Source organism: Passer domesticus, chromosome Z (genome assembly GCF_036417665.1).
Source record: "Passer domesticus isolate bPasDom1 chromosome Z, bPasDom1.hap1, whole genome shotgun sequence".
NCBI classification, from domain to species: Eukaryota; Metazoa; Chordata; class Aves; order Passeriformes; family Passeridae; genus Passer; species Passer domesticus.
In genome coordinates, this window is record NC_087512.1 from 6153361 (window position 1) to 6225449 (window position 72089).

The window sequence follows — 72089 nt, forward strand, 5'->3', positions numbered from 1 at the left end:
GAGACACAGTTCTGCCTCAAGAAGAGTCACGTAACTGAATATTTCATTCTGATTTCGTCAGTAATTGTATAGACATTACATTTCATGTGGGGAACAAGAATTGCCAGACCAGAAAGAGAAAGCAACCTACTGGTGAAGGAAGAAGGAAATGTTGGCATCCCATTACATGGGCATGGGTAAAGAGGTTCTCCTTATCATAATCTTGAATTAAAAAAAAAGCAAAACCAAAACAAAACAAAATAAATTAAAAATAAAACAAAACAAAAAAACCCAAAACAAAACAAAACAAAAAATTAAAAACAAAACAAAACAAAAACAAAACCAAAACAAAACAACATTAAAAAATTTAAAAAAATAAAAAGAAAAGGAAAAAGGAAGGAAAACTGTTCTGTAGCACCTTAGTGGTTGGAGTATGTCTTTGTAGCCTGCAATTCCTTTCACTGTGCAATTCTGCCAGCATGAGTTTGTGAAAGGCAAGCCCTGCTTGATCCTCCTGATCTCCTTCTATGGCAGGGTGGCCTGCTCAGTGGATGAAGCAAAGGCTGTGGATGTGGACTCTACTCAGACTTCAGAAAAGCCTTTGACACATTCTCCTGGAGAAACTGGCTGCAAATGGCTTGGATGAGTGCAATCTAGAATTACATCCAGCTGGTGCCTGGTTACCAGTGGTGCTCCCCAGGGATCTATGGTTCTATGTTTATGTGTAGCCTAAGAACTGGACAAATTACTGTGTTTTCTGCACCTGAATTGAGGAATGGTTTTTAACTCCACAAGCAATGAACATAATAGATCTGTCCTACTTTGAGTTGTTGTGAATGCCTGTCTCTATTCACTCTCCCTGCACCTCACTGAGAAACTGCTGCTCTGCTCACAGTTTGATCATTCATTTCAGTGGACAAATGCACCACGGGAAGGGTCTGGCCAGATGAATTGGCCAGGTGACTATCATTGCTGATGGGGATATTTCTATTTGCAACTATCACTCTGAAAATATCTTAGATTATTTTTTATATCCTAAAATTCTTATAAAGGCTGTATTTATCTTCCCCAATCAGAAGGTTTTAAAATCAATATAAAAATAGAGATTATTTAATTCACACTTTTATTGCCTTATTTTTTATTATTATTTTACTCTAGATGTTACTGATATTCAATTCATTATGAATTTATTAGGATTTTTATTAGACTGGGTTTCTTTTTATCATTTTTTGCATTTGTTAGAATATTACATTTTAATATATATTAAAAAAAACGTTTGAATGGAGGTGAAACCTGCTTAAAAAAAAAACCACACAAACCTGATAGGATATTCAAAGGAATTTCATAGACCAAGGACCAGATGGGTCTTAGGTGCCTAGATGCCTGCTGAGGATTTGAGCCTAAATTCCTAGGTTATGAATGTTCAACCTACCTGATATATAATTTTAATAGGACTTGATCTAATAATTGAAAAGCTATTGAAAGACTGCCACCAACTCCAGCAGACTTTGAATAAGGTACTGGAATAAGGAGCAGAATGTTTTGTGGTGCTGATTCATTATATAAAATTTAACTCATTGTCAAGTTTACAAAGATTACCCTTTTCCCAATTGACTATTGTGTAAATATCTTAAAACCCTGTGGGGTTGAGATGTCTTGGCCTGTTTCATGTTCAGTGTTCATTTTCACTCCAATTATTTCTTACTTGCTTTATCTACACATATAATCTGCCCATTCCTCCCACTTAACATATCCTTTGAACTTTTCAAATGCCTTCTGCTCCTCCTTATTATCTTTGCTTTACCACATCCTTGTCTCTTGTCCTATTTTTGATACTTTTTACTGGGATGGATATAGCTGGTATCCATCTTCTATATCTGCCAATTAGATACAGAACTTCACACTTCTTTTTTTTCTCTTCTTCATAATGGTCAATTTTCTGCACTTCTGTTGATATCATTCCACTTCCTGAAAAATTATTCCATATATAAGATCCAAACCAGTTTCAAAAAAAAAGGGGAAAAAAAAGGGCGGGGGGGTGGTGGTGATGAGGGAGAGAAGTTACATTAACTTGTTAGATTCTATTTTCACATACCCAGAGGAATAATTCATATCTGAATATATAATGATCACTAAAGGAGACCTTAGTTGTTCATTGCTATTTCTGTTGCACGTATCATGCTCCAGCTTATTATCAGAGACCAAGACCAGAACAGTTTCTGACTGCACTTGCCGCTAAGTACAACTTGCTGCTAAGTACAACTGATGACCACAGTTTCTCTCTGACCCTCCAAGTATGGCTCAGTCGTTAGTAAAACACATGAGATTTATCTTTAATGAATGCTCAGCTAAGGGAATAGGAAGCTGGAGATGGAGAAGGAAAATGAACAGGCATATGTAATGAAATGATTGATGCTTTATTTTTTCTGCATCCTTTTCAGAAATCCAAATGCCATCAATGACTTACATAATCCATTGTCAACATTTATTCTTACTTCAGTTATCTCCATAGTGGTAGGCAAGCTGCTTATATAATTTGTCTCTTCAGGCATAGTATCTTCCCTCTCTTATTACTTTAATCAATCATTGTTAGCTTATGTACAGCACATATCATTGCTACTGTTCTGTGGTGTGTCAGTCATTCATGCCAAACAGACCAGCCAGCAGCCCCGAAGGACCTCTATAAATGGAAATTCTCCTTTGTAAGCTGTAAAGCTTAAATGAGAGCATGAAAGCCCTTGCATGAGCACCATAACCTTCCACAGTGCAGAAGGCTTTGATAACTGTGATGTCAGCACTTCCCAAACCAACACATCTCCAGGCAATGTGATGATCCTGCTCATTGCTCTGTGCCACTGCCATATAAAAATCATCATCAGAGAACCAGGCTGAGGTCCAGACCTGTGGCAAGGCCCAGCTGCCTCCCATTTCACTTTAAGTGGCTGCCCAAGGCACTTTATTTAACAGTTTATTAGATATTAATTTAGCATTCAGTATCCTTTTTTTTGTCAGACTGATGCAGGTTTTCTTCCATGTGTACATTGGTAGGCTCTGACTCTACGTTCAGCACTGTATAAGGTGCAGGAGGAAAAAACCCCACTGTGTCTCTGTGTTGATGAGTCTGTGTCAGGCTGAGAAACAAAAAGGAAATGAAAGCATGGAGCCAGGGCTGACTCAAGGTGAAATCCTAATCCATTGAGGACTCATAAAGCCTCTGATGCACACAGTTGCACTTGGAATACAGGGCATGGCAAAAAAAGAGAAGTGGTTGCTTACCAGTACCTTCCCACTACAAGGTATTGCTGTTTATGTCCAATTTGATCTGTGAGGCCACATTTCAGGAACTAGGTAAACATTATGCCAATGGCAAATCTCCACTGTAACATTTCTGAAACAAAAGTGTTATCTGGTCCTCACCTGGTGACCCACATTTGCCCATTTCCTCTTGTGCTTCTTGTGTGGAAAGAGGTGGAATTACTAGATGAATTTTGCACCTTAGAATATAACTTTCCAGAGTGCCAGTTCTGTGCTCTAATTCCAATAATGGCTCTATCTTATGGGTGTGCAGAGTGGAAGTAGAGCATATTTCACCATCTGAGAATCTGGCTCAGTGCTCTTATTAAACACTCTTTGGCAGACGAGCTGTTACGTCAAACGCTGAACAGGGAGGATGTAAATATCCATTTCCACTATCTCCCACCTCAAAATAATCTTTATTATACTGATTCTTCCTAGTTGGTCAGTTATATGATTCAGCAGCAGTGATGTTCCACATTTCCACCTGTTTGCATTTACTCTATGGCTGCCAAGGGAACAATGGGGAAAATAATGCTCTTGTGAGCTATTCTGTTCACTATGTGTCAAAAAGTAATTTGAATCAAAGAGTCACTAACTTAATTGATGGCGATGGCTCCATCCAAAAAACAACCAAGGAATTGATGTTGTGCAAATTGCCCATATATTGCTCTTGAATTTGTGAGCATATTCTTGTTTGCCTTGACAGCATGTAAATTACCTTTTGGACAGCTCAACACATTACTTAAGATGTGGCTGTGTGTGAATTTTTTAGCTGCTTACAGGGGCAATAACAGCCTTCCTGAGAAACTAAAACTCCTGTTCATGTTCCTGGGTTTTGTTTTTGATAGGATTTTGGGAGGGAGCGTCTTTTTTCTTTCTTTTCTTTTCTTTTCTTTTCTTTTCTTTTCTTTTCTTTTCTTTTCTTTTCTTTTCTTTTCTTTTCTTTTCTTTTCTTTTCTTTTCTTTTCTTTTTCTTTTCCTTTCCTTTCCTTTCCTTTCCTTTCCTTTCCTTTCCTTTCCTTTCCTTTCCTTTCCTTTCCTTTCCTTTCCTTTCCTTTCCTTTCCTTTCCTTTCCTTTCCTTTCCTTTCCTTTCCTTTCCTTTCCTTTCCTTTCCTTTCCTTTCCTTTCCTTTCCTTTCCTTCCCTTCCCTTCCCTTCCCTTCCCTTCCCTTCCCTTCCCTTCCCTTCCCTTCCCTTCCCTTCCCTTCCCTTCCCTTCCCTTCCCTTCCCTTCCCTTCCCTTCCCTTCCCTTCCCTTCCCTTCCCTTCCCTTCCCTTCCCTTCCCTTCCCTTCCCTTCCCTTCCCTTCCCTTCCCTTCCCTTCCCTTCCCTTCCCTTCCCTTCCCTTCCCTTCCCTTCCCTTCCCTTCCCTTCCCTTCCCTTCCCTTCCCTTCCCTTCCCTTCCCTTCCCTTCCCTTCCCTTCCCTTCCCTTCCCTTCCCTTCCCTTCCCTTCCCTTCCCTTCCCTTCCCTTCCCTTCCCTTCCCTTCCCTTCCCTTTCCCTTTCCCTTTCCCTTTCCCTTTCCCTTTCCCTTTTCCCTTTTCCCTTTTCCCTTTTCCCTTTTCCCTTTTCCCTTTTCCCTTTTCCCTTTTCCCTTTTCCCTTTTCCCTTTTCCCTTTTCCCTTTCCTTTCCTAATTCATGGCACATACCAATTACTGTTTGATATCTCAGATTTTAAACCCTGTGCCTTTTCAACAATGCAGCATGCCAAAGAATACAGTAAGGCAGCAATTCCCTCCGCAGAGTAAAACTGAAACACTGAAACACTGTTTCAGAGACTTATCTATGAATTCAACACATTCATTTGTCTCAAGTAATTTTAAATTCTAGTATGACTTACCTGAAGTTAAACTGTTGCTACTTGAGGTTTCTGATATAGTTGGTGGAAAGAGATACACGACATTCAGAAGGGATTCACTACAGTTTCTGATGATTTTGGAATCAGAGAATAATAAAAAGGTTTAGGTTGGCAGGGGTCTTAAAGTTCCTCTAGTTCCAACCTCTACTCCATGCACAGGGACACCACCTATTAGGTCAGGATGCTCGGGGTCTCATTCAACCTGTCCTTCACCACTCCAGGCATGGCAAATCGGGGAACCAAGATCTTGGTCTTTGGTGTGGAACTGAAAGAGTCTGTTTAAGCCTGCCCTGAAATGGGTTCACTATTCACAATATATCTGTCTGCTATTGACTCCAGAAGGCAATGACTGAAATCAGTATTTGTCATTTCAGGGACTTTTCAAACATGTGGTGACGGTATTTTCTGTTGAAGCCTATAAATGTAATCAGAATGGACAAAAGATAGGCAAAGTAACATTGCTAAAAGATAAACATGACTTACCAAAGTTACAAGTTAAAGTTTTTAACAGATGAGTTTATTATACCAATATTTCTGAATATTCACATATGTGAATTGGGATGGTTTCTTTAGACAAGGAAATTATTTGAGAAATTTTTTGTGGATTTTTTTTAGGTCAAATTAGAAAATAGAAACTGGGAATTGAGTAGCAAAAATTCAATAGATTAAAAATTAAATATATTAAAAATAATATTTTAATAATATAATAAAATATTAATAATGGATCTATAGAAAAGGCAAAATATTCCATTACTGTAGATCCATTAATTAAATACTCTTAAGGAGCTAAAAAGCTGCAGTAGCTACAAATACATTGCACATCTCAGAAGACTAATATGATATTAACCAACCTTGAAAAAGTCTAAGTTAAATCACACTTAACTGAATTATTCCTCTAGTTTCAACCAGATCTATACTATTTAACTTAACTTCTTCAAGCTCTTTGGGAAACAGAAATGTTACCAAATTTACAGCTCATTAGACAAAGAATCATGCTGAATTTTTGGCCCATTTTACAAAGGAATTAAATTAAATCAGTGGATTTGAGACTAAAAAATGTGGTACCAACCTGAGAGCAGTTTCTTTTTCTTCAGGCAGTGACACAAGTCATGTTTTCTCCATAAAGAAAAACCATTGAGCAATTACAGTGTTTATATTGGTCCTGGATTGAGAAAACAGAATGACAAAAGCAGGTCCATCTTCCAGAATCAAAAAACTAATACCAACAGCACAGTTTTGGGGAGAAATTCCACTCCAAAATATAATTCCTGAGTGTTTAACTACACATAAAATATTCTGATTCTACAAAGAGTTCCTCCCTCACAATTATCTGAAATATAATCTCATAAAACTGAATACAAACAAGGCAAACACATCATAATGTTTGGCTTTTTTTTTTCCCAAGTGTCAAATATGTGTTTTTTGCACGTGAAGAACCTTCAGTATAATGTTATTTGAGATGTCTGCAAAAAGACCTTACAGAACTTCTAAGAAAAGATTTTAGAAAAGTTGCACCTTCTTTGTTAAAAGAAGTTAACAAATGTCTTTCCATAGTTTCTGATTTAGTCAATTTCTTTTATTTAAGTCCTTTTCTTTCAGTAGGTTTCTTTGCATCCATGTGTCATATCAGCTTGAACCCCATACTCATAATAGCACAAACATGCACAGAAATATTCATATACCTCACTCAGATTCATTTGTTTCATCCTTCCTTTTTATTTTTGCTGTGGGTGAACTATAAAGTTCTGCTGAAACTAAGCAACACAAAATTATTTTTTAAAAAAAATCTTCCTTTCCCTTCTCAATACTCTCATAATATTCTATGCATATAAATCACCCTTGGCAAAATGAAGAAAAAAAAAAAAACAACCAGAAAAAATTACCAGCTTTTGATGCTTTCAAGCAAATACTGATTGGCTTAACAACAACAACAAAATATATATAATCAATTATAAGCATCCCTCCTTCCCTGAAAAAAAATCATAATGTATCAATTTGGGGCATTAATGTACCTGATAGAGTATTTTGATTTCGTACAAGGCTCCATCTGCTGATAAACCCCCTCTAGAACTGGCTGTAATGCAACATATTTGAACCCTCTAGAGGCAGCTGAGGAACATTAAGATGCCATTAATGTTCATTTTACATATCTGAGCTCTTCTGGTTGCTCTTCCTTTGTAAAATGTGACTGTAGGTTATTTCCATCCAGATGTCACAGTGCATATCTGTATTTGTTTATGGTTTTTAATAATTCTTCCGGCTGAGCAGAGCAGTCTTAGATGGCAATGTATTTTTCTCAGACAAAACTTGTAGCTGCTATATGAATATGCAACATTTAGTGCAGCAAAATTAAAAGGAAAATAAAGGGGAAAAGTGACACTCATAGATGAAGAGGATGAAAGCAAGCAGTAGCAACATTGTTAGGTTTTTAAAATAAGGTTTTAATGAGAATGAATTGGGCCTTGATACAACATAAATTGGACTATTTACATGCTTAAATTAAGCATGTGTTTAAATTGAGCACAAGCACTTTGCTACCTGGGGATTTAGAGAAGATCCATTATAAGAAATGTCCTGGAAACCATGAAATGCAGTAGGCAAGTACTCTGAACTAAGACACATCGCTTCTTATTCTCTTTCTGATTCTTCTGATCTGATTTCCCATGTGTGCTTGCACCCTGCACTCATCTGTTAGGCAGGATAATTTCTTCTGAACCTGTGGTCCTTGACTGTTGCTCTCCTGTGGGCAGGAGAAATGAAGTGCTAGAGGCAATGCTAGAATATGTTTATATTGCCAGAGGAAACATTAGTGGCAGTGACTTCTGGCAGCCATATGTAATGTGCCAGAGGATTTCCAGTGTACCAGTTTGCCTTTGAACACCCAGGAAATAGCTGAAAGATCAAAATCAGTCATGTGTCTCTTTGTTCCCTTTCTAAAATGGTGGTTTCAGGATTAGAAGCTGATGGGGTTGATGTTGATGCAGACTGAAGCAAATGTTTTCATTTTGCTGCATTTTTGAGTTCTTGGGCTTCATGTTTTTTGCATTTCTTAGCACTTGCAAGAATGTAAAACTGATTTCTGCACCCTCACTAGCTTACAAAAGTCTTTAACTGAAGCATAAGCTACTACAACACACATAAGCCAGTGTGTGACAGCCCACTAAAGTCAGGAGGAATCTTATCGTGGACTTACCTGAACTGCCGTCTGCGAAACAGACTCAGGAGTGCAAGTAAGGTCTGATCAAATTGCTCTTTCATGACTCAGAGTAAATTCCCTAGATCTGCCATTGATTCTCCTGGCACTCTTGGAAAAGCAATGAGCCTCACTTTGATGATTTGTAAACCACAGATATCTTCACACACCTGGTTTTAAAAAGGAATTTGAGAACCGTGTCATGAAAACTGGAGAGCAACCTTCGAGCTCTAGATCTGAAGGAGAATCTATTTTTGTCAGATGTGTCCATATGACATAGAGGACTAATCCTGATTTTATTTCACAGAGGAGGCATTACACAGAGGCTGATCTCATCACAGCTTCAGGCAAGTCGTGGTGCTCCAGACTGCCACGCATTTTGATTCCCTGTGCCATTCTGACGCAAACAGAGAAGGACGCACCCAGAAAAAAGGGGAAAAAAAAAAAAATCATCTTCTCCTTCTTCTTAATGATGCCAAATGTGAATGGTGCAATAAAGTACATGTGTAGCCACATTAGCTTCTTTCCAAAATGAGGTGCAGAGAAATCGAGAAGTGCCCATCACGCAGTATGAATATGCAAGTAGTCATTACAAGAACCATGCTCCCAAATGTGGCAGCAAAGCTTTGGAGGTCTGACGAAGATGATTTCATGCCATCTGCCACCTGCTTCTGAAGGATAATGGCTGGCTGGTGTGTATGAGGCTTGTTCTAAATGTTATCATACTGTCTTCTTTCTTAAATTATGTGGCTAAAATGAGCCTGTCTTTGTTTTATTTCAATTGACACCAGATGCAGGGACTTGGATTCGGGTTTTCTGTTTTGCAAACACAGGCTTGGCAAAGGGAAAGGAGGAATGATAGTCAAAGCAGCTCTGATAACAGAAGAAACCCTTCTGATAAGCCTTCACTTAAATTTCATCTGTAAGGAAAAGAAACAATAAAACAGCACAGGATTCAACATTGCCCTGACTGTCATTAAAGGAACAAAGAATTATGTTGTTTCAGGTTGTTTTTCTAACACTTTTGATGCTAATAATATTGATCATCATTATAAAAAAACAGACCTAAAATACGTTCTCGGTATCAATCTGGCACACTGAAAAGGTTTACAGGTAGTGATATCAGAAATTTCTAATAGTTACAACAATCAACAGATTTGAAACTTTTTATCTCAGCCTTTTAATTCTCTATTACATTACCCTAACACCTTTTTTTAAATTAATTTAACAAATAATCTGTACTGTAAAGTACAAGGAATTTAGTAATGTCTGACTTATCAAGGAAATCTGAAAGAGAAATTCAGTCCTCAGCAAAGTAAGAATTAGTCCCTGTCCTTTAACAAACATACTATGGACTACTCTTCTCCAAATTTTAAATCAACATTAGGCTCATCATTATCATCTAATCTTGGAACAGCTCCTATAGAAAAGAAATAAAGAGTAATCCTCTAGCTAAATTATGTCCTATCCGGGACAAAGATAATATTTTGTTTATGAGCCCCTCTGATATTGTCTTTCTTCTCTGGAAGCCGGAAATAGGTATCAACACTGTGGTAAACTAACCTTTTCTTTCTTTCTTCTCTTTCTTGAGAAAATGTTGTTGTTTTTTGGGTTTTTTTCTTCTTTTGTTTCCCCCCCACGATTTCTAGAAGATGAACCTGGAACACTTTCTTCTTTTAGACAGCACAAGATGAGAAAAAACACAGTATAAAAGGCCTTACCATGCCACAATGCCACAATGTTAGAGGATTGTACACAGATTGGAACCTTGCTTATTTTTTGCTTTAAGGTAAAAAAGCCCATCATGTCATGTTTTGTATGCAGTGGACATGGCCTGTTCATATTACAAATGGAAAATTACCTCTTCTGAATAAACCTGGCCAGCACAGGTGTATTCTTCTGCCCTCACTCTCTGTCAGGGGGCACAGGGAGTGGCATGCCCCATGAGAGCAAGCCAAGGTGACCCAGTGCCCTCACCAGCAGAGATGTCTTGTGGGGTCCTGAGACAAAAAGGAGAGAGAAGGAACTGTGAAGGAATTAATCAGACCAAGGGTTTATCCATGCATCAAACCAGGATGAAGAGGAGATGGAGTTGGAGAAAAGTCATGGCATGTATCTGAGGGATGAATCCAGGAGATGACATCTGAAGTCCTCTCAGGAAACAGGGCTGGAGGACGGGATCTTGTGATGTCACTGGGACTTGTGTCCAGGACTGAGGTGAAAAGGGATTCCCTCACCATGGCAGTTGGCTCTTGGGTGATGGGCAGGGTCATTCTGGAGGACAAATCACATATGTGCTCCACAGAAAATCAAGCTATTTTCCAAAGGTTGCTTATGCTACAGCCAAGTGACTGTGGCAGTGCCACTGTGTGTTCTCCGCAGTCGTCCCAGTATGGCCCATGGAAGTGACCATGTCTCCTTTCTCATTTCCAGACCTAATCCTCCTTCTGAGATTATGACTTCACATACTACAATTTCTAGCCCACAGACAGATTATGTCATACACTGAATAATTTCCTTTTCTGCCTCAAACACCTGGTTTGTTTGTTTTTTTTTTTTCCTTTCCTCACTTTAAAAAGCAATACATAAGACTGAGTCAAGGTACCTGATATAAGTTAAATTCACCTTAAAATCAGCGTAGGTCATTGAAGAGCATTACAGAGATGTCAGTCACAGATTGTGTTGTACTACATATTAATATGAGAGGGGGAAAGTATCATGAGAGAAGGAAAGGAAAAATTAGGGCTATTTTGCCCGTTTTATTTTTTTTTCCCCTGAAGGAACTTAAAAAAGCAAGCAAAGAACTGCAGAAAATATCTGTATAATTCTGTTATATGCACTGTATACAGAGCCTAACCATTAATGTAGCAGACTTCATGGACTCTAATAAAGAGGAAATTACCCTATATTTCAGCACTGTGTTCACAGAGTTCCTCCTCATGTTTACAATCAGTGGGTAGCTATTGAACTCACAAAGCTTTTTTTCCCCTCTGCATAGAAGTCTGCCATAGTGAGGCATATTACTAAGGGATGTGCAAGTGAATTTAAAATAAGCAGCATTTCTCTTAAATGCTTGTAATTTTCTGCTTCCTCATCCCCTAGCAAATGCCTTATTGTGTTTAGCTCGTATCTACACATTTTTCCATTCAGGTGTTTTTGTATTATTTATATTATTTTTGCTTTCCAAGGTTAGGGGTTTTTGGGGTTGTGATTTTGTTTTTTTTTTTTTGTTGTTGTTTGGGTTGTTTTTGTGGTTCCTGTTGTTGTTGTTGTTGTGGGGTTTTTATGGGTTTTTTGTTGTTGTTGTTGTTGTTTGGTTTTGGTTGGTTTTTTTTTCCAGAGTGGCTTTAACTATAGACATAGATTATCCAGATGTATACAAATAAGCTTCTCCATAAGTTCAAAATCACTCAAAAATAAGGGAGATGTGGCATTTTCCCCCAGCTGCTGCTAAAGCCTTACAAATAACATGATCTCAAGACAGATCCCTGGCCTAAACATCAAGTAAAAGTCCCACCTTTTCAGGGAAATAGAAATTCATTTTCTTATTCTCCAAAAATTACAACTGTAAAGGAAACTTCCAGTTTTCTCTGGAACAGAAGGTAGCAAGGATATTAAATGTGTATATTGTGAGCTACATAGCTATGTATATAAAATAAGTACATATACCTAAATACAAGCATATACATTTCTCTTGTTGCTACTTCTGCTACAATGGAAAGGCCACCTAGATATAATTAAGGTCACAGGCTTAAGTACCAGCTAAGGAACAGCAAAATGCAAAATAAGACCATATAACAAGTCAGTCAGAAGTTGTGTGGAAGAAGAAAAGGGAAGGGAAAAGGTGGCCTTCAGAGACACAGACACAGAGAAGCAGAACTTCTTATCAGTGAAGATAAACCAAAGAAAAACCAAAACCAATACCCAACCTTGAAACACAATTATTTTTTCCTCTTTGTGGAGGAAAATTACCATTCTCTGGAATGGCATTTGAAAAGTGTCCCACAGACACACCCTCACTAGATACATGATATAAACCAGAGGAGATGGGTGTGATGACAAACCTTCAGTTATGGTTTGCTTTAAAGCATAGCACAGTCTGAAATTTTCTCAATGAAATGCTTCATCTCCTTACTAGGAGATGAAAATGTGTCTTGTTTTCATCTCCTAGTAATATTCACTTTCACGTTCAGAAAGTCATGCCTTCTTCCCCTTATCTCTCTCCACTCTCTCCCCTCCCAGTAAGGTTATTTGGGACTATTCACAGATCTCTCACTTATGTGTTAAAGTCTGTTTCCTAAAGGCCCACTGTTGCCTAGTGGATATGTACTTTAATTAAAAGCAATATATCTTTCTTTTTTTCTTTCTTTCTAATCTCTATCTATAGGTTTGTCCTTGGAATTTCCATTCTTCAGGGCAAGGTGAATGGAGTTCACTTGTTTGCCTGGGATATATCCAGTAAATTTAGGAGACTAAATAAAACAAACACAGGGAATTTTAATTATTATTATTGTTACTTTAGTGTAAGCTCTGAAATATGATACTCACCAGGAGAAACAAGGGGGTAAGAATTCTTTAAAAATTGTCCCCAAGGCTGCTTAATTTTTGCCTCAAATAAGAACAGGTCCTTCTCCCTAAAAATGAAAACTACCTAGTTGAAGTCAATGGCAAAGTTGCTTTTGTCTTCAAAGGAATCAGGGTTTCACTTTTTATCTTAAAATGTAAGCTCCTCTGCTACAGTAAACCAGTGTCACTCTCTGATTCGAAATCAATAGAGGTCTTCTAATTCACACCCCCTCCATGTGCCTCTGTATTCCCACTGCCTGTGACATCAGCCAGGGCACTGTCCCCCAGCTTCCCACTGGGCAGTTAAGTCCTTTTGTGTCAGAGCACTCTGGGTAATGAGGAAGCACTTCATGACACATCTGCTCAGTCCTCACCCCAACACCTGTGGCACAGTCCTCATGAGAGAAGAATTAATATTTTCCAGATAGGGAGGCCTGTTCTTAGCCCTTCTCCCTTTTTTTTTCTGAAGGGAAGGACATGGCTGGGACACTTGAGGCAATCAGGGTGGAAGGTAAGGGAGAGGAGACAGGACGAGTTCAATCTTCAGGAGCTAAACTATGAGATAGCTGAAGGCATAGCCTGACAACATTTAGCATGTTGTTGGGAATGGTGAAAGGTATTATTCCCAGTAGAAGGCATAATCACAGAATCACAGAATAATGAGGTTGGAAGAGACCTCTAAGATCACTGAGTCCAACCTATGTCCTAACACCTCAACTCAGAATCTAGGCTATAGCACCAAATGCCATGTCTGGCCCTTTTTAAACACATCCAGAGATGGTGATTCTACCACCTGCCTGGGAAAAGCATTCCAGTACTTTATTATTTTTTCAGTGAAAATTTTTTTCCTAATATCCAACCTGTACCTTCCCTGACATAGCTTGAGACTGTGTCCTCTTTTTCTGTCAGCTGCTGCCTGGTGGAAGAGACCGACCCCCACCTGTCTACAACCTTCCTTCAGGAAGTTGTAGAGAGCAATAAGGTCACTTCTAAGCCTCCTCTTGTCCAGGCTAAACACCCCCAGTTCCTTCAAACATTCCTCATAGGGCTTGTGTTCCAAGCCCCTTACTAGCCTTGTTGCCCTCCTCTGGACACGTTCAAGCATATCAACATCCTTCCTAAACTGAGGGGCCCAGAACTGGACACAGAATAATGTTTACTTGTGGATAGACCTGGACTTCTTGAAACACATTCAATGCCATAGCTGGAGACAGGGGAAATGTGCACCAAAATCTTTAAAGTAAGGTGCTTAAATGTTTGGACTTCATGTTTAAGGAGCAAAATAAGCAGCCTAGTTTTCTGCAATGGGGGCTGGTGTGCTGGTTTTGGCTGGTGTAAAGTGAAGTGTCTGGTGTGGGGCTGTGCTTTGGGTTTGTGTTGAACACAGGGATGATAACACAGAGATGTTTTTGTTAGTGCTGAGCAGGGCTTGCACAGAGCCAAGGCCTTTTCTTGCTTTTTGCACTACCAGGCTGAGGAGGAGCTGAGGTTGCTTGGGAGGCTGGGAGGAGACACAGCCAGGACAGGTGACCCCAGCTGACCAAAGGGATGTTCCAGACCATGTGACATCATGCTTAGTAAGTAAAGTGGGGGGAAGAAAGAGGAAGGGGGTATATTTTGAATGATATTGTTTGTCTTCCCAAGTAACCATTCCACGTGATGAGACCCTACTCTCAGGGAGACGACTGAACACCTGCCTGCCAATTGAAGCAGTGAATTAATTCCTAGTAATTATTTTGCTTTGCTTGTGTGCACAGCTCCTGCTTTACCTATTAAGCTGTATTTATCCGAACCCATGAGTTTTCTCACTTTTACCTTTCTGATTCTCCCCCAGCTGCTGCTGAGTGAGAGGCAGTGTGGGGCTGGAGGCTGGCTGGGGTTAAACCATGACAGCTGAGTACTCGGGATCTTTTCAAGGTAGCACATTTATTTAGGTGTTCCAATTTGGGTTGAAAAGACCACCTCTAGGCCATCAGAGAAGAACAAGTGCCAGAGTTTCAAAAAGATACAGAGGATGTGTTGGTGCCTGTAAATGATACTGAGCCACAGGATACAATGTCTTATTTAGAAGATTCATCTTGTCAGTACACAGAGCACCAGCAGGAAAGTTAACAGCCTGTCCTTCATTCTGCCAATTAATGGAGGTGCACTTTGAGCAGCAGAAGTATTGCTGTGCAGCTCCCTGGTTTCTCTCAGAGTTGGGCACTGCTGAGACAAGCCAAGTGTTTAAACAGATCCCTAATATAACTGCAAATATAGCCACTTCCCCCTGTGGAACTGAATTTACTTGGATTATTCCTTTTTTTTTCTTTTTTCTTTTTTTTTTTTTTTTTTTTTTTTTCCCAACTACTGTAGTGCCAGTAGACCCAAACTAAGAATGGGATCTGAACTCTGACTCTGTAAAGGAAATGATCCTACCAGATGGGCTGACAATTTAAATAGTCAGAATAGACAAATGAATACTGTCAGTCCTATTACACAAGTGGGGAACTCATTAAATATTGTGCCCTATATTATACAGTTATTTAGGGGTAGAAATATGGGTTGAACATAGATCTCCTCTATCCAAGCTGAGTGCATTAGCCACTGTGTGTAATAAGGCCAGAAAGGGCAATTTTAAGCAGGAAAGAAAAGGAATCAAGGGAGAAAGCAGCAAGAGTTGTTAATGTAGCTGTGGTTTTGCATATGTGTGAAAAAGGAGACCAAGGGTCATTCTGCAGAGACATAAAAAGAAAAGAATAAAGATTGGAAAGTGACTCAGGAAATAACTCTGCAAAAAGATGGAGCAATTAGCCTTTTCTTATTTTCTTTCTTTGCATTATTCCTTTAAACTTTATTGATTTTTTTAACCATGTAGATACAAGGTTTTATTTTTTGTTTTATTATAGCATTCACCATCTCTTCAAATTCCAATAGATCTGGCTTTTGCTTTAATCATCCAATTACTACAGCTCCAGAAAAACTCAAGGGAGATGTTCCTAATGCTGAGAACAAAAAACCATATAGGCAGAGCAGTGCTTATGACCCTGTTGGAGGCTTTTTGATTATGCCTAACTACTGTGATCAATACTTCAAGACTTTTAAAAACATGCATATTGGGTGAAATGTAAATGGTGATTTTATTTTTTTTTTCTCTCAGTAGGTTTTATTTAAAAGCAATTTGCACCATTCTTCCTGAGTCACACAAATGCAAATTTCCAATTCTTTCTTCTGCATCACAAGTAATGAGAAGAACATTAAGCCATAAATAAAGCACAGATATATGAGTTTGTATGTTCAGAGGTCATGAATGGTATGTTGTGGGTTATTCCTCTGCTGTCAGGAGAGGAGCCTTGCACCCTGGCAGGACTCACATCCTCTATAATTCTCCATTCTAGAGAATGCATACAAGAGTCCTTGTATGCATTACAGGTTGCCCAGATATCAGATGGGTAGAGGGAACTTGTAGGTGCCCTCTCCTTCAATGCTACTGCTTTAGCAGTGATTATCCCTCCCATTTTATTTTATTTTATATCTCTTTATATGTCAGCTTTGACATGCTGACCTGCCAGCCCCCAATTTATGATGGCAGAATGTGTAATTGTTCATGGAGGATATTTTCAGGTCTGTCTTTGATTTTTTTTTTTTTTTAGTTGAAACAGAGGCTGCCATGAAGAATAAATGTGATTCCTCTTTTCCTCTCTTACTTGATCATTTGGTAAAAATGCAGACCAGCAAAAGATGATAAAAAACAATTTACTGTCTCTTAAACCAGACTACAATTTTCCTTTGATAGAAACTATGTTTTATACAAAGAGTTTTAATTTTTTAATACACTGAATATCTGAAGGGAATTTAAACACTTTTCTCTAACAAAGGACCATTTAGTCCCATGTTCTGTCTGCAGCTATGACCAGATGCAGATGTCTGTGTTTGAGGATCAGAATAGGACAAGCACATACAGAAGGGGCACACATGTAAGAACAGGGGAAACACACACATCTCTGGAGACTCTCCCAGCTCCCAGCTGTTTACAGATCAGCTCTGCTGAGGCAGAAATCTCTCTTAGACTCTACCAGATGAAGTGCCAGGTCCTGCACTTTAGTCAGTAACAACCATGGACAATGTTATAGCTGACTGATGGAAAAGAACCCCAGGATGAGCATGAGCTGGAGTGTGCTCAGGTGGCCAAGAAGGCTGATGGCACATGGCCTGTGCCAGCAGTGGTATGGCTGGCAGGGCCAGGGTAGGGTGACTGTCACCCTGTACTGGGCACTGGTGAGGCCACACCTCAAATCCTGGAGTCGGTCCTGGGCTTCTCATGATAAGAAAGACATTTTGGTTCTGGAGTGTGACCAGAGAAAGGCTCCAGAGCTGGTGAGGGGTTGGGAGGACTCCAGTGAGGAGTTTCTGAAGGACCTGGGGGTGTTTGTCTTGAGAGAAGGAGGATCAGGGACTTTCTCACCCTCTACAACTCCCTGAGAAGAGGTTGGAACCAGCTGGAAAGCAGTCTCTTTTTCAAGTAACACATGGACAGGATGAGAGAAAATAGGCTCAAGTTGTACCAAGAGAAGGTTTAGATTGGATATTAAGAAAATTTTCTTCACCAAAAGCTAAGACCTTGGAATAGGCTGACCAGGAAAGTGATGAAATCACAATCTCCACACACCTCCAAAGACATGCAGATGTGGCACTTAGGGACATGTTTTAGTGGTGCACTTAGTAGTGCGAACTTGATGTCCTCTAAGGGTCTTTTCCAATCTATTCTATTCTATTTTATTCTGAGAGAATTGGGTTTATTCAGCCTGGAAAGGAGAAGGCTTAGTAGTGATCTAACTGCAGCCTTCCAATACCTAAAGAGAGTCTACAAGAAAGACAGAGAAGGACTTTTTCTAAAAGCATGTCATGGCAGGTCAAAGGGGACTGGCTTCAGACTGAAAGGGAGTCAGTTTAGATTAGATATTAGGGAAAAAGTTACAGTGAGGGTGCTGAGGCAGTGGCACAGGTTGCCCACAGAAACTGTGGTTGCCCCATCTCTGGAGATGCTCAAGGTCAGGCTGGATGCAACCTGGTGAAAAGTGTCCCTGTTCCCATGTCCAATCACTTGTGAGCTGATCTGTCTATTCATTTTTTATTAATATTTTAAGGACTTAATCTCCACAAGTAGGTTCAGATTGCCCAAGAACTCCTGATAATTCCTGGTACACACTAGCCTTCTGTTGCAAAGCAATACCAAAGTAATCTTTACACAGCTTCTTTTGGATTGTTGCGAAGTTGCAGCTTGTCAGCTTCATTGGATTCTCTCTTTGTTTAATTTCTTAAAAGACAGTCTAGATTTTTGTTGTTTTATTATTCATAGCCATCTTTACTGACCTAAATATTACATAGCATCATCTTTAGGGGATAAAGGTTATCTCCAAGCCTTTTTCTTACAGTTTTGCCATTGTTTAGGTTACAAGCTCTACAGCTCTTGGGGAGGACCTACCTGAAAATGCCTGGTATGGATTTTCATGCCAGCACACCCTGGCACAGCCTCTGCACAGGCTATTTGTGAGCCACTTACGTGGGTGGCTGCAGCAGGAGACAGAGCCCATCAGACACTCGGCTGCTGCCTTTCCTAGAGGTGCAGATGCAGCCAACAGATTTCCTCTTGCCTCCACTCCACCTCAGAGAAGCCAGTTTTACAGCAAGCTTGATGCCAGTTTGGTGCCTAAAGAATGATTTCCACCACCAGGAGTTGCCAGGCTGTAGGTGAGTGAATAGCAGCCCTGTGCCAATTTCCCCTCTATCATAAGAAATCACCACTTGTTTACTTGACAGAGCTACAAGTGTAAACAGCTGTACATTTCAGTGCATACAAGATGTTACAAGTGTAAAACAGCAGCCATGCATATTATGTGTTTCAGGGCTCTACAGGTTCACTCCTGCTTTCCATCAGAGCACTGAGAGTGTAATGTGATTTGCAGGGAGAGGAGGACGCCTTTGCTCAGTTGAAATGTGGTGAGCACATGCAGGCAGGGAAGAAGGGATCTGCTGAGTTTTCCACTGGTCGTGCAGCTCCAGAGCCAGGGACTTAGCTGGCGGTCAGCAGCAAAGTTACTGTCACAGTGTCACCTGTCAAATTTTCTCTGCAGGAATAATGGTGACTGGATGCCCTGATGATTAGTGCATGGTTAAAGCCTAAAGGATGCAGGCATACAGAGTCTGAGCTCACAGCCAGGTTTACTCCCCCCGTGTAACAGCACTTAGTCCAGGGAAATCACTCCTGATTGGCACCACAGGCTAAAGAATCTGTCTGAAGGGGTGGGAATGAAATATGGCAGTGACAGAGTGCTGAAAAATCGCCTGTTTTCCAGGTAAAATGCTGCTCTTTGTGAATAATATCAATCTGAATTGAGTTAATATTAGATCCTCCTGATTAATTAAGGATCTATTACATCTAACTAAAACACAAAAACTCCCTACCTACTGACTTTGTAAGATTTTGCTTTTTAGAGGTTAGGGTAATGGCAAAGAGAACTGGTAACAGATCAAGGGGGATCCAGGTAAGGAGAAAGGGTCATTTGCAATATCTGATTACTTGTATATGTGCTGATGAGAAGCAACAGCAGAAAAGCCTCAGAAAAATAGTATCTTTTGATCCACAATACTTTTTGTCCAAAATATAAGCAAAATCAGCAAATTCTACAATAAAACTCAGAGAAATTTATGCTTTTCTAAGCAAATAGATATTTACGTCTAATTAGAACAATAAAAAAAACAAAAACCAAAGCAAACAAAAAAAACCAAACCCAAAACAAAACAAATAAACACCCAAAAAAACAAAACCAAAAAAAACACAAAAAACCCCCATACACACAAACAAAACCCCCACAAAAACAAAAAAAAGCGTCCATCAAGACCAAGACCTTGCCTCTGGGGGTGCTCAGTAATAGATGCTTGGAAACCAATGCCTGGAGCCAGTGATATTTTTCTCATTGTGCCCACATCTCTTTTGACGCTCAGCAAATTGCTTCTTCACCTGGTGATTACAACTAGACCTGTCCTTCAAAAATTCACCTTTATGAAACTCATATTTTTTCACCTTGTTTTCAGAAAGAATGTTGAATCACAAGAATGGTGGAAATCAGTTTGTTTCCACTGATTTCTTGGAAGTATCACTAATTTATACTAGTCGTCTCTCAGTTTTTATGAAGTCCAAATTGCAAGTCAATGAATGAAAAAACAGTCAGAAAAACCTATAATGAGCATCTAAAAGTCCTCTGTCTATGAAGTCACATCTTAGCAACTGTTAATCATGACACCTGAAACATGGACAGAACAGAAAACAACTACCCTCAACTCCTTGCTCTCACTCACTGTACCTTTATGCCATATACAAAAGTTCAGGACATTTCACTGTCTTTTCATCTATCATTTCCCAAAACTATTTCCTCTACTTCCTGCTTCTTTGTACAATTTTCACCTTTGTAATGACATTCTGGGTGATCCACCACTGCACTTCTAAACTTCACCTTGCTTCTTTCTGACCAAGTCCTGTTAATCATACCCAATCTAATAATAGCAGTGTTAATAACACCTTCTGATACAATATCCTCCTCCACAGGCCTTCTATGTTCTTCGGATGGCTAATGTCTTGTTAAAACTTTTTTTACTTATTAATTTTGTCTGTGACAGAGCTTGATTAGCTTCTAAATTACCCTGTTCCTATTTTTAGTGCACTATGCCCCTACCCTTCACACACAGTTTAATCCCAAAGTATTAATTCGTCTCTATATAATGCTGACTTGTCTTTCTCCAGGTACCCTAAATCTTCCTGTTTTCATTTGAGGTCCATCTACCTTTGTTTTAACTCTTATTACCTTTCTCATTACTTTTACTGCTCTCTGTTCTCCATTGACGGGCACAATTGCTTTGCAACAGCCACGGGTAGTGCTGGGGAGGTGAAGGGTCAGGTTCACTCTTTGATAGAACTCACCTCACGTCCTGCTTAAATTAGCAATTGCAATGATGCACCGAGTCGGCAGACGGTGGGAGGGGGGAGCTTTATGTCTCTAATCACTCCGGGGTAACTTGTGAACTCAGCTCTCTGCTGCAAGAGAAGTAAGAAGTCGGGAGAAACATCTCTTTGCTGCCACTTTGCACACTGACACTTGTCACACCCTGCCTCAGAAGCAGGAGTAGGGGAGGCAGTGACAGCCACTCGGCCAAACAGCCCCGCCACGGTGAACAGGATGCTCATCCTGAGGTAATCACAATTGTGCAAAGGAGGTGCTCAGGACACTCCAGCAGCAGAGCATCAAACTGCTGCAGCTTTTTCCCAATGGTGCAAGCTTTTATCTTTCAAATCTGTGCCAGTTTGGATTCTCTCTTCTTGTGCATTTCTTTCAAAACTGTAAGGTAATAATGTCAAAGATTAATTTTGTGACTCTTTAAATGGCATCAACTGATCAGGAGTGAAGAAAGAATGGAAGAAAAAAAGGCAGAAGAGGAAGAAGAAGAAAGAAAAATATACAGGCAAGGAAACCTGGAACAGTCATGATCTCCCTTTTTCCCCTTAAATTCTGCAATTGTCCATAGGACCCCAAGAAGTTTGTAGGTTGGACTGACAGCAGTACTCGAGCCAGCACTGATAATGATCAGATTCATGATCAGATCTGTTCAATTTCTGGCAGAGCGTTAGTAGAAGTCTGACCAAATGGCTTGTGCTGGCAATTCCTTCCTCCAGAACTCTGCAAATAAAAATATACAGGACACCCAAGTCAGATTCTCCTCTGGAGTTCATTTCTTGCAGAAATTAATCAGACATCAAGCTGAGCTACTTTTGAAATTTAGTGTAGCATGAATTGTGCCATTTTTAAGTCTTACTAGTACAGCTGCAGGATGCTCTGTAGTTTCTGCAGATCCTGCCAAACCACCACAAACCCATCACCAAATGCTTCCTCCAGTCTAACACCCTCGAGAAAGAGATGATTAGTCATCTTAAACAGTTGTTCCTTTTTCGATTGGTGCTGAATGTATTATATTTTCTTCCTTTGAATGTGCTTCTTACGGGGAAAAAATAATAAAATAGAGAGATATCAGAAGTTTAATATGTGATCTGTAGGATTTCAATGTAAAATGTTGATGTGGGAATCTAATAGAACATGTAATGGGAAGTTCTGCACTCTTTTTCTCTGTGGTTGAGTCAATAATCTTTTTTTTTTTTAATATTATTTTGGGGAACTGTTTTGAATTTCTGGTGGAAACAGAGATGATAATAGAGATGTTGTCATAATGCTAATCATGGCAGAGAGTCAAGGCCTTTTCTGCACCTCACACCCCTCCACCAGCCAGGGGAATACAAGAAGCTGGGAGAGGGCACAGCTGGGACAGCTGACCACAACTGACCACAGAGACATTCCAGACCTCATGGTGTCATGCTGAGCACATAAAACTGGGGGGAGAAGAAGAAAGAGAGATCATTTGGGTCCCAAGTCACCACTGCATGTGATGCACCCCCATTCTCCTGGGGATGGAGTGCCTGAACTTCCACTGGCAATTGGTGGAGGAATTCCTTGTTTCGCTTTGCCTATGTATGTGACTTTTGCTTTACCTGTTAAACTGTCTTTATCTCAACCCTACAGTTTTTTCAGTTTTACCACTCTGATTCTCTCTCCCAGCCCAGTGGGGCAGAATGCACACACAGTGGGGCTGTTAAACCAAAGAGAGCCAAAGCAGGAAATGATGGAGATGTGGTTGTACCTTGCCACCTGTAATGAGAACTGAGGCGGGCAAGAGACCAGGATGAAAAAAGGAAATGACAGTGCACGGAAGGTCAAATGTCTTAGACTGAGAGCTCATGTTGCACCTGAGCAGCCCACCTGCACAGTTTCCATCCCAATTCTTTGGCAGGGCTGTGCTGAGCCCACCCACATTACTGAAGCAATGGTAACATATGCCCAAATCTCTCTGCAACATTTGACATGCTGTGGCAAGAAGCAGCTGGCTAGTCATAAGCATACCCTTCATACTTTTTTCTTCTCTTCATGACAGCTGCTCTTCACATCCAGCAGACTTCACCTGCAAAGAGGATGTCTGATGCACAGCAGCTGCCAAACATTTCTAAAGAACAGGACTCTTACAGAGGCCTGCAGTATTCCCTACAATATATCCATCCAGCAAATGCTATGGCCTTGCCATGCATTCTCCATTCTTTCAACACTTGGGTAAGAACAGGGACTTTTTTTTTCCCATCACCTTCATCAGGATAGCAGAGCAGCTGCTTGGCTTCATTCAACTATGGTACACCAGAACAGACATATGAAGTACCTCAGCACCAATGGTGTAATGCCCTGGAAAATGAATGTGCTTGACTTCAAGTGCTGAGGCAAAAAGATCAACATAACCTTGCCTAGAAAGCTCTCCCCTGCATGCCACCCAGAGATTCCTCTGCCATGGGCCACCTCTTTGGCTGACCTTCACGAATGTGGAATAAAACAGCTTCAAAAATTTAGGGAAGAATATGCAAAAATGATTTCATCTTCCGCCTCTACACTGCATCTGATGCATTGGTCATTTGCATTAATGCTATTGTAATTGCTTTATTGAATATGCTGGCAGAATATACTCATTCCAGGTACACTGAAGACATGGGGTTGATGGCTTGACCTTGCAGCTCCTTGCTGGAATGTAACTCCAGCATGCAGAAGGAAGGCAATGAGTTCCTCTCTTAAGAGGTGACTAATCAGTACCCAAAATGAGTCTCCTGTAGACATTTTGCTTAACAACAAATTTAATGGAAAGGCTCCTTGTAACACAAAGGGAGATGAGCCACACATTCTACAGCTTTGATAATCAAATCATTATTTTTGTAGCCTTAAGGGATATCTGCTTACAGCAGAATTCAACATATAGTTTAATTTACTTATCTGATCTTTCTCTGCACATGAATAGCTTCTATTTCTTGCCCTATTTCAAATTTCCTTACATAATTCAAATGGCATCACAAAGTATGTATGTGTGGTTTTGTACTGATGATATTGACAACTGACTAAAGGGAGGTTTTATTTCTCTGTTCTTCTTGTCCCTTTCCCATTCCCTCTATTCAAGCTGCAGCTCAAAAGGATTTTTTTTATGATCTTAATTCTGCGACAGTGTGATTATTATTAGTGTTTTAAATTCTAACCTCTGATCCTTTTCATTTCTTTTATTGTTGTGCTTTTTCTAATCCCTAAGTCTTATAAAGTGCTTCTCATCTGTACGTCTTAAAATGCTTTACAAAGGAGACAGAAACACTGTTCTTACTTGACATGCTGGGGACTAAGGCACAGAGAAGTGAAGGGCCACATGTAAAAATAATACAGGAAAAACATTGTTGAAAAAAAATTCCATTTTTTTCCCAATAATCTCCCCTCTCTAATGTATTGTGTTGCTTTCCTTACAGGATTTGAACACAAGTATCAAAATCACTAGAATTCTAATAAAAGTCTTCCTTATTTTCCTCATTTATTGTCTCCAAATCCTACTTTTTTCCTCTTTTTTCCTCTTCTCATTTTTTTTTCTTTATGTAACTACTTGTTTTAAGATTTTTTTAAGAAAGTACAAATGCAAAAGAAAAACTCTAATGCAATTAGCACCTCTCATTATTAGTGATTTTTCAAGTGCATATAAGTTAAAAATACATGGACAGTCTGCTAGCTAATGTCTGCTGCTCCAGCGAATCAGATTTTCTGCTGTTCCCGGGTTAGGAATGTAAAGAAATTGCACAAAATGAATCCCAAACATAAATATGGCTAAGTGTGATAGCATGGGTGACAACAACATGATAATGCAGAGCTCATAATGAGACACATATATATGGTCTTATCACCCCAAACAGCTCTACCCTGCTGATTCGGGTAAAAAAACCCCACATCAACAACAAGTGAAAAAAAACTTTTCGACCATCTCAGCGCTCTCTTGCTCATTACACCAACCTGTCAGAAATGACAACTTGGCCAAGCCCAGTTATACCATGCTGACAAGGTGCTGTATATGCTTTTCTGCAATAATGTCAGCTTTAAGGTGCAATGTACTTCGGGAAGCTCATTTCTATGATTGGTCCAAAAAGAGCCATTTGCCCTGTTGGTGGGGTGAGGCAAAACCTCAGTTTCCTTTAAATTAGGAGTAATTTTCACAAAGATTGTTTTTTAGAAAACTAGCTCAAAATAGTGGAACTTTCATTTTTCATTTTTCTTGAGTCTGACTACTGGACAATTGTCTGATGATTTTCTTTTAGTGTCTAAAACAGCAATGATATTATCACTAATATCTGACATATTTCAGAAATATCCTGAATGCAACCAAATAAAATTGCACTCAGGGACATATGCTGGCAATCCACCATAAATAAGGAGATATAATATAAACACGACAATCTAAAGGGCAATGATGCAATAAATGTAAATTACTATACCAGGAGGGTGAAAGAACAGGAATCCTCAGCTCCATTTGCAGAACTGCAATGACAGAATTTTAGGGGAATGAAATTGTGTTAAGGACAGAGCACCGTGGAGCTGGAAAGGGAATATATCATGATCCAAAGAGGTGCAATGGGAGGTGGAAATGACAACCAATGAACAACAATAAGTTCTAACACTGGCTGTGCACAAAGGCAAGGCACACCAATACAGGGCAATATGAGTGCTGGGAAGGCAGTGAGCCACTGTGATCCTGGACTTACTGGAGTACAGGTGTTTTAAGACTTGCTGCAATGAGAATTCTCTTTGGCTGTTCCAATAGCACCTGAGGGGTTAGATTTTGGATCTCAAACACCTGGATTGTATGTCTAGAAAGAACAATGTGAATTTAATAATATCTAATCACCTAATCCTCCCCTTTGCTTATGCTGTATTTCTTGCATTGGGAATTATGTCAAACACCATTCCCTGTCCTAAAGTGTCCACACACCAAGTCAGCAACAAACTCAGATATATATCACCTCTGTGCAAACCTAACCTCTACACAGTATACAATACTCAGAAATACTTTTTCTAATAGACAAATGATGTATTAGAATGATGCACTGCCTGATGCCATATCTCCCTCTGCTGGTAAGGTCACTGACTGCTGAACGTGTTAATCTTTAGCAAAACATTTTCCAGGTTTCAATTTTCAAACTAAAAGGTCATAGGTTTGATTCATGGCATGGTGCTATTATGTAGACCAACATCCACTTCCTTCATCCTCAGCACAGAAATTGTCATTGGAACAGTGACCTCTCAGCAAAAGGCAGCAATGTGCCTTGCACCCAGGAGGTGAAACAAATGAAGGTCTAAGAGGAAAAAAAGAAGAAGAAGAAAAAATAAAAGGTTGGAAATGCCAAAGGATGGTGCTGTTCAATGAGTGTGGCAATTCTCAGAGAGTTCAGCATTACTATAGACTCTGAGCTTCAGACTTCAATGGCTAAACCTTTGATCATTACTGTTTGCAAACACTGCAAAATGTTTTAATAAATGCTCAGTAAGAACGTGCTAATGAGGTATTTACAACCTTTTAGAATTAAATATCTAAGCAGGAAATTTGTCAACTAATAGTTTTGTTTGAGTTAGTGGAATTTATTTCAGCCTGATTGAAAAGTAGAGAAGAATTCATGACTTTTCATCTATCACTTTTTACTTTTATTTTCCACTAGAACAAATATGTAATTAAATAAATAAACAGCAAAAAAAATTCATCCAGCTGTCAGTGCACCAAGACACTGTTGTCACTGGAAATAGATATGTCTGCTCTTTTATTGTAAATGCCACTTCAACAGGACATGATGGGATACTCAGTCTTCAAACAGCACTGGGAGAAAAAGCTGAAAGATGCTTTTCCTATAAATTTGTGTGTCTTGCATGCATGCAGTAATGCCAAGGTCAGTTAAGGAGCAATTCTTACTCCCCAAAGATGTTTTTAGTAGATGGACTAGATTTTTGAAACATCATATTTCTTATATTGGGGGTGGAGATGCTAAGTTAACTTTGTTTGCAATACCTTGAGAGATGCATTGAGAAAAAAGTTTTGTCCTGACAATTTAGCTATCACTCAGAAATGCTCCAGCCATCCACATATAAAGGAGAAAAAAAGAACAAACCAAAAAACAAAGTGACCCCAAACTAGTATAATGTCTTTTTCTTACATTCTTTTTCATTCCTTTTTTCTGACTGTGGAAAAACAAAAGCAACAACAGCAACAACAAAACTCATGAAAACTAAACACTTCACAAAGAGATACATTTCTAAAGCTGACAGATATGTTCAGTGTTACATAATCATTTTAGTAACAAGACCTGTTTTAATGCTTATAATGCTTAAAACCTTGGTTGCAGAATTACCCTAGTGGTTTTTTTTTGTTTGTTTTTTTTTTTTTTTTTTTTGGTTTTTTTTTTTTTGGTTTTTTTTTTTTTTTTTTTTTTTTGTGGGTTTTTTTTTTTTTTCAGTCTTGATTAGCAGTAGAAAGAAAGACACGAGCTTAGACACATAAAGAGGAATCAACTATTACATGAATGTTACTTTATTTCTGGCTTGGCATCAGACCCTGAAATCTGTTTGGCAAATTGCTGCCTGGTCTATAATACATGAACTCACCTTAGAAAGCATAATGAAGGAACTCCCAAAAGCTGAAATGTGGTCTGTGAGAGAAGAAGCCCCTTCTGTAAGGAGCAGATGTCTGAAAATTATCCTTCAGCTTCAGGCAAGTTCTGTCATGTCAGAGAGAGCACTTACTCACACAAATAGTCTCAACCCCTGTGGTGGGACTGTTTCTGTGGATCAAAATCAATGGGTTTTGTAATGTAGGTACCATTCCTGAAAAGAGGAATCTGACTCAGGCAGCAGCTCAGAACCCTGCTGACACTGTTGCAGGGATGCTCACACAGAGCACAGCTTTGGGCATGCACGTGAAGGCAGGTGAAGCACAGGACAAGCGGCACAAGCTGTCCCAGGAACAGAAAATGTCTGTCATGTCTCTTTTGCTGTCAAAATGGCTTCTCCTTCCACCAGCACCTTAGTCCAGCCTTTTTCTCCCCCTAACCTTTCCAAAATAGTTCCTTCAATTTTGTCCTTTGCATTAGGGAAAAGAAAAACAAAACAAAACAAAACAAAAAAAACAAAAAACAAAAAACAAAAAACAAAAAAAAAAAAAAAAAAAAAAAAAAAACAACACCACCTTTTTAAAAGCACCTGAAAATATATCTTAATGTCTTTTTCCCAAAGTGAAATCACTTCCTTCCTCTGCTGCTAACCCTGTAGAGCACCCAGCAATGTTCAGGAGGCAGGACACAGGCAGCCGTTGCCTATTTGGGGTCGGCAACATCCTCTGCCGGAACCCAGGGACAATCACGCCCTGTCTCCTCAGCTCCTCGGCAGAAGGACGAGGGCATCTTGCACAGCGTGCCACACTGCAGAAGGCTGGCGAGCAGTGAGTGAGGAGCTGAGGGGCAAGGGCAGCGCTCTCAGGGCCCGGGGAGGCCCGAGCAGGCCGCGCTCCCCGGCTCTCGCCGCTCCTCCCTGAGCAGTCAGCTGCCAAAACCCGGCCATGCACGGCAAGAGGGGAGAGCCCCAGCGCTGGGGAAGGTCTCGCAGCAGTAGTGGCCTGTGATAAATGTTATGAGTAAAAAGTTATCAGTTTTTTTTAAGGCTGCAGAGTTAAAACAGGTTGGACCAGTTGCTGTTAAGTTGAAAGTTTGACTATTTGTTGTTAATAGCTTCATGTTGCGGTCACCTATTGCTGAGAGTTTTTCTTCGATTGCCTGTTAATGGTTGCTGATCAGCCATTGTTCCCCCTGCTGCTTGCCAGAGAGTGACATGGGACCCTGCAGGTAGCAGGGGAAGGGAATGACACTAGAGCTGATATGAAGATGAGAATGCATTTCACCAGATTTTGCAATTTTCCAGGAAAAAACCCTAAAAACAATGAGCCAACATGGAATTAAGAGACCTAAGTGATGTCTAAAGGTGAGGAACTGAGTCCACTATCTGCTAAGATTCTTTTTACTTCTCACCCTAACCTAAAGATGTTAACTAGGAAGAGGACCTGGAATGTTAGACCGAATAAGTGGAATTCCCAATTCTCCCTGAAGGACGGAAGCCCCAGCTCTGCCTGCATACCAGCGGACACAGCTGCATCATTCTCCTCCTCCGTGCCACTCCTGGGAGCAGCGGTGGTGCGGGCAACCTGTTGTTTCTCCATAACCTGACCTGAATTTTTTTTAATAAAGGCATTAAAAAGGAGAAAAGATCTCCCGCCCTGTTTATTTCAATAAATATTGCTAGTGCAGGGAAATGAGAACAAAATGCCATCTGCCTGTCCCGCGCTGGATGCAAAGAGGGATGTAAATTGTTCTGTTTGGGAGCCACTGTACCTGCAGGGGAGCAAATTCCATTGAGGGAGGCACCTCTCCCCGCTTTACATGCTTTAATGAGCTCTAAGTAATGAGACATCATTGCAACAACTCCAAAGTTCGTTCCCCCATCTCTCCAACACAGTTTGTCTTCATTCAGGCCTGGCTCTGATTCCTTGCTGTGTAAATCGAAGTCAGTGCTAGGCTATGCTGTTGGGATGGAAATCCTGCATATTCAGCAGGTGGAAAGACCATGGGCATGGCCCTGGCTTGCAGACATACAGGACTTGCTTTATTAAGACGTGTTTAATAAGAAAACTGGACATTTCCCCCCTTCAAAATAAAATTTAAAAAGAAAAAATCACGTAATGTTCGTGACTAATTAAATTCTCACTCTAGTCATGATTAATGTAACAAATAATTACAGCTTAGATCTAATATAGATACAACTAATTGTTCTGCCCACAGTGCATCGTGACTAACAATTAAACAGAGCTTCCAAAGCAACTGAGAGCAAATCTTAAGCTAACCTTTTGCCTTGTTGTGCTATTGCTGCAGAAGGAATATATATGCCTACAGCTTTTGTATTCCCATTCACATCACTGGCAGTGACAGATTCTTCTCTTATTAGATGTTAGACAAGCTTATTCCTTTTAACTTCATGTGTTCCCACTTTGTGAGACTGTAGGGCAAATAAAAAAACAGGGAGACACAAAAAAGAAAAAGCCTGCATCACCTCCGGATCCCTTGAGAGATTCCAGCCTGGAAAGCTCTCTCTCTCTCCTTCTCAGTACAGTTGGTTTGAAGGTTTTGAGTTTACTCCAACCTGGCAGCTAAAGATGAGTCCTTTTTTTATTATTATTTTTTTCCTCATTTTATGTTTCCCTTAGCTGTTTAAATTGAAGGAAGCTCTGTAAAGAAAATGTACTTCCACCCCTTTCAAAGCTAACTCTTGTGGAAGTCTGGATTTTTTCATTCAGAGTAGGAGTAGATCAGATTTATTCAGTACCATACAGATATCATTTTGATCATCTTGTATGGACCTTGAATCTACACCAAACAGCTCAGAAGATTAAGCTAAAGAATGGTTGCAAAGTTTAAAAAAAAAAAAAAGGGAAAAATAAATAGGAAAAAAATATTAAAAGTAAAGTGGCTTTAAATCCTAAATATTTAAATCCAATGGTTCAGCAGCCAAGAGCCTTAATAAGGCCAAGACTTGACTTCTGCTTTTTTTTTGTTTCAGGAAAATAACAGAAACTACAGAAACTAGCTGCTCATCTGGATAAAGCTTCCTGCTCATTCTTGGACATCCCCTTTGATTATGTGGGAGTCATTTAAAAATGTGAATAGTGATTTCATTTTGGTTTACATCATACTTCTCTGTGTGTTATATGTTCTGTTTTGTGTTAGCATTTGAAAGCTATGAATAGTTGAGGTAAAAAAATGTTAGGATTGTGTGCATTACCTATCTACAGACCCTTAATGCTAAACTAATAGTGATAACAAGATGTTAACAGTAATAAGAAAGAAGTGAAGCTAATAACAATAAAATATAGGAACAGAGGATAGTGAGGCACGAGTTGTCATTTGAGTCAAATAGTATTTGACTCAAGAAGTATTTGAGCCCAAGAAGTATTTCATGGGAAGGAAAACTTAGGGGTAAAGCATTAAATCAGTCCAGTGACCTTTCTAGTTCTCAGATGTAAAGACAATCTGTAATAGTCTGATGTCCTCTTAAATATTCAAGGATTTTAAGGCAAGAAATGCTGATAATCCAAACCAACCAGGAATGAAAGCAGTATGAAAAATCTAAAAGGAATTTACTAGTCGGTCCAAATTCTGACAATCACCTCAGGAAAAGTTGATTGTAGAACTATGTCAGATCTGTGCCCTGAGAAGGCAAACTGATAAAAAAACATAGCTGATGAAACAAACTTAACTGATACACACCCTAACTTAATGAAATGAAGAAATGAACTTATTGAAAACCTCCTGATGTAAACTATTATAGGGATTTTTTTTTTTTTTTAACTTGGCTGCAGGAAAAGAGGCAATTACTTTTCTCAAAAATATTAATTACTGAAAATGATTTGTTCATTCCTGGCAAAAACAGCGAAATTAGTTCCTTAGAATGTGCATCTCTCACTGACTTTCAAGGGGCCGTCTGGGTCAAACTTGTCCTTAAGTAACAAAATGACTTCCAACTTTAAGCTTTCCCTTCTACCTCTCATGGTTCATTTGAAGGTGTGCACTGATGCATTGCAGTTTTGTAGCAAACTCTAAGGCACTCTCCATGGCACCAGAGTAATATCCTCAGTGGAAACTTACTGAAAGTATTGCTACTTGAAGGATGGCCATGAGGCTTTGGAACTCGGTTTTATGAAGTTGATGAACATTCACTGAGGATTAGGCTGTTCTCATCAAACAATCTCACTTTTTCTTAAAATAAAGAGTGCTGCCATTTCTTCTCTTCTAAATCTAAGTGTTCACAGCCAAAAAAAAAGTTATAAATGTGTTTTTCTCCTCTCCTGCACTGCTCAATACACCTTATTTCTTTTCTGATTTCAGATTTTTTTAAAATTTATTTTCTAAATCTATATGTCAAACAACATGCTCCATTATGTAATGGCTTGAAATAAATTTGTGGAAATTTTGATGTTTCCAGGTGAATCTGTAGTACAGTGGAATTGATCAATCAGTGAAAAAAAAGGGACAGTTTGCAATTTAGTTTTAGAATGACAATATCTGCCATGTGGGTGATTTTGACTCTCTGAAGCAATTCTCCTGTGCCAATTCACAGGGCTGCTCTGCCCTCCTCCTTTCCCTGGCAGATAGGGAAGAGCCTGGGTTAGATCCCAGCAAGTATAATCAGCCTTCCTCCAAAACTCATTGGAACAAAGCCAGTTTCTAAAAGATAAGTACCTGATCCCACTGACTATTATTTGACAATGAACCCCATCCTCCATGGAAAATTTCTGCTTAGTCAATATGTGATAACCTGAATTACAGTAAGCAGGCTGTCAGATCTACTACCCTTTGTCTAATATCCACAAAGATTTATATCTCAAATGAGATACTACAACTTAGTGCACAAATGAAAATCGCTGCTGAAGCAATGCCTCAGGGTATGTAAGCTCTGCAACTATTTTACTTTGTCTTTAAAGCCAAAAAAACCCCAGTGTGGATTGAGTTTTTAGAGTGCCCAGAATATCACCAAATGTCCCTTGATGTAGGAAGCATCATCCATTCTTTACAGTTCATTTCCTATGAACTGAAAATGTGTCCCATTAAGTGTGCTCCCTCTCCTTCATGCAGCTGGGATCAACACTGAATGTTCCCTGTATACAGCCAGCAAGAAACAGTCTAGTAGTACTGCTTGATCATTTCTGTTGGCTTTTAAAATGGAAATGGGGGACATCTGTACTATTGTATCAGGTTCAAACAAAGCTGTGTAGGAAGCACAGAAAAAGAGCCACACAGGTTATGTCATACTCAGCTTTCTCTTGTTTAAAGACTCACTGTCACATAGCTCTGAAAACCAAATACGAGTCTCATTAGAAACATACACAATACAGAAGAGGAAAAAAGAGCCCACAAATCCTAAGTGTAGCTTATTCATCCAAGGAGCTGCTAGTTGGCAAAGGGGTCAGAATGCCATGAAACACAGAGCCTGCAGATTTATGAGAAGGGAAAAAAAAAAAAAAAAGAAATTTGTTCCTGCAAACCTGGTTAGACAAGTTAGAAGAGCCTCTAGGGAGTTCCAACTTGCCTGTCCAGCACCTACTACAGAACAAATAACTGACATTTTTCCCTGACCTCACGAGTATTACAGGTTATGTTAACAAGGCTAAAGCTGGGAAAAAGGAAAAAGTCTCTAATGTATTAAGTACAAACATGCTAAATTCAACATCAGGAATGCAGGTCTATTTACAATGTGCCTCAGAGATTCAAGGAACATCAAAATGAACATGAATATGTAGATTATTTTGGCTTTGAGAAAGCTGTGGCCAATGCAAAAAAAAAAAAATCCCATTTGCCATTAATATTTACATTATTCTATACATTCTCTAGAGGTAAAACAGAATCAAGTAAGGAAAAAAAAAAAAAACAGAAGGAAAAAAGAATGTAAAGCTTTGGCCGGGGAAGAAACACTTGTGAGGATATCAAAGTGCTTACATAGTAATACAACTTCTGAAAAATAATGAAAACAATAACACCAATGAAATGTGAATAGTGTGAAGCTCACATCTAACATTTGAAGTCAGATGTAAAAGGACAAAGACTGTTGCTAGTATGAAGATGCATGAAAGAACCCATGCATGACAATAAGTACAAAGATGACAAGAGCAAATTATGAAGAACAATGCTGAGCTTCCTAAAAAGAACAGGGAATAAAAATTAAGTTTTATGCTTTCTATTGTTAAAATGAAGGGTGGAAAAAAGGAAATAATATTTAAACATAGAAAAATAAAACAGCTGAAAGCAAAATTAGCTAAACTAGCATTGACTGATAAAAGAGATGGAAGAGTTCTTTGTATTCGTTATTTGTGGCTGTGGTTTTCATAGTCAATCTATAAATAATTAGACTTTATTAAAAGAGGTAGGTGGATAATTCTTTTGTACTCTTTGCAAACTATCATTTCATGTGTTTAGCTACACAATAATTTTCTTAAGAAAAAGTATTTTGGGAATCAAATATTAGAAATTGCTATAGTTCAGGTAACCCTTTCTAATGTAATTTTACCTTTGCCTCTTGATGTGTTATTAACCTTGAATGTTATGACTCAGCCTTGGATTAAATAATCATTCACATAGTTTTTGCCCCACTTCCTCACCTCAGCAACCCCATTCTTTTTAGTGGATGGTGTAAACAATATATTGCTTACCAGAATATTTTCACAGTTTCATTTCTTTTTGGAGCTCATGGTGGTTACGTGTACCCACCAAGAGAGACACTGCAACAGGAGAGCTTCAGTTCAGCTAAGTATTTGATTATGTGGAATCACCAATATAGACAACTTAATGCTATTGCTTCAGACTAGATCCTGAAGAAATAAGTCTGAATCTTTCTGGTTAAACTTGCAATAATTCACAAATTTCAGATGTTAATTTGAATTTCCTAAACTACCCTGTGACTGGTAGATATAGGTGACCAAAAGACAGACACAGAATTCTGTGTGTCACAGACAGAAACCCAAGGCTGTCATCACTTCAGCATTCTTTTCTTTCCTGTCCAACTGATACTTTGCTTGCAATCTGCAGGTAGAAGATGAGGATGGGAAGGCTACATTTTATTAAGTCCTGTCTCCTGAGTAGCACCTGGAAATTATCTCAAGCTGTCACTGGTGGCCTGCTCATATTTTGTACTTTTTCCCTCTCCACAGCTTAAGGTGAGATCAATCTTCTTGTTTTGTGCTGATTTTCTACATTTCTTTCAGGTGCTGTATATTTGGTTTGCATGGTCAGGTTTTGGTAGCAGGCTGGCTACAGGGCTGCCTCCTGTCAGAAGCTGCTGGAAGGTTTTCCTGCATCCTACAATCCCTGTGCCAGCTGGATCCAGGATGGACCCTGCACTGGCTAAGTTGAGCCCTTCAGTATTGACATTGACACCTCTGGGGTAAAATATTTAGGAATGGATGGGAAAAAAAATTCAAGTGCAGCCAAAGAAGAGTGCAGGGTGAGACCATGTGAGAGGAGCAGCCCTGCAGCCAGGCAGGGCGGTGCAGGAGGGGCAGGAGCTGCTCCAGGCTCTGGAGCTCAGATTCCCCTGCAGCCCCTGCAGCAGCCCAGGCTGAGGCAGCTGTGCCCCTGCAGCCCAGGGAGGGCAGGGGGAGCAGAGATCCACCTGCAGCCCCTGGGGGAGCCCAGGCTGGAGCAGGGGGATGCCCACAGGAGGCTGTGACCCCATGGGAAGCCTGTGCTGGAGCAGGATCCCGGCAGGGCCTGTGACTCCATGGAGAGAGGAGCCCAGGCTGGAGCAGGATTCCTGGCAGGACTTGTGATCCCATAGAGGACCCATGTTGGAGAAATTTGGGAAAAAATTTAATTGGGGGCTGCTGAGGGGATGAGCATAAAGAATTTGGGAATGAAGTTAAGCCTGGGAAAAGGGAAGGGTGGGAAAAGATGTTTTGAGATCTGGCATTTTTTTCTCATTACTCTACTCTGATTTGCTGGATAAGAAATGAAATGTTTTCCCCAAGCTAAGTCTGTTTTTCCCATGTTGGCAAGTGGTGAGTGACCTCTCCCTGCCCTTATCTCATCCCACAAGCCTCTCATTATATTTATTCTCCCGTCTTCAGCTGAGGAGGAGAATTGTTTGGCACCTGTCATCCAGCCAGGCTGAATCCACCACAGATGCCTAAATCCTGACTCTTCAACCAGTTGATCTATAATCACTCTCTGGCTTCAACTATAAGACATAGAAACCCAAGTGGATAAACCAAAGAAGAAAAATTAATTCAACAAAGAAAGGAGTAATATAAAAGGAAGATGAAATATGTTTGTTTGTTGGGTTGGTTTTTTTCAAGAATATTCTCTGCTCCTTGCCAAAAAACCTGAACATTTTGGTAAAGTTATGTACCCTGAAAAACAGGTTATTAAAATGTGAAGGAGTTGTTCCACAAAAATAATTTTTAAAAAAGGTTAAAAAAAAGTATGTTTCTTCTAACCTTGTATGCAGACATTTCTCAGTGTATTAAAAATATTCAGACATTGTCGGAATGAGCTGAACAAGATTCTCTAGGGCTAGAAAATATCTCAAATCTGGAAGCTGTGGCAAAAATGCCCTTTGACACTAGGTAACGACAGGTTAACATTCTCATCTCTTACTCTGCTGTCAAAGTAAATTAACCATGAATTTACTGAAGAGAAAGAAAGAGAAAGTTTTGATTCTAATTCTTCCTTATTCTCACATGAGGAATATTAATAAAGTAACTCTGTAGGGATGCATTTAAATTGTTAAATATTTTCAGTTCCTGAGTTTGCTCCTTGTTCCTTAATTATTCTCATGTTAGTTTGCTAACAGGCTTTTTGTCCAGGACTGAGGCAATAGTTTTCCTTTGGGGTAAAATCCTGATATAGTTCTGGGGACGACTCATGCCTGTGGGCAGGAGGTGTGAGGCTGTGCCATGCATCCTGCTCCCCATTTGCACAGGTGTTGCAGTGCCTATTCCATCATGCCTCGCACCATTAAGAGCTCCTCATGTCCCCCAGGAGTCAGAAGTGTGATGTAGACCCTTGACCTTATCATATCAGATACTCATATCCATCACTCACATGAGCACAGCACTCATTTTGTTTCAGGAATTTAAATATTAAAAATTAAAATTAGAATTTAAAAAAATAATAATAAAAAAAGGGGGTGGGAACACAGAAAAAGCCTTAAAAAAGCCAAATCAGATTTTAAGAAGCATGAAAACTGATGCTTTAGTAGAGGAGACCTGTATAGAGAAATGTCTGTGCAAGCTCTTCTGCACTTTTTGGCCTCTACGTTTGGGTGGGCACCTTTTGCATTGTAGGTATAGCCTTGAATCTTTCAAACAGCATTTCTCATGCTGAATTCTCTGAGCAGGTGGACTGAATTCAGTTCTCAGTGTAAACTAGAGCAGGCTCACTTGAAAATTTTTGATAGCATGGCTCCTCTTAGTTATGTATTTGTAAATTATATGATTTTTTTTTTTTTCACATCAGACAAGAAAAATCTTGTATAGCTTAAACCTGGACCATCTGACTGAGCAAAAAATCTCTTGTCTCTTAAACTAAACTACCCAGATGAGCTATCATCCTTGGGTAAAAAACTTATTGGAGCAGATCAGAAAAAATTCATGTTCTCGGGCCCAGTATTGGAAACCCACAGAAGTTACAAGGCCAATATCCCATCTCTGAGGAATATCAACAAGGATATGCTGATTGACTTTAGCTGTCAGATTCATGATGATTGGGACTCAGACTGCACATGGCTTTCTCAAGTCTCTAAGAGCTAAAGGTGGGAGATGTATCTCAGCCCTTGGCAGCTGGGCCACTGAAGAAACTGCTAACACAAACAAAAAAAAAAAAAAAAAAAAAAAAAAAAAAAAAAAAAAAAAAAAAAAAAACCAGTCTGAAAATTGAGTTGCTGTGGGGTCCACATTCTTGAGAATTTAAAATTTAGGTAGGACTGAATGTAACAAATATAAGAAATATTAAATGTGACATATATAGGGAATAGCCCAAATACTAAGATGCCTATCAACCTGAATATTCCATTTGGGTACTTAGAGGGTAGACAGGTCCTGGGCTGGATGAATTTCCCTGTGCAGGTAACTCAATCTTAGCATTAATGTCAAAAAGTGTAGTGTAATTTCCTGAGTTCAGTGCCTGAACTAAGTAACTTAGACTTAGTAACTTAGTTCAGTAACTTAACTTAGTAACAAACACTAATCCATTCCTAAATTTCTGTATTACTAGACATGGGCATTAAGATATCATAGATCAGGCCTTATTAGAATTATAAAAACCTCCATAAATAAATTTTAATAAAGCAATGTTGATTTTTTTTTAATTTAAGACACAGGATCAGATGTTCCTCTTCCTAACCATGGCAGCTTGAAACACATTTTGAATTTTTTTTTTCATTTGTTTGGTTTAGTTACAATTGAATTTGCATATAATCAAATCACTCTATGAGTCTTTAAAAATGTAAACACAACCAATGAAATCCCATTACTTATATCATCACAAAATGAAGAATTGGCAGCATAGTAGGAAACATGAGATAAATGTGAATATTCAGAATTCTCACTAGGTGCACAAGTACATACAAAATAGCTTTTAGGAGTATAATTTATGTGCGGAAGTACCCATTTGTCATATATAACCATCAGGCAGGAGGAATATGAAAATACCTTCTTGTGAGCTGCATATTTCATATTTCAAAACAATTGTACGCTGTTTGTTTATTTGTTTTACCTTTGTTGACAATATCAGCTCATTTTGAATAACCTCCCTTACACAGCCTCTTCAGAGCGAAGTGATGATTCAGCCTGGGCTGTTTTTGGGAGACAGAGAGAGAGAGAGAGAAAGTTGATGGGACCAGGTTTCTAAGTGGTTGTGACTCAAAACTTTAATTGAAATGAAAAAGGACTGCAATTCCCATCATCTGAAGAACAAAAAGCAGAAGACTACCTGAAGAAGAAAGAAGAAAAATGTTTTTTAAAACAAACAAATGAGAAAGTTTTTGTGGATTATACAGAACGTTCAAAGGAATGGAGTTAGTCGTGAACAGATATTAAAGATTTCTGGTCTTACAAAGCATCTGGCATTTTGAAATAATTTAATGGACAGTCGGTAGCTAAGACATTGAAAGCATGATCCTGTAAGTCTGTAGGCATGTCCTGAAGTGTATATGTCAGAGTAACATTGTGAGATTCAATAGGAGGGTTCAATGTGCCCACGCTGGCCATGGTGATTCAGCCCTGAACCTCGATTCCACTTTACGTTAGATGCTTTCCATAAACTCTGTGTCTGTTTTCTTCCTGGCCAAAGAGCTGCTGGCTGCATCTCTCTCTCGTGATTCCTTCAGTGTTAGGGATCAAGATGTGATTAATAGTCACCTACAGTGCTGTTTATGAAAAAGCAGCTCAAGATATCATCGTCCAGCACGCAAGTCATTTCCTGTTTCTTTGCCTTTCAGTAGTAGTCCTTTGGCAGATAGGAAAGGAGAGTATATGTTTGAATATCAGAGATCCAAGCCAAAATATTTGTTCATGAAGTAACTGAATGACTGGAAGACACAGATAATTGTCTTATTAATACTAACAGTTTAGCTCAAAGTACTTGCACATCTCCAGTATGCACTCAGTTTATTGAATTTTTTTTAAATTCTTTCTGACATGTGGTTATTTAATCTTCTGCCAACACCATCTACCAAACAGATTCTTCCCTGCTATGCCCATGAAGCTTTTGTACTATTGATGTTTTCACAGTGAACAGTGTATGTGTGTCAAATTATAGCTATTGATCTTCATTTTTTTCTAATGTGTGTAGTTGTTTAGATAGCATTATAGTTTGTCTGATTGTGGTTATATAAATAAAAGGAGTGTAAAGAAGGAAAAAATCTTGCCATTTTTATTTTGTTTATAAATTTCACTGTTGAAAGTAGACTGTTTATTTGAATTGAAAATATACTGAAATAAATATTTCTTTAGATAGGAGTTATCTTCTTTTTCTTCTTAGTAACAAGTGGAAGTAATAGGGCATGCAATCTTAAGGGAAAAAATAAAACTAAACCAAACAAAAAGAACATCTTTTATTTTTCTATGAATCTTTTTTTATAACTGGGTTTTTTTTCTCACAATTTCTTTTGCCTTGGATGTTGTTGTTCAAGAAATCCCAATAAAATTCCACCTGTTAAATTAATACTGTCAACCAGTTAACAAATAAAATAAAATTTAAAAAAAACCCCAAGCCCTATTCCTTATGAGTGATTCTGTTACCAGTATAATAAGAAGCAAGTATTTTTCTACCAGTTTAGTTTTCTCTCTCCCATTTTGCAGCTATTAGGTTTCTTCTGTAACTTATGGTTAGAAAGAAATTAATGTGGCAACTCGATTCAATAGTTAGAACAGTGGACTGGGAACGAGGATGTAGCATTGTTTTTCTACTTTTGCATCTAATGTGCCAGTTCCAACATGACTTGTCAGCTTCCTTTATATGCATTTATATTCTTGTTTTGTATTTGCCTTCCATGTTCAAAACGGTACAGGTTTGGCTGGCTTTTGGTTAAGCACATGAAAGTTCATGGAAGGCAGAGCAATAATAACACTTACAATATTTTTTTAATGCATCCCAGGAATATCTTAGTACTGTCCAGGACTAAAAATGATCTTTTGTAACCACTTGGGAGAGCAGGTGATTCAGCCTATAAGCAGGTGATGCCTGCTTATAGGGTGCATCTTGTCCCTTTTCCTAATGTAATCCCTTTTTCTTACTCTTTCTGAAAGCCAGGTGTCTAAACAAACCCTGAGAAAATAACTAAATATATTTTTGATAACTTCAGTTTAAAAAATGAAATGTTTTTGGACTGCTGATAAAAGAGATCTATTTTCCCCCATATTAAAAATCTTCCAAGAAACTCCTGCTCTTTATGACCTTTTTACTACTGAACTATAGCAGGGGAGCCAATTAATGACAATTGGGTTGATGGCTTGAGAGATTTTAATTGTCTTCTAGAAGCTGTACTGCGATAATTCGCAAGCTAACTTTCATTTTTCAAAAGCTCCAAACCAATCTAATGTAAAAGTTCAGCAAAAAGAGATCTTAGGAACAAAACCTGGCGGAGTTTGGGAATAAAATCTGATTTCTAATGTGCGATACACTGGCTTTCATGAAGAGAAACTACTGAAGCTTGTGTGAAAACAGAAGCCTGTGTGTGCTTTGTGGTACTGCCGAGAAGTTTTCCACAGCCTCAGCATTCTTCTTCCTGTCCAAAATCCATGATGGAAATTATTAAACTTTGCACGAGAAAGAATTTAATTTTATTTTGGCAGCTTTGGCTGAGATGTTCACTCCTAAACTGGCACTGTATGACAAGATGCTTTCAGCAAATAAATACATATTGCTCAGATAGCATTTTGAATACCTTCCTGATGAAAGCAAAATGATGAAACCAAAGGACTATGTAGATATCAAAGACCTGCAGAACAGAGAGAGCAGGTTTGAACTCCAGCAATAAAAAACAACCTTAATGACAAGGAGTAGCAGCACATGTCCAATATCCTTTAACACAAAACTTCAAGCGCAGCAGAATCTAATCTAGGCCTAAACTCACAAAGAGAAGAGAAATAATAACTTTTGCTTGAAGCTGTTTCCCCTCTGACTCTGTTTTGCCACTTACCTTCATTACAGGCTCTTAAAGGAGTTCTGCCCTAGGATATTTTTTTTTTTTTTAAGCAGAAGGGCACTGAATTGAGAGAGCTTCAGTCTGGAAATAATAATTTTCTTATGTAATGATAAAGACATTTTTTTTGTGGCTGTACTTTCTCCATTTTCTTTGATTTTTTTAGTTATTGAGGTAACACATCCTCTACAGAATATAATCTGTAATAGGAACTGGATTCCTATACACTTATCATGGAAGTGGGTGCAACCAATCTCCCAAACGAATTAATTCCTTGAAAAAAACCCAAACAAAAAAATTCCAAACAAACTAAAAAAAAACCAAAAACAACAACAACAACAACAACAACAAAACTAACAAACAAGCAAAAAAAGCAAAAACAAAAACAAACCAAAACAAAGAAAATCCCAAACCAAACCAAAAAAAAGCCAAAAAAACCCAAACACCACCCCCATTAAAAACAGAGAAAAAAGAAATCCCTCTTCTCAAGTTAGAGTGAATTATTTTTAACCAGTGGGAATGCAAATTCCTTTAAACTAGTAGAGTTGCCTTTATTTCTAAGCAATAAAACAAGCACATTTTGGAATCAGAATGATCTAGTACAGAAGTTCATTGTGTTTATCTGGACACAACACAAATTCTTAGCAGTTGCTTTAAAGAAAATCTTTCCTGTTTACCAGTGGCAACTTCTCACCTTCTACCCACACAGAAAAATCTGTGTACTGAAAAAGATGTGAGAAATAGATCCTGAAAATACCAAAACCTACAAAAACATGGAAAAAATTAATCCTGTAATGCAATGATTAAATCTTGCTTTGATCCTCGTTCATGTCTTGTACTGCTCCTGCTCAAATCAGATGACATTTTCTAAAGCACTGAGGTCTAAACTCACCTTTTCCCCTTAGTAGTGTTTCTCTTTGATTTTTTCCTTTTTTTTTTTTTTTTTTTTTTTTTACTTTTCCCTTTTCTTTTTCCCTTTCCCCCTCTTTATATCTCAGCCTGAAGCAAGGTCACCATGAGAAGAGGAATTTTTTAGGAACCAAATATCTGCCACCAGGTAAAAAGAACTGTTTGTCTTTAGAGATAACAGATTGATAGAGTATAAGAAGGGTGCATAAGTCATGACTGTGATGAAAATAAACATGATAGAGAAGAAAAAAGGCATTATGAGTGCTGAAAGACAAGAAAAATGTCTTACTCTATGTCTATTTCATTATTTCAGGCTTTTGTAATGAACTTATATATTCCTTCCTCCAGGTTGAAAATTAAATATAAGTATCAAGTGACCACACATTGGAACAGCTTGTCCAGAGAGGATGTGGAGTATCCTTCCCTAGAGATATTTCAGAACCATCTGGACACAATCCTGTGCAATATGCTCTGGGATGGCCCTGCTTGAGCAGGGAGGTTGGACCAGATCACTCCAAAGTCTGTGGTCTCTTCCAACCTGACACATTCTGGAATTCTGTGTAAAGTAAAAACACAGATTTATCTTTTTTTTTTTTTTCTGTAAAAATAGAAACTGATAATCTACTGCTGTATTCATAGTGAAGATGCAACTCAAGGCAACAAAGTGCAGTTTTCATCTGAGAAGTACTTAAAAATGAAGCATGTCTCCACTGTGACAAAGTGTCCATCACCTTTATTTTTATGAGTAAATAAAATCAAGTAAAATGAAACAATGAGAATCTAAATATAGTTAAAATTCCCTATGGTTTTATTATTTTAAAATGTACACTTCAATTTATCTACTTGATTTCAGTGTTACAGCTCAGGAAATTTGCTTTAAGTGGGTTTTGAGAGATTTCAAGGATAGTCAGAAGTCTGGAAAATTTGACAGGTATGGAAACATGCAGACATTTTTAGTCAAAGAAAGAGAAGGATGAGTGAAAATGGGGAGGATTTCAGCCATTCTGAAGGCAGTGTCACAGAGGAAATAAAGTTTGCATTATGGATAAGGGGCAATTCCATTCGGCAACTGAAAGAAGATGGAGCAAAAGTAACAGGAATGAGTTTCTAACAGTGAAGATATGGAAACATAGGCAGGACTGTTTAAAATTTTTTAAAAGAGTTTGGACAGCGTGTCATAGGGAATAGAAAAGAAATTTCTCTCATCTCAAGGTGATTAGATAAAGTTTCTATGCCACTTTCACCCTCAATTTTAGGTTATTATTATTATTATTATTATTATTATTATTATTATTATTATTATTGTTGTTGTTGTTGTTGTTGTTGTTGTTGTTATTATTATGGTTATTATTTCTGTAGTTTCCATCATTGTCTTAAGACTTGTACATAGAGCTGAACATATTTAAAGCTGCTGTATCATACCTCAAGTAGTTCCATGTTAGAATAATACATTAATTTTTTAGTAAACTATAGAAATGTCTTTTCAAAAAAAATTGACATTTCATTCCCAACATCTAATGAAAGTGCATGTTGCAAGTGTTGGCTTGAATATTTAAATCTGAATTTATAGATGATTTGAAATACTCATTGCAGTACTACATGAACCACAAAATTATTGAAGCAGTTCAAAGTAATGAGGGAGGAATATATATATTCACAGATATTATTTTTAATGATAAACACCTTGATAGATGTTGAATATGTATATCTGTGCACGTGTCAAATCAAAAAGAATGGATGCATTTCTGAACGGGCTCCAGAAAAACACTGTATAAAATTTGCAATGGATTTAAGACCAGGATTCTGGATCTGAAACAGTGAGAATTTGAAATCCGGATCAATGTCCAAATTCTTTTGAGTCCTCTCTAGTTAAAACATTCAGAAACATTTATTGTTTGATTTATTGTGTGGCAGAAGCCATTTCCTTGAGAGAGAGATAATTACATTGCCTTACATAGAAGTCCTTCCCTTCAACCAAGCCCAGCTTCAGAGGGGACTCTTTCATATGCCCCCTCAGATGAAGAGTTAGCCACGTCCCTTACTGTGGTTTAAAAATCTTAAAAGAAATTGTGTAAACATTTTCCAGCCCCATGCAGCTGGAGCCCTGAAGCACTGAGCTACAAGCAGTGGTGGAGTGCTGTGCTGTGTTTTTGCAAGTACAAGACAGAAAATCTATGTAATTACCTCTGAAGCAGAAGAAGCTGTGCAGCCTGACAGAACAGCATGTGTAGGAAGCACTTTGTCAGGTCTCTGCTGACTAATTTCCCACTCTACACAGGGTTTGGTTTTTGGTTTTTTTTTTCCTCCCGTTGTAGTCTTTCAGGATTAACCCTCTCTATGCCTATATTTTCTCAGTCTATACTGGAGTGAAAGTACAGAGGTGAATTCAGATCAGACATGGAGGCTGTGGACCTAGTCCAGTGAGTGACTGCCATTTAAACAAGGGCTCATGAAGACAGCTGACTGAAAAGAGAGGGAGGAAATGGTACACAATATCTGAAGGAAGGAATTTGCTGTTTCAAACAACCCATGCAGCTTTGTCTTTCCATTGTGAGTTTTAAAATGAATGTGTTAAGGCAGTGCTTGCTCATGCAGAATCCAGCTCACCTTGAAAACAAAAAAGTTTTCTGTGCCTCAGTCACTACATGACACTGGAAAATCTATACTGTCATTTACAAAGGTTTAGGAACATAAGCAACGAAGCTTGAACAAATCTTCTCAACTGCTTAGTGTCCAGTTCCCATTATTGCAGATCATATTTTTTGTTTTGCCCATGAACATATGAAGTTCCATCTTCAAGTGCACTCCTGTACTTTTTTTTTCTTTTTTTTTTTTGTTAAATTACTTCAGAAACAGTATCTCCCAATAGTTTTAAAACCTTTTCTGATTTCCTACCTGAACCTACTTGTGGTTATGTATACCCATTGCTCCTTTTTCTGTAAAAGTTTTGAATGTCACAAGTGAGAAAGTTGTTTTGTGTGAGTAATATGGTGGGGGACTCTATGGAAATAAAGAAGTAAAACCATCCATCAACCATAGGTTAGCTTACTCCAAAGACTCTATATCGTCACTTAGTTTCCATTGGGACCCTGGGTTCAGAACTGGATTCATGGAATTTGAGGCTAGAAAAGGTCACTTTAATCTCAATTCTGACCTCCTGCAGAACACAGGCTGTAGATCACTCGCTAGGTCCTGAATGAACCCTGTGTCGTGTAATCACTTACTGAATTCAGTGACACTAAGCACAGCCTTTTTTCCTTTTATTCAGTCCAGTCTTTTCTCTTTCTGGGTTGTTTGTATTTTTTTTTTCCTTCTAGCATTTGTCTAAAGATATTTTTCTGTGTAATATGATTCCTTAAGATGTAGCCCTCCTTTTCGATTCTCACTGAATATCTGAGCCAGATCACATTCAAAATCAATTTTTTTTCCTGTGCAAAAAAGTACTGTGTACCTTTTGCTCACACATTTATTTATTTATTTCTAAGGTCTGAGAAAAAATAATAGCTTTGGAAGCCTAACTCAACTGGAGAAAGTATGGCATTGCGTTAATTCTTTTATGATTCATAGACACCTTTATTCAATATCAGGATCCTGTCTGCACTGACTCAATATCTTGAATTGTGTCTAATAAAACAGATCCTTCCTTCCTTCCTTCCTTCCTTCCTTCCTTCCTTCCTTCCTTCCTTCCTTCCTTCCTTCCTTCCTTCCTTCCTTCCTTCCTTCCTTCCTTCCTTCCTTCCTTCCTTCCTTCCTTCCTTCCTTCCTTCCGACACTTCCTTCCTTCCTTCCGACACTTCCTTCCGACACTTCCTTCCGACACTTCCTTCCTTCCTTCCGACACTTCCTTCCGACACTTCCTTCCGACACTTCCTTCCGACACTTCCTTCCTTCCTTCCTTCCTTCCTTCCTTCCTTCCTTCCTTCCTTCCTTCCTTCCTTCCTTCCTTCCTTCCTTCCTTCCTTCCTTCCTTCCTTCCTTCCTTCCGACACTTCCGACACTTCCGACACTTCCGACACTTCCGACACTTCCTTCCGACACTTCCTTCCTTCCGACACTTCCTTCCGACACTTCCTTCCGACACTTCCTTCCGACACTTCCTTCCTTCCACCACTTCCTTCTGCCACCTCCTTCCTTCCCTTTCCCTATATCTCCCTTCCTTTTTTCCCCTTCCCCCTGAACTGTAGCAAACAGATACTTCAAGCCATTAACTTCCGCTCAAGAACATAAATATTATTTCCCCAACACTAGGAAAAACAAGATGTCCAATTTCCTGACTTTCACAGAATTTTTGTGGGTCCTGGAGGGAATACCAACTTGGTAAAAATACTTCTGATAGAAACAAAGATGGCCTCTACTGAAGAATCAGATTTTGTTATATTACCTGTAATCATGTTTAACCCTTTTCTTGTTGTGCTACTGGCTATGCTGAAGTAATGAGATATCCTCAGCAGATAGGTTATTTCAAACCTTAATTGTTGTGTGCTATTTTGAAATACCCTAGGTAACAATTATATTCTGATTTTCTCAACAAAAGCTGGTGTTTCTTATTACCAGTAGGGTATCTGTAAATCTTATTCTTGCAAAATGAACAGTTTACAGCAAGAAATTTAGCAAAGTAAAAATGAAAATTAAATTTCTAAATTTCAGAGTGTTTAAATTTGTGGTGAGAGAAATGGGATGGTTCTAGGCAGCCGAGGCACACATACCACATTGGATTAATCAAACTCATTTCAAGAAAGGACCACCAGCAATATTAGATAACTTTATTTAAATTTCACAGTAGCTTGTGCCTCTCAATTCAGCTAAAGCTGTGTTTTGTTTTTGGGGAAGCAATAACAGGCAAATTGAAAAGATGTGAGCAAATCTAATCAGAGGAAGAGGAAAGACCTCTGACTCATATCTGCAATGTGGCCCCAATTCCTAAAGGAAACAAAGTATTTACAATCATGTGTCTGTGTCGGTGTATCTGTTTCTCTATGTCTTTCTTTCTGCTCCTTTGCAGCAGCACTGGATTTTGATATTGAATATACTGAAGCAATATTTGAATTTTGGTTATATTTAACAAAAGAGCAGTGCTCTTTTATATGCACGATTTTTATTAGATCTCAAAAGAAATGTCAGTTTTAGGAAAGTTTAGAAGTAAACATGAAATGGCAAAAATTATCTGTCATAATTCACACTTAGATTAGATATTAGAGAACTTAATTTCAAGCAGAACAAACATAAGAAGCGAGGTTTCATTTATTCTGCTAGTCAGGGGACAGCCTCCTTTTCCCAAAGCCCAAAAAAGGCATAGAATATTATGATCTTAATGTGCTCTGTGCAGTTAGAGAGCAAGGTACAATTTCTTTATAGAGTTTGCCCTCTCAAGCTACATTATTACTTTGCTTTAATCTCCCATTTTTCCTTTTAAAGTGGCTCCATAATTTTTGTTTTATTTTCTTAGCAGGGAATCTAATCTGTGCCACCTCACCCTCAGAAGGAGAGGATAAGAAATCTGGAATTTGTGGTATTTAGAAACCATGGGACAGTTCAGATGAAAGCATCTTTAACATCAAGCATAATAACCATTAATGACAAATATGTATATTACTCAGGAATAAAACCTCTTCCTTCGGGCCTGGCGTCTCAAATAATTTCTTATTTGGGCTTCTTGGTGAAAGATAAAATAGAATGATTGAATGATTAGGCTTGGAAGGGGACCTTGAAGATCATCCTAGTTCCAACACCACTGCTGTGGAGGGGGACCCCTTCCACTGTACCAGGTTGGTCAGACGCCCATCCAACCTGGCCTGGACCACTTCCAGGGATGAGGCAGCCACAGCTCCTCTGGGCAACCTGTGCCAGGGCCCCACCACCATCACAATAAAGAATTTCTTTTCCATTTCAATTTAAACCCAGTCCCTTTTATCTCATCACGACCCACCCTTGTGCACAATCTTGCTCCACCTTGCCTCTAAGTTCCCTTCAGGTACTGAAAGGCCACAATTAGGCCAGCCCAAAGCCTTCCTTTTTTCCAGGAGGAACAATCCCAATTCTCTCAGCCTTTTCTCATGGCAGAGATGCTCCAACCCTCTGATCATCTTGGTAGCCTCCCCTATGGACTGGCTCCAACATCCCTCCTGTGCTGGGACCCCAGAGCTGGATGCAGCACTGCAGGTGGGGTCTCACCAAAGAGAAACACGGGGGCAGAATCACCTACTTCATCCTGCTGGCCACATTTTGACGAAGCAGTGTTAACTGGGAGAGTTTCAGGGTTAGCTAAAATCTTTACATAAACTGTTAGTGCCAGAACATCTCAGCAAGCATTTGTCTTTGCAGAAGACTGCATGTCAGCTGCTAAAATCCACTGAATGTGTAGCCATTCATGAATCTGAGGACCAGGTTAAAGAGGGCAAACATATAAGATATCTTACCTCAATATCACCCTATATTAGCTATGGGATTCATAGACATCATCACAGAGATCTAAAAATGGGTGATGAATTCCACTGGGGGTGTCCTGACCATGAATTAATTTCATGCATCTTCTTGACAGAGTCATGGGAGGTTAGTAGGGAAAACCAAGGGAAATTTCAATGTGTTCTAGTCCTGTATGTCAACAAAAAATTTGGAAGACCAGTGGAGATCATGGAGGCTGGTAAACTTTCCTTGCTCCTCAGCTTCACAGACCACTAATGAGTTTTCTTTATCTGGAGCTGAATCCCACCAAAGTTTTCATGCAGGAAAGTATTTCAGAGCCATGGGTGTTCATAGTCTTGTTGAGCACTGCTCATATAATCCAGACACACGGTTGGAGCTCTAGAGCCATGAATTTGTATTTTTGTGCAAAAACTAATGAGCCCTGTGGAACTTGGATGGAAGAACTCCTGTTTGCCCTTAAGCATTTAGAACATGCTAAATTTAATAGTGCAATAGCACAGACACCAAAATCTGCATCTTCTATGCTATTACCTTGTACACTTTGCCATAGCAATTTTCATCAGCTAATTTTCTCCCAAAAAAACCCTTTGCTTCTGTTCATTTAGCTGCAAACTGCAAAGCCTCAACTTTGAATGTAGATTTCCTTTTTTTTAATGAAACAGAGAGATTACCAGGAAAAAAAAAAAAAGACCAAACAAAAAAAAAAAAAAAAAAACCACAAACAAAACAAAACAAAACAAAACAAAACAAAAAACAACCAACCAACCAAAAAAAAACCAAAAACAACAACAACAAAACCCCAAGAAAATCCTAAGGACTGGGGTTTGTTTGTGTCACATTTTTCTCAGAGCTTAGATTAAAATCTATAACCATGCTACCCTAAAGCCTTGGGTAAGATGGACATTTAGCTATAAACAGGTACCTAATGCAACAGTGATGCAGTGACAGCAAGGAGACAGGAAATTGGGTGTGCTCAATTAATTTTTAAAGTATATAATTGGGACAAGGAAATTGTTAAATGCAGCCACTAAAGAGTAACTCATACTTGCAAAATGGATGTAGTCTTTATACTTCCCTCTATTATCAAGGACAGTTACTAATTTTACTGAGGAGTTTTTATCAGTCTGTAGCTTTTTTCTTCAGCTGCCTGCACTTTGTTTATATGCTTTCTTTTTATCACTATATACCTTCAAGTATTCATGGCTTTATTCTTTCCAGTAATGTCTGTCTTGGGCAGTGAACCTCCCAAAACATGGTGTTTTACTCTTGTCCTATGGAAGGAGCTTTCCCTTTCCTCTAAGAAGATCAGCTTTTATTTTTCAAAGGAAAGAGAATCCTGTGTGAGCACTCCTGGCACAATCTTTTCAAGAAGAAGAGAGGTCAAGCTGTTCCTAAAATCAGTTTTATTGTTTTTGCTCAGAGGACCTTGATTTCTGTCTTCTACATCAAGGATCACTAATCACTTTTCCATAGCAGGGAATAAAATCCTGTTTATTGATAACAGATTAATGGGGTTCAAGGCAACCTTTGGAGTGTGATGTGTTTTCAGAGATATTGACAAGTATTTGAAATTTCAAAGTCTCAAATTCATGATAACTTTTAATTTGAAGTAGGGAAAAAAGGTTTAAAAGATAGGTCATTCATCAGCTTTGCAGTTAAAGTTTCAGGTGATGTGAATCAGCATTGTGTTACTTAAAAGGCAAGAATTCAGGGCTTGATCTAAAATTTGAAAATATCTATTCACACAGATGTACTTCTGATGTTTGGTTCACTCTGATTTTGACCAAGTAAGATATTATTTTGTGCTTTTATTTTGTTTTCAATCAATCAGAACCAGAGACGCTTGGGTTGACCTTGGCTGGATGTCAGGCACCCACCAAAGCTGCTCTCTCAATCCCCTCTGCATCTGGACAGGGGAGAGAAAATATAAAAGATTCCCATAAATTAAGGATAGGGAGAAATTACTCATCAAATACCATTACAAGCAAAATGAAGTCTGGTCTTGTATATTAATTGAGTTTATTACCAAAACATAAGAGAAAATAATGAGAAATAAAATTAATCTTAAAAAAAATGTTCCTCCACTCCCCTGCTCTTTTCCAGGCTCTATTTTCTGCCCCCCCAGAACCACAGGGAGATGGGAATGGGGGTTATGGTAGTTCATCACACATTGTTCCTGCTGCTGCTCAGGGAGAGGAGTCCTTCCCCTACTTCAAGGAGGGATCACTCCCACAGGAGATTAGTGCATAAACTGCCCTGACACGAGTCCATACCATAGCTACAATTCTCCACAAGCTGCTCTAGCGTGGCTCAGTCTTCCATGGCTGCAATCCTTCAGGAGCAGGCTGTTCCAGCATGGGTCCCCCACAGGGCCACAAGTTTTAGCAGCAAAACCTGCTTCAGCCTGGGATCATGTCTCTGCAAGTCCACAGGCCCTGGTGGAGCCTGCTCCAGCACAGGCTTCCCATGGGGTCACAGCCTCCTCTGGGCATCCCCCTGCTCCAGCCCGGGCTCCCCCAGGGGCTGCAGGTGGATCTCTGCTCCCCCTGCCCTCCCTGGGCTGCAGGGGCACAGCTGCCTCAGCCTGGGCTGCTGCAGGGGCTGCAGGGGAACCTGAGCTCCAGAGCCTGGAGCAGCTCCTGCCCCTCCTGCACTGCCCTGCCTGGCTGCACGGCTGCTCCTCTCACACATTCTCAGTCCACTCTTTTCTAACCACAAATACCTCTGCACATTATCTTTTTTTTTTTCCTTTTAAAATATATTATCACAGAGGCATTGTCATCATTCTTGATTGGCTTGGCTTTGCCCAGGGTTCATCCTGGAGCTGCCTGGCACTGGCTCTGCTGGAGCAGCTTCCCACAGAAGCCACCCCTGTAGCCACCCTGCTATCGAAACATGACCATATAAACCAAACATACAGAGACATAATTTAAAAACCAGACAGGAAGCTGGGGCTGATGGGGGGACCAAAAATTCTGAAAAAACCTGACAGAAAAACCATTGAGAAAATACATCAAAGTGGACTAATGGTGGTAAAGTCTTTTATCTTTGCTCACTCATAAATATGTAATTTTGATTCATGTGAGTAGAATATTTTTGCTGGTTAGGTTTATTATTTACCTTCACAGGTGTTGTTTTCATTGGATAAGACTCCTAAGCTTTTTCAGTGTGCAAATCTTTTGTGTGACCTCTTGTTTTTGCTTTTTCATTTTATTTTCCTTGCTACTTTCATGTCTAGTTTTTACAGATAAGTAAGCTGCTCTTGCTTCCAGTGCTGTGGATGATGAAATTCTCTGTCTTCCCATTTCACCCACGTATGTTTATCACAGGCCATGCTATTTTGCAGTCAGGTTTTTTTTGTCAATATTTTTATATAGCATTCTAATAATTTCATAATACAACCTCCCCAGTTTATAGAACATGGTTTTTTGTTCAAGCAGAACTTAAGGTACCAGCTTAATCTAACATAAATGGTTTCCTCAGAGTAAGAAATTTTAGTTGTGGCTGGTGTAGTGACTATCTCTAATTTTAAGACTAAAAAATAATCATCCCGTAAGCTGTTCTAAAGGTGTGCAGGCTGATGACCTCCTAGAGTGATTTCTCTCACCTTACTTGGTGAAGACAATTATACTTCTAAAATGGGCAGCTCAGTTAAATGTAGCATCAGATAACTAAGAATGAAGTTAAGCATCTGAATTTTGATACCTGCTTTCACATGCTAACTTACTCAGCAGTGTTAGGAAGGAATTTGCTGCTCCTTGCAAGCTGGTGGTAGAGGGAAGAATTTCAGACCAATTAGCAGGATAATAACCCTACATAAAGAGGCAGAAGAGGCAGGCCTGCCACTGGGACAACCGATCTGCTGTGCCAAGCCTGGCTCTGCCTGCTTTCTCCATGGCACAGTCCATGCCAAAGGAGGGGATGAGGCAGGGGCACTGAACAATATCACTGTCAGTTATTGGTGGAGTGGTTTTTCCTTTCTTCCTCTTAGTGTCCTTCACTGTTAAGCTTGAAGGGCCAAAGTGTAAAAATACTGAGATTATCCTAGTCAGTCCATTCTCTTTGCCTGTGTGGCTAAATGGTTTTCCTTCCACCAGAACTTGAATATACAAAATAGCACAGAAATATGTGAAAGAAAAGTGCAAGGTTAATGCATTGGCATAATGGAATTAATCCCATTAACTATGGGCAGGTGAAGAGGAGTTTTGGTAGTTTTGCTTTTGGTTTTTAGTTTTGTTTTTTTTTTTTTATTTCCCATCTTAATGCATTCTGCTCCAATAGCTAGGTAGAAATGCATGTATAAGTATTGGAAGATACTACTATTCAGTTATAAAAGGAAACCATATTGTATGTTCTGTAGGCTTGTCATTTTTAAAGCTGAATAGAAAGACTAAAAGCCCAGTTTAATTCTCATTTACTTTGATTCAAACACAGAGGGATTCTATTGTATTCAAACACTGATGGGTAGGAAAATATACCAGCTTTTTTGTATTGCTAAAGTGGGAATCATATCTGAAAAAAAACTCCTGCAACCATGTGTACTTATCACATTTCTTTGTCCTCCTGTTAAGATTTTAACAGGAAGAGTCTGTAATACTACCAAAGTACTCAGGGCACAGATTGATTAGAGAGAAGAAACAGATATTGATTACCTGTATGATTACTCTACTTAAACTGAAATTCAGAAAATATGTAAGTATTTTTTCAACACCAATTTTTTGTCAGACTAGTAACTCACTAAAGACTGTTTTACAGACAGAGCAATTAAAGTTATTTTTAAGGAAATAATTTTGTTTAATTATGAATTATGTTTCATTTCAGAATAAATTGGTTTCTTTCTTGAGACACTTTTTTCAAGGCTTGTTGAAAGAAACAGAAATTGCAAGAAAAATATATTTTAACATATTTTCAAAAATGAAACCTCCACTATTTTCATGTAAGCATGTTGCATTGTTTAGGAGTAAGTGTCATTGTTTAATTTACTAAATGTAAAAAGTAGTTAAAAAAGCCTCTTAGAAAACTGTCAGAAAAGCTGCTTGCGTTGGTGACTTTTCCCCCATGCCTTTTCCTTTTCCTTTTCCTTTTCCTTTTCCTTTTCCTTTTCCTTTTCCTTTTCCTTTTCCTTTTCCTTTTCCTTTTCCTTTTCCTTTTCCTTTTCCTTTTCCTTTTCCTTTTCCTTTTCTTTTCCTCTATTTTCCTTTGCCTTTGCCTATGCCTTTTCTTTCGTTTGCCTTTTCCATCCCTTGTCCTCTTTGCCCTTTCCTCTTCCTTCGTCTTCTTCTCCTGATGCTTTTAAAATGCTGAAAGTTCTTACTGCATGGACAAGCCCAGTGCTCATTCAGGCCTACTTACAAACCCCACTCTCTGTCGACCTCGCCTTGTCACATCCCCAGTGGTGAAACCCCAGGGCACCAAGTGACAAATCAGGTGTTTGTCTTTGGCTGTCCCTGTTTAAATTCTTGCTGTACCAACCAAGAGGGCGGCCACCACACACTGTTCACAGGAGGCTTATTGAATGTATTAACATAGTTCTTGGGATAATGATCTTACAATAAACATGACATCATCTCATTAGCATGATCTCTTTCATGTTGTGTGGTACCTGTTACTGGTTTTCCTTTAAGAAAAGAAAGCATGTTGTGTTTGGCAGTGCAGCTGAAACATGCCTACTTCTTCACTTTTCTCGGTGTTTCTTTACTGACTAGAAGATTTCTCAAGGAAAAGGTGGTTTGTGTTGTTTTATTCAAAAGTGTCACTGAAAAAGTAACAGAATTTAATGAAATATTTGACACATCCTGATGATTTTTCATATTTTCTTCATTCATCTCTGTATTTAATCTATACAGTCATATAAAATCTGCATACTTGAGTGTCTGTGTTATGATTGAAAGATTTTGTGTGTGTGAACAAGTCACAAATCAATCATGCATCCAAGTCAGTCTTATAATTATTACAATGAGTAATTAGACGCTGGTTTTTTATCATTTAGGTTTTGCATATGAACAGTACACTTCAATAATTTGCTATTCATGTTGTGTAGTATTCATCTGAGTCATGTGGTGAAATATTGCTCATTAATTTGACAACTGAGCCACTATTATTAAAGACAGGAATGAGAACATGAATAGTAAGTTAGCTATGTACAAAATGTCAGACGTACTAAAATTTAGCCTAAAATTTGTGTTATTTTGTGAAATTCAGAGGTATCTGAGAATTTTTCACAGAGCGACAAACAATTAAAAGAATCCTAAAAAATTTTGATTACTTTTTTGGGATTTTTTTTTTTGTTTATTTTAAAGGGATTCTTGAAAGCAAACTTCAAAATCCACTAATTTAGAATTTTGGTTTTTTTATTTGCCAAAAGCCAAGAGCTGTCATTAATTGGAGTTTAAAAAATATGGTATTCTCAACATTTCAGAAATGCAACTCACTTCTTTTAGCATCTGTGGTGTATCTGTGGGCTAGAAGTCTCTATTTCATGAGAGTCAAGCAGTACATGTGTCTGATTCATATAAGGATGACTTGAAGAGGTTCAGGCATTGCTTCAGTGTGACATCCACCATATCATTCCCAGAATTCCCAAGCCTGGGAGTCATGCACACAGAACTTCCTTATCACGAAATATGAGAAAGTGGTATCATAACATAAAGAATGTTCTCACACTCTGTCTGTAGTATAACAACACCAGTGCTCACAGACCTGGTCTGCTCTTTTGAAACTGGGAAATGGGACTACCACACCTGCCACCTGCTCTCCAGCCCCCACTCCATGTTTCTAGTTCCCACCATACATTCAAGTGCAGTAAAATACCAAAGAAATTTGGAAATTGTAACCCCCAACTTAAATGAAATTAGTCCAGTGCCTTTATTCAAAAGCAAGGGTGAATCTCCCATTGTTTGATCTGTTTTATTCAAGAATAAAACAGTGTGTTATCTTTCTCACTAAGCCACCTCTTCCTTTATTCCAGCAGCTGCTCATTCCCTGCCTGATAATTGGAATTTCCTCTTAAAGATGCTGAGATCACCTTATAGAAGTAAGGTTTACATTTTGGCAAACATAACTGAGGAAAGAAGCTTTAGATGGAGCAAAATGTATTTATTCTCTTACTTTATTGCAGGAGTTATTTGGAGCTATACATAGTTGTTCTATTAATACAGCTGATGGTAAAGTGAAAAGCAAATGAAATAAATGAAAATCTCCTCGAAGGATCTAAGTTTCAAAGGGACAACATAAAAAAAAAATCTCAGCTTAGCTTTTCTACACAAAACTGAACCCAGCAATAGAGATCTTTAAATATCTTGTGTTTATAATACATGTAAGTATTTTCAGGTTCTAATTTTCGTCACATTTCCTTCTTCTTTCCAAATAACACTTCAGTAACGCATACAAAAGAAGACAAAGATCTGAAGACATAGTTTTATAAAGAGTTTCACTGTTCACTGATCCCTAAGAAAATAAGCTCTCGGTGTTTTTTAAAGAAATTTCAGATAACTTTTTATTATTTAAAATGTTTAGCTAAGTTTACTCCAACAAGGGTCAGAATAAGATACTTCATAGATTTGGAAACAAATTTCATAAAGGAAAGAAACAGTAAAAGACACTTGCAAGGTCCTTCTGGAAACTGATCTAATCCTTTCTGTAAAGTGAGAAGTTCTAGTCAAATTTCATACATTTTCTTCCTTTTTCATGTTTAGGTTGAGAGGTGATATAAACTTCCTCTGGATATTTCTTCTGAATACTGACCCTCCATCTCCAGGAAAAGACCTGAGCTTTTAACTCTACTTTTACTTGCAAAAAATATGCTTTTTGGGTGTCATTCAGGGCTAGATTTAGCACCACTTGAAGGCTATTTGCAAAGTCAGACCTGATGAACTTTGATTTCCTACTCTTACAGAATTTCTGGCACAAACAGTGGTTACATCTCAGCACTCCATGGACCTGAAGGAACAGCATTCTTAAACATTATCAAAACTATGGTGAATGTCTTACACTCATTATTCTGAAGAAATATAAGACTGACAATTAAAAAAAATGGAATTTAGTATTATATTGTTAATCTGGATTAAATGCTTTTAAATACTGTATATTTTAGACAACACAGAAATCCTGGAAAAAAGAACACTGATTCCATAATCTCTTGCAGTGGTCTAAAGACTCACCTTTTCCCTCATCAACTAGATCTGTTATGGAGCTAAATATTTGGTTTTGTGCTGCCAAGAGTCACATAAATCTCATTCATCACCTAACTCACATTAAAGACTTGCAAGATGTCTAGAAATCTTGATTATATTCTTCTTCATAATCTAATGATTGAAACTTACATAATGGACAGTGTTAAACTAAATTCAAAACCTCACTTTTTTGAAAAAAAAATTCCCCTCGTGTCTTCCATATTTCAGGGGAGTCTTGTACAAAAGGCTGAGAGGGCTTTCTGATGAAAGACAAGGGTCTACTATTTAACCTGTTATAAAAATTTGGAAATTATTGCAACAAGGTACACTATATTCTGGTGGCCAGGGAACACTTTTGATTTTATCACCATATAAAAGGTTGTTTCTAAGCTGTGAAGCCTGGGAAAAGCCCATGTGCAGCCATCTCATATCTTAAGGAAAGCCTCTTAAATTGCCAAACCAATTGCAAGCAAATTTAATTTTGCATCTGCACAAAATTCTGAATGAAGAAAAATATGCAGAATTGAAAAAACAGTCAAAAATAGATCATACAAAGGACACCTGGTTCTGTCCTTTTTCATTCTGGACTGAAAGTTCTTATTTTTTAACTTTTTTTTTCTTTTTTTTTTTTTTTTATTGCCACACAACTTTTTTATTTTGGCAGATGATCCCTTGTGTCATAAAAGAATACAAACATCTTACAAAGTAAGAGGTACTTCTTTACTCAGAGTGTTGTAAGAGTTTTGCGCCAAATTTGAAATTATGATCCAAAGGTTCAAGGAAAATTTGGAGAAAGATCAAAGTGTTCCAGCTGATTGGCTGAAATAGTGTTACCTAGAAATACATCCAAGCAAACAAGTAAAAAAGCCTCTTTGATACTTTCACAAAACTAGCCTTAATTGTTGATTAACTGCAAATGACTCAATAAAGAATGACACATAAAGGTGTTTAAATCCCCTAGGAGACTGCAACAGGATTTAAATATATGCCAGTTGTAGGCATTGGATGCATAGAAATATTAAAGAGAGCATATGCATATGCTATGTCAATAAACACATATATGTATATGTGTTTGCTTAACCTTAAGCATTTCCAATCTAAATTAACTAGCTGTTAAAAAAACTTGAGTAGACATTTAAAAGTGATTTCTTTAAGAAATTATTCATATTACTTGTCTTAAACAGACAGCTTTGAAGGTGATAAAATCCTCCAAGGGAGTCAGGAAAAGACATTAGGCTGTGAACAACAAAATGACCTCAGCTTGAGGATATTTAAAGTTAGGCCCACTAGTGCTTATTTCATTCAGCACCTTTGTACTTACACCATTAAAAAAAAAACCAAAAAACAAAAAACCAAACCAAACCAAACCAAACCAAACCAAACCACCACCACCACCACCAAATAACCCTACTTGAATCATGTGCATAAATCCTTTTTAGGAGAAAAATCAAGAGCCTAGTTATGAAAGATTTAGAGCTATATAGTCTATATAGTCTCCACCAAGTCCATGCTCAGAGTCAGTCAAGATTTAACCACCATATTGTTTGAATTATTCACTTTTTAAATTCAATTCATTAAAAAATCATTAATGTCCAGATAGACACAAATTGTTCTTTGTTGTTCTTTTATATGGAGATTTTAATTGGTTTTTTTTGGGGGGGTTTTTTTTGGGTTTTTTTTTCTTTTTTAACTGATGGATTTCTTTATTTTTGGGGAAAAGAGCAGAAGATAATTACTTCTTTTCTCCCCTCTTTTTTTTTTTCCCATCCTTAAACACACAGGTAGAAAAATGCATCAGAAAACATAGGCAAGAGGAAAAAGAGAAAATAGCCTCTTGTTCTGTCTCAGGAGTGGGGAGAAGAGGACAATAAGAACTGATAAAGAATCTAATAAATCACAGCAGATTAACAGCTCTCTGCATTTTTGGCACATTATATATATCTATATTCCTTCTCTACACCTGTAAACGACAAATGAATATCTTATAGTTGTAGGGTAGAATATGAAAATAGCACCTGAACATAATTATGAAAACTACAATGTTTTTCAAAATGTCTATTGTCTAACATATGGTCTTTAATCTAAAAATAATCTGTGCCTTATTATTTTTGACTAGAATCTAAGTAGAAACTTGCAAGGGCTTTTTGTACTGTATCAAGCTACTTTTAGAAATTGTAGTTTATTACTTCGCCCATAAAACCAGGACAGCAAAACATATTTTATTAGGCAAACTGCACCACTAATTTAACAGCACTGGAAACATACTTTATTAATTTTATAGGGCTTAACATAGACCAAAAAGGCACTGGCCATATTTTAAAACCATTATACAAAACATGTTGCTGACATTGTGGAGATGAGGTCTTCACTAACCAACAACAGCAGTTTTTTTCTGACTCATAACTGTTCAAAAACTGTTCTGTGGTACAGGTTTGAGCAGTGGTTGGGATTAGATGACTAGCAATATGAATTCCACTGGTTACCAATGTGATAGTTGTGATTTAAGCATTTAAACAGAGTTTACAGCCAGTCACTTTCTTCTAGTAGCAAGGTCCTGACTGCACAGACATGGACCTCAAGCAATCCCTGGTGATCCTTGTGTCTCTCTTCCAATTCCAACTATTCTATGATTCTGTGATTCTACTGAAGGACCCAGGCTCCTTTCAAGACAAATTTTCACTGATCTTGAAAGCAGCGTCACCCAAGCTGGATCGTGAATCCAAAGAGTCAATTCCTCGGCTGGCAAAGACTTAATTACAAGTTAAATTATATGAAAAATCTGTACACACAAACTGTTACTGAAATTGCCATAGTTTGTATTTAAACTGGTTCCACCACAGCTTGAAGAGGTTCTGAAGGAGGTTTGGTCTCCTGAAGTTTCTTGTTGCATTGCTGAGGAAAAGAGACAGTTTACTCAGTCAGAAGACAGAAAGGTCAGGAGGATTCTGCATGACTCTGTGAAGATCACTGATCTGACATGCTTACAATTGTGGCATAATTCTTTCCACCACAGTTGTTTTAAACTTTTTTATCTGAAGTCTTATTTGTTCTGAATTGCCATTCACTGCCCTATTTCACAACTTCCCTGGTTAAGACATATGACCCAACCTAACTGTGTGGCATTCACATTCTCTGAAAAAATCCCTTCTCTCAGGACTTTTCTCCTGGGAAGCTAAGAGGCCTCAGAGGAAAAGGAAAACAATTCTTATCTCTTTTTCTTCTCCTGTGTTGTGCTCATGTGTGGAATGTGTTTGGAGATTGTTTATCCACAGGTGATTGTCTGATTGGATTCTGGTGTGAGTTGTTTTGACTCACTGGCCAATTACGGCCAAGCTGAGTCAAGACTGGAAAGAGTCAAAAGTTTTCATTATTATCTTTTTAGCATTGAGTAAGTATCCTTTCTGTATTCTTTAGTATAGTTAGTGTAGTATTCTTTAATATAATATAGCATAAAGTAATAAATTAGCCTTCTGGGTACATGAAGTCAGATGCTTCTTTCCTCCCTGCCATGAGGGTCCCTGCAAATACAATAGGTCAGGAGGATTCTGCATAACTCCATGAAGATCCCTGATCTGACATACAGTTGTGGCATAATACTTTCCACTAGAGATGTTTTAAAATTCTTGTCTGAAGCGTTATTTGTTCTGAATCGCCATTCACTGCCCCATTTCACAACTTTCCTGGTTAATATATAAGATCCGACCTAACTGCACTTTGCAGCAGCTTCATGGGAAGTAACAAAGATGAAAAGGCCTTTTTTTCCAGCAAGGGGTAAACAAGAGGATAATAACTTGTGGTTTGGGATGTTCAGGCTGGACATTAGTTAAATCTTTCTACTCAAACCAGGGGAGAACTACTGGAATATGTCACCCAGGGAGTTTCACCCTTGGAAACTTTCCAGCCATGACTATTCACAGTCCTGTCTGCTCTGACTTTGTGATGCCAGTAGATCCTGTCTTGAATCCTGGACTAGCTGAACTCCACATGTTCTCTTTGACCAGTGATACTATGAATCTGGACAACATTTGTCCTGTGAGATCATCTGATAAATCTGGGCAACAAGATGAAGGGGTTAAGTTTGCAATATATTTAATATAAATGTAACATAAGGCCATTTAGTACATGGAACATATAATTCAGTCATAGTGTCAACATACTCTTGTGTTATAGACAAGGCCATAGGAGATTCTTATTTACTTACTTGAAAAAATAAAAAAAAATACGTTGGTGCAAGCATTGGCTCTTGCACCATTATGTCAATCTTTGAACAACTGGAAAAGAAGAAAAAGTGGAATTATAGTTGGGACAGTTCTAAGAAGTTTACATCTGTATTTTCCTGCTGCACATAAAGTTGTTCTTTGGAAATAGTAAACAAAGCACAGCTTGATAAACTTTCTACTGTGCCTGCACGGGTACTGTTGCTCATTGCACTCCCTGGGGTGGAAAGCTTTTACTAGAAGTGTGTTAAGTAGCTTGAGAAATTAATTTTCCTATAATAGAGACATCTTTAAAAACATGAGCTTGCTGTGCAGTAAATCAATTCATGTGACAGATTTATTCATTTATGGGGAATTTTTCAAAGGGTTTTAAAAAAGGAAAAAAACAGTTAAGATACATAAAGAACTGCTGAAATACCACAAAAAAAAAAAAAAAAAAAAACACCAAAAAAAAAAAAAAAAAACAAACCAAAAAATCCCCAAAAAACCAAAACAAAAACCCAAACAAAAAACCCCCACAAAAATCCCAACAGATCAAACAAACAAACAAAATCTCCTACAATAAGACCTCAAACAAAGATCAAAACCAAACAAAACCAAACAGACAAAACGAAGCCAAATTCTGAAGCCACTTTGGAAACTCAAAAAGTTTTTAAACTTCTTGTCAGAGTAATTCATTTATCTTCACTGTCAGTTGAGCTGACAATATCAACATTTACTTGTATTCATTGTCTTTTTTAACTCGCAATGATTACTAATTTCAGAAAGACAATAAAATAAGGCCAGAACACATCAGAACAAAATGTATTTTAGGTATTTTCAGGATATTTCCAATCCACTAGAGCTTAGAAAACCTGAAGATCTCTTCATCAAGTTTCAATTATGTGTGACCAGTCAGTGAAAATTTTCCATGAATCATTGTTACAAGAGCTTCATATTTAGAAGTCCAAGCTTTTTTCTACTTCTGCTACATCTTTTCCATATAAAGTAATACAGGACATTTAATTTATCTTTGCTTATTCTTCTTAATTCCCTTCCAAGCTCTCATGTGAGATACCTGACCTCATCAGAGACTGGAAGGAAGTTGTAACTTTCAGACATGTTGACTGGTTGTTTTGTATATATGTTTGTGAATATTTTAAAGGAAGGATGTTTTTATACCAAAATTTCATTTATTTCAGATAGAAAAACTCCAGGATAGGGACAACTGTATGAATAGCCCTGTGGAAAAAGTGGACTGAGAAAATTAAGCAAAAGAACCATAGCTGGCAGTACAGAAATGTGAATCACAGAATATATTGAAAGTGTTCAAGTTCGGATTTTTTTTTTTCAAAAGAAACTTAATATTTGCATGACTGATGGCAGGATACAAACTAATGTCAGGGCAGGAGAATAAATTTATTTTTTAGCAAGATAGGACCTGGAATAAATTAGTAAAATGGCTAAAGAATATTTCTGCTTCTAAAGGCAGATGGTTGAGTTTTATATTTATAATAATTTATTTATTCATAATTTTATTTCTGGTTAAAGGATGTCTGCATATTGATTTTCCTTTTAGTATTCCAACATCATCACATTTTGGCATTTGGCTCTTTTTCAGCAATATTGTAAAGTCTAGTGTATTTTGGCTAAAAATTTAACTGGATACAGAACCTAAACAGAGTAGGGGACTGGTTTTCTGAATGCATTTTGAAAGATGTTTTTTTTAAATTTTATTTTTTTGTAACTAAGCATTTGCACTTCAAAACCAAATCTCAGAGTTTCACCATAGCTTCTTAACAAAACAGACTCAGTGGATTGGAGTTTTTCTTGGCACAAAGCTGCATGCAATTAAGAGTTCCACTAGCTGGGTTGTTCCTGCCTGCAAAAATGAATAGTTTCTGTATGAGTTTAAAAAAAAAAAAGTAAAATAGAAAAAAAGGAACTTACTCAGCAGTTGAAATATACAATAAAAATGTCACTGCTATCTTTGCTTTAATTATGGAGCTCACATTGTGATTATATTCTATTCCAGTTTGTCAGAAAATGAGACTGTAACCATTATTGTTAAGCACTGTAACATCTCTTCTCTTCACTGAGTTTGTGTGCCCTCATTTTTATTCAGTCATATTCAAACCACATCCTTTTCTCACAGGTTTGCAATAACTAGGACATTTTTCTAGCTCATTCTGCCTGTTATAAATGAATAGCCTGGAAAATTTCCTTCTCACTCCTGTGTTTAAAGGCACAGATGAAGGACAAAAAAATTCTCCTCTTCTGCCACTGTGCAGGAGGCCTTCCACTATCACAGCAGATCTCAGTGGCATATTCTGTGCTAGAGCGTTCACCTGATCTAGGAGAGAGTAGTCAGAGTGTGGCATATCCCAACAAAGACCTGGAAAGTGACGAGAGACATTAAAAGCAGCTTGGAGAATGCAATGCTGCCCAAGGGTGTTTTTCCAGTGGCAAGGGAGACCAAACCACATAGTCATCACAGCTGGAAAGAACTCCTCTTCTGGTCTGAGGAGCTCAGACCTCAACTGTGTCATCTATAAAATTGTGTTCCACATTTAGGATTGTCCTAGGAAGAACCAGAGTTGTGAAACACCTCATCTGAGGAATCCTTTGAACTGAAAAGGTACATTTTTCATGCAAGTTTATAAGTTTGGGTTTTGGTTATGTTTTTGAGTTTGGGCTTTTTGTTTTGTTGCTTGGTTTGTTTTCCTCCTGTGTTCTACAGATCCCATGTAGAATTTTGTCATTTGTAACTGTTGATGCCAAGCAGTTTTTTCCATAGTGGGTGGGACAGTCACCTGGCAGTATTTATATAAAAGGAAAAAAAATAGCTGCACAGGTGCACCAATGAATGTTTTCTAGAAAGTCAATCCACTCCACATCCAACTCTTGCCTGTATCACAGGCAGCTGCTTCTGAAAATGTCACAGGACTTCACTCCATCTGATCTTGACAGCAGAGAGCAGATAATACAGGTCTCATCTTGCCTTTGCCATGTTCTGTGTTACTACTGAGAAATGCTTTCTGAACAGCAGCTAGAAGATATTCCAACTGATTCTTCTGCTGGTTTTCTGCCAGACAACATAGTTAAGTTCTAAATACTACTCCAAATCATGCCTATTTTGTTGATTTTTGTTTCTAAAAAATAGAAAAAATGCCTAAGTTTTAATAGGCTTGAAACATCATGTTTTGACAATTTCAAAATTACTTTTTAATTTCTCAAAAAAAGGAGTACTGTTATCTTCCCCTGAGCATTTTATTGGTAGAAATAGGAAATTCTATGGAAGTATCTATACTTATAACCTGGACTTTTATGTTTATTATCACAAACTGGCAAATTCTTCTGACAATGATGGGCAAATATGGAAAAATGCACTTTTTATATTTATTTCTATTAGAGCAGTTAAAATGCTGGGGGGTTTTGTGGGGTTTTTTTTTGTTTGTTTGTTTCTTTGTTTTTTATTTGTTTGGGGTTTTTTGTTTTTGGTTTTGGTTTTTTTGAGTTTTAATAAATGTGAAGTCATAATAGATTAATAGTCACTACTTAAAAAAAAAATCCAAACCAACCATACAACCAAAAAAATCCCACCACAACCTGATGCTAAGATTTTTATTACTTCTATTAAATTAAATAATAAATTTCCTTCTTTCTTCATACAGAAAGTTAACAAAAAATTCAGAAATATGTGATTTTGGACAGAAAAACTTTTGGACAGACACTTCATCCTCTAGAATGAGAATAAGCACAGCAATGTAAGTATTGTATTTCTAAATATCTTACCTAAAGCTTTATGAAGAATTGTGCTTTCTTGATTATGCAATAGCTGTCTATGTATCTTGACAGTGAGGGAAAACAATTTTAGAATATACAGTCTTCAGCTCCTGGGCTTTTCCCTGCAGATGAAGGATATACAATTTGAATCCCATGTAAGTCAGAAAAAGCATTATTTCCAAAGAAAACACATATGATTTAAATATTATTAGGTTATAGAGTGCAATATGTTACCTTACTTTGCTGATATTTGTAGCTGGTGGCTATGATGCTTTGTGACTCTCTCTTGAAAAGCAGGAAAATATTTTGGCATTTCATTTTTCCTGACTGGGTTCAAAATTTCCTAGCTTCAACTTAAATTTGAAATAATTAATACTACACAGGAATTGGACTTCTTAGAAGTGCTTTTTAAATATATATCTATATCTACATAATGTAATATTTATATATAGGTTATTTATAATATAAAATCGTTTTTCTCAAATAAATGCCATTAAATAAATAAAAGTTAAAAAAAAAGTTTGAAAACCAGAAAATAAAATATAAAAATAAGATAGAAAAAGAAAATTGCAGCTCTTGTGGGAAACACAGAATCATTTAAAATTTTAATTCCCTTTTACATATGAGAAAACTGAAAAACAAAATAAGTCTCTGTCTTTAATAAAGAGTTTAATACACTAATCTTCTCTGTGGGCAGAATGCAGCAGCTTGCCCTATTCATGGACCATATTTCCCCATGGAAGAACAAAAACTTTAGCTCTGATGTCCTCACCCAAACTTTGAATTCTCTCAGTGCCATTATTGGTTCTACAACTTTAATTTGGACCCAGCTGTTCAGTGGTGTCCTGCTCACACTGGACTTTGTGACAAACGATACAGTTTTTTACAAAGTCTCCCAAAACATCTTTGTACTCCAGAGTGATGGATTTGGTGTGCTCTTCTAGGTAAATAAGGAATTGGTTGGGTGGTCAGTGCCTCAGAGGCCCGATGGAAGTCAGTGACAGGTGGCATTGGAACAAGGAGTATTCAATATCTTCCTAAATGATATGGACAAAGGGATTGAGTGCACCTTCCATGAGTGCAGTGACACCGATCTGAGTGATGTGCTTGACACACCAGAGGGACAGGATGCCATCCAAGGGAGCTGGACAAGCTCAGGAAGGGGGTCCATGGGAAGTTCATGAGGCTTAACAAGACCAAGTGCAAGGTGCTACATATGGGCTGAGGGATGCACCTGGTACCAGCGCAGGCTGGGCATGAACAGCCCCAGAGCAGCCCTGCCCAGAAGGGCTTGGGGGAGCTGTGGCTGAGAGGCTGCACATGCCCCGGCCATGGCACTGCCAGCCCAGAGAGCCAAACGTGTCCTGGGCTGCATCCAGAGCCCCGTGGGCAGCAGGACAGGGAGGGGATTCTGCCCCTCTGCTCTGCTCTGCTGACACCCACCTGGAGCACTGCATCCAGAGCTGGGCTCCCAGCACAGGAGGGACAGGGACCTGTCCAGAGAGGCCACCAAGATGATCAGAGGGATGGAGCACCTCTGCTATGAGGAAAGGTTGAGAGAATTTGGATTGTTCTGCCAGGTGTAAAGAAGATTCTGGTGTGGCCTCATTGCAACCTTCCAGCACCTGAAGGGAGCCTAGGAAAAGATAGAGAGGGACTATTTGCAAATCACTTACAGTGACAGGACAGGAGGGAGTGGCTTCAGACCAAATGAGAGCTGGTTTAGATTGGATATTAGGAAGAAACTCTTCCTGTTGAAGTTTGTAAGGCACTAGAAAAGGTTGTTCAAGGAAGCTGTGGCTGCCCCATCCCTCAAGGCCCAGTTGGATGTCACCTTGACTAGTGGAAGCTGTCCTTTGTCATGGCAGGAGGGTGGAACCAGGGGTGTTTAAGGCCCCTTCTCACACAAACTGCTCTATGACTCTTTGATTCTGTGATGCTGTGCGTATTGTACTCAATGTAAAATAAATGTCTACTACCTTTATTTCTTTTTCTTTTTAGCTTTTTTAACCTACTGCTGAGCCCAGTCTTCGAGTTACATGAAGAAGCTGTAGATATTTGTGCTTTCTTGTTCTCACTCCAGGGTATTGAGTAACATCCTCTTGTGTTCATCTCACCTAACTGTATCTGGGAGACATTTACAGCACCATCCTCCTTTGAACACATCATCTTGAACTCCATTTTACTCCTCAGACAGTGGCAGGCGCTGTTGTGATGCAATTTACACAGTCTGCTTTACATATATATTTCAGGGTGGAAAGAATCATCCAAAAAAATGTTTGCCGTTTAGGCATGGACACCTACTAGCCAGAGTAAGAGGCTAGTTCCTTCTTTTCTGACCACTGGACATTCAGTAATGTCCCTCTGCCTGACAAAGCAGTACATCTGTTCTCCCCAGTCTGTTTAATTCACGGTGGACTATGTTAGCTTAAACAGTGTAAAGAGTAGGTCTGTGCTAATGTGTTTCTTTTTCACTGAAGTCTGTCATGGACCACTCATGAAAATAGCTCAGTCATCAAAACTGCCTCCTAGGTGGTAAATGGAACTTTCAACCCAATGGAACATTTCAAAGTAGCATTTTATCTTTTGATTATACTGTCATACAAAAATATTTCTTTAATTACTTTTTCAGCAAAACACAATTTCCTCTAGAGAAAACTGTACTGTGCATTATATTTTCTGTCTTCTCTCTCATTTTCTCCTAATTGTCCATATAATATTTGAACAATCCAAGCAGAAGATCTCAAAATATTTCCACAGCCATTTCTAGGACTCTCAGAATAATTCTCCTAGAAAAAGCTATTAATAAATCACTTCCCTTTTTGTATCATCCTATAAAGCTTCTACTTTCTCTTCATATTAACTTCTCTTAGGCACAGGAAGAAGTTCCCAAACAACTCCCATTAAAAGTTGGGATGGTTACATATTTTTGGTTTTTTTTTGGGGAGAGGGTTATTTGTTTGGTTTTGGATGGGGTGTTTTCATATATTGTTTTGTGGGTTTTGTTTGGTTTGAGTTGGGTTGGGCTTTTTGGTTGGTTGATTGGGGGTTTTTGGGGAGGAATTGGTGAAGGTTTTTTGTTTGTTTTTTCTATTTGAAAAAGCAAGCTGTTAAGTTGAAGAATTTTTGTTCAGATTAATTTATTCCATTATTCCTGATTGTTCTTTCTCTACAAAAAACTATTTCACATTTATCCTCTCAGATTTTTGGGAGTGTCTATATGTGGAAATGATGAACTTGAAAATATTGGAATTAGTCCACGCTTTCTTTAATATACTCTAAATCCAGCAATTGCTGCACAGTTATTTGCCATCTCCATTGTCTCTTAAGGCTTATTAGACCACAAATGCAGAAAGTGGTGACACAGCACTAAAAATACATGTTAACTTTGATAGGTCCCAGTCCATCCAAAACTGCCAGGTCAAGGGAATGAGTGAAACATGAGGGAACCCCTTCTTGTCTCCTGGAGCTCACAAGGAACCTCCCTAAGGCAGAATAAGGAAATAAGGGTTCTGTCAGGGATTCTGACATCTAAGAGTACTCCTTCTCACAATGTCTCAATTCAATTGCACTTTAGTTACATTATAAACCTGCATTTATACAGGACTAGTTGGATTCTCCCTTGGTTCACCTCAACAGAGAACTATGAATACACTTTCTACATTTCTACGGTTAGGTAATATTAATTGTAATTTGCTTCTCTCTTCTACTTTGGGAAAGTTTTGTTCCAGCAAGGCTGTGTCTCTTTGCAAGGTGTAGACTCACAATTCACATGGACTTGTAAAATAAGGCCAAAAGAAAGATGAGCCTTCCAGGTGTGCTGAAGAGCAGATTGAGCAGATTAGTGTCACCTGTGACTCTATAGGTGCAAGCTGAAGTGAGCAGGATGGCTTTCTATTGCTTGGTCCATAGTGCTTGGAAATGATTATTCTGACCCAAAATCAAGACATTTTCCTCAGACTGCTTGATTTTTGGAGAATTACCAACTGCATTATAGATGTAATTTTGTGCTTGTGAGCCCAACACTAAAATCAAGCTAAACCTAAATAACTGCCATTGACTTTTACTTGACACCAGAAACCTGTGATTGGTTTTTCCTCATGAGATTTTAGGTGCATTCAAAGAGGAAGTAGAATAAAGAAAGTGAAATGGTTTTATGACTCCCCCTGAAATCACAGAGGCTGAAACTAATGTAAAAGTTGTAGCTTTTTCTGAAAAGGTCCCAAGAAATTTGTATGTAATGTTGAGTTTCAACTCAGCTCTCTTTTTGACCCTGAAGTTAGTGTGACATGTATGGCAGTGTTTATTAATAAAACAACAGTCCATTGGTAAACAAGTTTAATACCAGCCATGAATGTTTGATATTCCATCTAAAATGAAAAAATATGTATTCTATAATGAATACTTAATTAGGACTGTGATCTGAATACAAGGACCAGAGCCCCTACCGCTGTGCAGACAAACCAGAGTGAAATGAATTACTGTCATGCAGGGGGTGATATTAATGGTGTCCAGCTTTATAAATGAATCCAATTTTAAGCCACTTTAGTTGCTATCATACTGAGAGAGAGTGCAACATGCCTAACATATCATTTCTGTACTGCCAAATGATAAGATTTAAGCTTTAAAAAATTTTAACTTGCAGATGTTTTCCCACATTAAATATTTCTAATTATCTGTTGCTGCAGCCAGACAACATTAAAAATATATAAAATTGAATTTTTGGGTTTTTTTTAGCTGTTTGTTTGTTTGGATGGCTGGTTTTGTTTTGTTTTTGCTTATATTAAGCCATATATTAATAGATGGGCCTTGATTTTTACTCTGAAATTCTAACTGGTGTTTGGCATGAATGCTGGCTATTTGGCCACTAATCATTTATTACAGTGTAGTTTTTTTCTCAGCTGATGGTATGCGCTACGCAGTTGTATTCAGTTGGTTTTGCAGCTCTTAGGAAGGGACCCTCAGTAAGAACTTCCACTTACTACCTCCCTTTTAGAAATTTTAATATTCCCACTCGAGGGAGCAGTCATTCAAAGTCTCACACTTGTGAAAAGTTTAAGTCATGTGAACATTTCTTCACTGATTTCCAAAGGATTACATGCATGTGCAAGCATTTGCTGCATTTAAATACCAGATTTGGGTTTAGATGTGTATCCTAACGTCTGACTCATTTAAATCTTCCAGATTGTAGACATTATTTTCACTTGTAAAACAGGTTTTCTCACTTACATAACTGGCATTTCTCTCTGTCCCTGCCAGCAAACGCCCAGATAAATATATTACAAAAAGGCAATGTCAGTTTGCAGCCAGCTTGAGAGCGAAATTCTTTGGGAATGGTGAGCATCTCAGATGACTGGCAGCAGTATTCCCATTACAGCACAGATCAAACAGGAAAACACGAGAGCCAAGCAAGAGCAGATTTTCAGGACCTGAGGTGACCTGCTTGGAAGTACACAATGTAGGACTTCCTCTGCTCCCCATGAGGTCACTGCAAGTCTCTGGCTGCCTTTTTGTTTCAAATGCTGATGTTTAAATACTCATGTGTGGCAAAGACAAGTGAAATGGTTTTCAACCTGGATGAAGAACAAGCCATAAGGCCTCAAGGCTTTACCATAAAAAAAAGAAAAGAAAAAAAAGAAAAGAAGAAATTGCATTCCTCCCTTCTCCTTCATCAGAAAGATTCAATATTTTCCAATATAAAGGATTTTCTTCATGGATGAAAATTTCTTAAGATTATAGCTATGACTAAAATAATTCAACTATGACTAAAATAATTCTGATTTTTAACACTCTCCACCTTTCTGGCTCTCCCAAAAAGTTTTGACAAATAAAAAGAAGTAGTGGCATTTTTGGCATCAGGTCTGCCTGGGAAAAAATATCACACAGACTGAAAATAACCTAATTTATCTCAGTGAACCAAATGAAAAAAAAAAAGTAATTTCTATGAGCAGTTGGTGTTTCTTTCATCTGATTAGTAATAGGAAAGCGAGTTTAATACTTCTAGGTCAGTGATTTGAATTGAGGTTAGTTAAGTAGTGTATGTAAGATAGAAGTTCATTATTACTTTTTGTTATTAATTATGGGTTTTGGTTGACTTATCTGAAATGATTAAGAGCTATATTCAGAGTCTAAATACAACCTTTGGTCCTGTGCACAACTTCCTCCAGCTGCTTCTTTTAGATGTTCTCTGTCATTGAAGTTTGGGTGAAATTTTGGATACTACAACTTAATTCTTTCAAAGATGCCTACAGGAGCTCAGTGCCTAAATTCCAACTAAATCTTAAAGAGAAGAACGGTCGAAGCTTAAGATTTCATGGGTTTGCCACAAATAAATTCTCATAAATTCTCATAAATCACTCAGGTCACACTTCTACATTGGAAGTAGCTGTGTGTTTTAATGCTGGCCATATGTGGGCTTAAATACATTAATGATTTGAAATATTTAATTATTATTGTATGAATAAACTGAAAACAGGAATATCTTCTTTTAAATCTGAATGTCGCCAGACAACTCTTTAAAAAGAAATAGGAATAAGGTTCTTTTTATAGAATTGTAGCCACCAAGAATTTGGACTCCTAAACTAAGCAGTTTGCCTTGGCTCCCTTAATACTGAGTGGAGGGAGATAGACATCTCCAGGGAATGATTCATCCTTATGATGTCTGCCTTATGTCCTAGAGTCTATATCTCCATATCAACCCCTGAAAATGTATATCAGAAACACAAAAACTTTCAGAATTAGTTAAGTTCACCAGGCCCTATCATTATTGGCCCATTCTCAGAATCTCTTGCACCAAGAATATCTGAAGACTGCAATAAAAAGAAACAGTTCCCCTCAGAAATCTCTATTACTCTTCAGAAAGTAAACTTTGTTGTGGTAGATAAACAGGGAAAATTAGCGCTTTCATTTGTTTGTTTTGTACCACTGTGACTGATAAAGAAAAAGCATCTTCCTAGAGAAGAAAATGCATTTTCCCGAAGCAGTAATAAAAAATACAGGACTATCACATAGTATCTGGGAAAATTACATAGAGCATAGCTGTGGAACAATGACTATTTAATCCACGTTTAATTTGTGTCACCATTGTATATTGATTATCCATTATCCTCATGCAAATGGCATGACTTATCCATTGAAACAGCTGTGCATTGTTTTTAATTTTAAGTGAATTCTTTTAGTGCTCCATGAAAGGTGTCAGATTAGCAGCCCCAGGGACTGAAGGCCTCTGTTTATCCACAGAGCGTATTCGAGTGATAATGATGGATCCACTCAAGCAGCTGCCTCAGACGTTACTTATCTTGAGGGTTTGTTCCACTGCTCATAGGGCCAAAACATCCCCTCCCAAATGAATAATAAGCAGATTCTGGGCCCATAGATGGAGAATTAGAGTGTTTAAATGGCAGCCTTCTGCAATAGTATATTCCTATTTATTTAGGGCTCCTGTGTGAAACTGGGCTAACAGAGGTTTAAAGTAGTTGCCTTGGAAAGAGCTTAAGGTATTGCCCTATTTTG

General features: G+C 38.2%; 2 long non-coding RNA genes across 4 annotated transcripts; one reads left to right on the forward strand and one right to left on the reverse strand.

The window, feature by feature from the left end:
• Positions 1-2375: 2375 nt before the first annotated feature.
• Positions 2376-27978, reverse strand: LOC135290977 (uncharacterized). 3 transcript variants are annotated; one of them, XR_010353820.1, is made up of 6 exons: positions 27464-27978; positions 20851-20964; positions 9891-10327; positions 6204-9247; positions 5117-5549; positions 2376-3781 (listed from the first exon to the last, which is right to left on the reverse strand). It is a non-coding gene; the product is annotated as an uncharacterized LOC135290977 (long non-coding RNA). The 3 variants fall into 3 exon arrangements; XR_010353819.1 differs by having other exon boundaries at positions 6204-6296; positions 8328-10327; XR_010353818.1 differs by having other exon boundaries at positions 6204-10327.
• A 413-nt stretch (positions 27979-28391) lies between these two features.
• Positions 28392-39373, forward strand: LOC135289888 (uncharacterized). The gene is made up of 4 exons (XR_010352619.1): positions 28392-28831; positions 30461-30559; positions 34480-34607; positions 35517-39373. It is a non-coding gene; the product is annotated as an uncharacterized LOC135289888 (long non-coding RNA).
• Positions 39374-72089: the final 32716 nt, after the last annotated feature.